The sequence below is a fragment of the Mytilus trossulus genome, chromosome 9 (genome assembly GCF_036588685.1).
Source record: "Mytilus trossulus isolate FHL-02 chromosome 9, PNRI_Mtr1.1.1.hap1, whole genome shotgun sequence".
Lineage (NCBI taxonomy): Eukaryota > Metazoa > Mollusca > Bivalvia > Mytilida > Mytilidae > Mytilus > Mytilus trossulus.
In genome coordinates this window covers 16,135,733-16,196,803 of record NC_086381.1, presented here as the reverse complement: position 1 = coordinate 16,196,803, position 61,071 = coordinate 16,135,733, and the positions used below count along the sequence as shown (strand labels likewise).

General features: G+C 33.0%; 1 long non-coding RNA gene and 1 pseudogene across 1 annotated transcript in view; one reads left to right on the top strand and one right to left on the bottom strand.

The window, feature by feature from the left end:
• Positions 1-1,038, bottom strand: part of LOC134683632 (uncharacterized) — a 3,541-nt gene extending 2,503 nt beyond the window's left edge. The window contains exon 1 of the long non-coding RNA XR_010101066.1: positions 788-1,038. This is a non-coding gene — a long non-coding RNA (uncharacterized LOC134683632). The remainder of the gene's footprint in view (positions 1-787) is intronic.
• Positions 1,039-35,898: 34,860 nt separating this feature from the next.
• On the top strand, positions 35,899-60,776 carry LOC134685210 (steroid 17-alpha-hydroxylase/17,20 lyase-like; annotated as a pseudogene).
• Positions 60,777-61,071: the final 295 nt, after the last annotated feature.

The window sequence follows — 61,071 nt, the reverse complement described above, 5'->3', positions numbered from 1 at the left end:
AGAATTGAAAATTACACAATGAGATTTGTGCGCACTTTTTCTGCGCACAGATCTAATTTGCATATCTAATCTGTATCTATTACAATCTTAAACAACTAGGAGACAGAACTCGCTTTTAATTTGTAGCCTGAGTTCATGGCTCAAATTGTTATTTCGATTAAGTTTATGTCATCAGCAGTCCAAGGTCTGTTTAAGTTACGATTAGTAAAGATGTGAAGAATTTCCCTAAATCTCCTGTATCTTTAATTGACATTATTAGGAAACTCGAGAGTTCTAATGCATCTGTATGTATTTAAAACTTTAAAAACAGGTTTAATCCACAATTTTTTACATTATAAAATGCCTGTACCAAGTCAGGAATATGACAGTTGCTCTCCATTCGTTTGATGTGTTTGAGCCATCCCCTTGTTTTTGCCATGTGATAATAAGGACTTTCTCTTTAGAATTGTCCTTGGAATTCGGATTTTTTGTTATTTTACTTTTTACAACTTGCACACAACATGTACATAAATCTCATTGTGTAATTTTTGAAGTCTCAGTGTGTAATTTTCAAAGCTCACTGTGTGTTATTTATATTTTTGTAATCTCAGTGCGTCTTTTTGATATCTCAATGTGTACGTTTTTATTCTTAGTGTGTGTTTTCAGGTTTTTTAATCTGTGGTTTTTTTTAATTCTCAGTGTGTTAATTTTTCGAAAAATGTTTTAAACATAGTTTTGACGAGAACTGCTTGCCATATACGATGATATAACGTTACCACATCTCTGTTCATACACATATTATACTTACAGTAATTGCAAGGGATCTCTAAGCTGACCTGTAAAATACAAGAACAGATCAAAAGATTTAATCACATTATAAAGTGCCATAGTTTGTCAGCTTGGCGTGTGACATCAAATTTCCCTCATTTTTTAAACTAGCTTATAATACAGACATTACAGCAATCGGACTTGAGTATGTACAGGTTCAAACAAAATCTTTTGTTAGCAACCTTGCTAGCTGAAGCGTAAAGTCGTTATTAGCTTATAAGGTTTACCTTTATTACCCTTATTTTGAAGTAGTTTAGTCCAAAAGACGATAAATTGATTAGTCCACTCTCAAATTAGGGTAGTAAAGGTAAACCTAAGAACGATGTTACACTTCAGCTAGCAAGAAAGGTAATCAAAGTTTTTGATTGAACGTACATAGTCAAATCCGATGGCTGTAATGTTCAACATGATTAGACAGTCATTTATTTATTCCTGGTATGGCGGACTAAAACAGCTTATTTTTAATACGAAGTTAACAATACGTCATGTCAGTATTTATTGTAAAAAAAATATGGGAAATAAGGATAGATCATAGAGGGAAATTTTTGTTTACTAAATTTGAGAATGGAAATTGGGAATGTGCTAAAGAGACAACAACCTGACTAAAGAACAGAAAACAGTTGACAAAATTTGTCGTCTTTGTACAGTTTATTGCACACACAAAAACATTGCGGTAGGGGCTTTGCCCATTGTTAAAGGCCGTACGGTGACCTATAATAGTTGTTAATTTCTGTGTCATTTGGTCTCTTGTGAAGAGTTGTCTCATTGGCAATTACACCACATCTTCTTTTTTATATTAACCGAACAATTATAATTAATCTGCCCCGTCATTTTTTCAGTACTGCACGAGATATTTTTTCTCGCTGAACACTTCGAAGTAACAAGAGTCACAAGAACAGTCATTGGAACTTTATATAGGGGGAGGGGGTCTATATAGTTCAAATGAACTCGTAGTGACTCAGTATTAAAACATCAAAGGATCTTATTTTGCCGCAACTGTGAATTAAAAAAATCAGAACTCGACTGGCTCTCTCCAACGTAAATTTCGTGACACCCTATGTTAATTTATAGTTAAACCTGATTATTTTATGAGGCGACCATTTTACTTTCACAGCTGGAGAAAAAGGGTTGTGGTTTTTTTTGCATCAAAAACAAAATTCCCCTAACGTGTGTATACTACGGCAGACACGTGGAAAAGCCTTTTTATAGAAGTTTTTTTTACAACAATAACTTAATGATTGATTGATTGATTGTTGTTTGTTTAACGCCACATGAGCACAACAAGGCTATATCGCGGCGAGATATCATTTAATAAATTGTTTCTTATCTTACCTCCATTTGCTTGAAATAAAATGCTCAAATGTGATGGCGACCTGATCCTTCCAAAGTCAAAATGAAAATGAACAGGTTAAAATCGTGCCACATTTATCTCGATTTAGCTGTAAACTTTCCCGTTGCTCGCCTTAATTTAAAACAATGTGTTGCTTTATAAAACAATATATCGAAGAAAAAAAGGCAATTTATTATTATTGCATGATATTTTTATTGACTTATAAATTAATCGTAAAATTGTTTCTCGTTTTGATAATTTGTCGCGTTATTTAAAACGATTTATTTTTATGGCGATAAAAAACAAATCGGCTAAATGCCTTGTTAGGCATTTTGTCGAAAAAAATAAATCGCAGTAATAAGAAAAAAAGGCAATTTATTATTATTGCATGATATTTTTATTGACTTACAAATTAATCGTAATTTTTTTTCTCGTTTTGATAATATGTCGCGTTATTTAAAACGATTTATTTTTAAGGCGATAAAAAACAAATCGGCTTAATGCCTTGTTAGGCATTTTGTCGAAAAAAATAAATCGCAGTAATGAGAAATAAAGCAGTTTCCCGCTAAAAGTTATATCGCCTTCATGGATTATAAGTATTAAAACGAGGGTAATATACGCTTCCGTAGATAATGATTGCCAATTTGAAGATCACCTTACATATGTGCATTACAAACGATAAACTGTGATACAAAAGTGAAAATTTATAATAAATTTGATGTTTTAAATATGAGGTATATCTTTTTTTTTTGTGAAATGCAAAATTCAAAGCTCCCAAATCTGACATTCGTTTTTAAAGTGAATCAACATTTTACTAAATACAATAAAAACGAATACAATCATAGCACCTTTCTAGATTTACCTTCCTCATGAACTCCAAAAGCCGAATATTTGAAAGCGAGGGATGTTCATGAATCGAAACTGCTGAAGAGCTATCTGAGGACCTGAAAAGTATTCAAATTTCATCTGTCAACTTTGCCTGAAGGAGTTGAAAACTTAGTTTCTTTGTAACTTTCAAGTTATGAACAACCTTTCTAGAAAAAAAGTTTGCTATGATTTTTTTCAGTATCAAAGTCCTGATAACTGGGGTGATTATACACTCGGGGACTGATAGTCCAACTACAGAGGTATCGACCCATTCCTGCTCAAAAATGAACAGAACTTTAACAGTTGAAGAGCTATAGTAACAAAAAGTACATACAAATATAGTCAAATCCATTTAAAGTCAACTTCGCCTGATGGGGTTGAAACTTAATTTCTTTATAAGTTATAAATTTATAAACAACAATTTGAGAAATCTTTTGATACAAATTCTGTCAGTACTGACAGCCAACTAGCAGTTATTTATTGACACAGTGCTGTTAAAAAGAAAAACTAAACAACACTAAAGTTAAATTCGGGGGATAAACCGTACACAATAATTTTCACAAGCTACAATGCATAAAATAAAAAAAACGTTTCATAAATTTGGAGCGTTCAAAGCGCTTTTCTGAATTTACCTTCATCTAAAACGCTAAACCAACCAAAAACAAACGCCAATGGTGTATAAGTATCTGAACACACGATGAAGAGCTGTGTGATCAAAATCGGCATCAAAAGAATGACCAATGGTCAACTTCGCCTGCGGGAGTTCAAACCCGTACATCAATTTAGCTTTTCTCTTTTAGACACATTTTAGTCATAATAAATCACCTTCCGTATTGAGGTTTTAATATGTCCTTGGATTTAAAATTTTTAGTTAAAAGCGTTCCTGATTAGGTCAGTTTCAGAAAAATCGCTCAAGAAGCACGAAATTTAAAATGTTTTATTTTAAAAATATAAAGAGGAAGATGTGGTATGGTTGTCAATGAGACATTCTCCATCAAAGTCACAATGTATAAAAAGTAAACAATTATAAGTTAAAGTACGGTCTTTAACACTTAGCCTAGTTCACACCTAACCACAAGCTATAAAGGGCTCAAAATGGACTAATGAAAAACAATTCACACCAAAGAAACAAAGGTCCAATTAAAAAAAAAAGAGAAACGAAAACACTTATGAACCACATCAACGAACGACAACCATTAAACAACGGGCTCCTGCTTTAGGACATGTGCACAAAAAAGCAGCGGGTTTAAATAAAGGCAACAGTAGTATACCGCTGTTCGAAAGTCTTAAAGCAATTGAGAAAAAAAAATCCGGGTTACAAACTAAACCGAGTGTAACACTTCAACTTTAAAGGGATAACAACGAAACAACAAACGACTACGCAACGCACACAGAAACGAACTATAAGATAAAAAAAATGCCATTTTCCTGACTTGGTACAGAACATTTAAAAAAAAATATATATGGTGGTTGTGGCTAGCCAAACCTCGCGCTTTTATGGCAATGTTAAATATAATATTAAAATGACAACATTACATGACAGGACTACAGTGAAAATAAATGCAAGAACATTCAGGACAGAGAAATACACAAATAAACAATGCAATAGTACATTTCGACATGCCAATAGTTATCAAAGGTACCAGGCTTATAATTTAATACGCCAGATGCGCGTTTCGTCTTCATAAGACTAATAAGTGACATTCAGATCAAAATAGTAAGAAAACCAAACAAGTACAAAGTTGAAGAACAATGATGATTCCAAATTCCAAAAAGTTGTTTTCAAATTAGGCTAAGGTTATCTATGCCTGGGATAAGAAAATTCTTACTATTTAAAATAATTCATACTTTTGCAAACAATACATTTATAAAAATTACCATATAATTTAAACAAGTGAGATTGCGCAAAACCCTCCCCCTAACCTGGGACAGTGATGCAACAGCACTGAACAAAACAATACTTGTAGTCGAAAAATAGATATGATAAGGACCAACAAACAACAAACATTTTAATAAACATGTTTTACTGGTATCTCTCCATTTTTTTTACGAAAAAAGGTACCATAAGTATTTGACTTCGGATCTTTTTTGAATGACAGTTTAATTCTGTTTGTTATATATACATCTGAATTTCTGAATTGATATTATCAAATTGTAGTATCTTGATAAGGGAATACAGGCCTTATATATTCATTTCATTTTAAGATATAAAGGAAACATTAAGATATCCATGGCATTAATGAAATCAAAATATAGGTAAATACTTGATTTGACTATTTATAATTATTCAAAATTTACCAATTCTTTTCCAAATTACACAGACTTCACCTGATGCACAACGCGCAACACTTTATTTCATTATTTACTGTGTAATATTCATTATTTACTGTGTAATAATACTCTTGTGCACATCTTTACAATGATACAATTTCTTTTTATATTCCCTCCTTTATGAACTAAAAATCTTTCATTGGACTTCCTTAGTGGATGTGTTTAAGTCCCGTATAAAAATACAACATACTTTCTCATAACATATGCCTTATGATACATTTCAGTAAAAGATGTATATGCGTAACTATATTTATTAGATTTGATCAAAACTTTTCTTATTTTTTCTTACGGCACCACTGTTCAGATTGAGTATTTAAAAATCGTTTGATGTGTTTGGTCATGAAGCACTAATGACTGATTGATATGAAGACCTTCCTATACTTTGAAATTACATATTTATTTTTACCAACGAAAAAAAACAATCGTGTCAAGCAAGAAAGGACCCAAATCTTAGTGGATATCTAGAAGTGGTTGGAATGAAAATAAACGACAAACGAATTACCCGCAATGTTTTACAGACTAGGGAAACTAATTATAGATTTAAAGTGTCTGATTTTTATACAAATAAAATATTTTAGCTAGTATACTATTGCTTGAAGTTGTCTCCATGAACCATATGAAAATAGGCATATAGAGGTGAACATTTATACAGCTAAATTAAAAAGGTTTAAATGAGTGCGTTTTAGATCTTCCTTTTTTTAATTTCGGACCTAGATTATACCAAAAGGTATATATAATGAAAGTAAAATAAAAATCAAATACCGTAGATTCACATCAACTACGCCATCAAAGATACCAGGCCCTTTAACTTGTAATGCAAAACTCGTGTTTGGTCTACATAAGAGTAATCAGCGGTGCTTAAATCAATTATTAGAAGCCAAAATTTAAAAAAAGTAGAAGAGCATAGCAGACACAAGATTCCATAACGATGTGCCTTAAACAGCTTATTAAACCATTCTCTTGAATACAACAGTATTAAAAAATAGCATACCAATGAATTCACTTCGGTGCTGACATGAATTATCATTGATATGGTCATATTTAAATTAACTGTTTACAAAACTTTTGAATTTTTGAAATACTAAGGCTTTTCTACCTCAGGAATAGAATACCTCAGCTGTATTTGGCAAACAAAAAATTGAGTCCTTAATGCTCTTTAACTTCGTACCTTATTTGGCCTTTTTAAATTTTTGGGATTCGAGCGTCACTGATGAGTCTTTTGTAGGTGTAATACCACCATAGATTTTCCCCTATTAGTCTTTGTTAAATTTGCACTTTTCAAATAATTGTGCAGAATTAATCTTTGTTTCAAATAAAGAAATACTTGGCATGAGTAAAGTTTTATCCTGTTCAGTACTATAAAAAAAAATCACATAACATTTCATTGCTTATAAGAAAATATAACCATCACTGGGAGTTAACAAATCAAATCCCATCCCCCTTATTTAACCTGTGTATAAGCTTAAGTAACCATGTAACCTCAAGTTTCCAAAATATTCTATAGAAACCCCAAATAAAAAAATAACGGTGCTTTGAAATACTTAAGACATATGTTTATGACCCAGAAATGTCTTACTGCAATAAAATGTAAGATTAATTACCTTCAACTGTCAAAATCAAGGGAATAATTTTTTTCGACCTATTTTCGTGAACAACCGGATGTGACGTACCATGATTTGGTGGTATTACACCTAAATACGAAACGCGCGTCTGGCGTAAATACAAAATGTAATTCTGGTATCCATGATTAGTTTATTTAACGAGCTGATAAACTAAAAGGGTTAAAACGGCAAAAGGTCTAGTCAAGGTAAATGTGTCAATTTCTTGCCTTGAAGCAAGCTGTTCTGCACATTTTGATATATTGTCGGTTGTCATAGTGTTGATTGTTTGGGATGTCTTTACACAGGAACTTTCATGAACATTGTTTGTGTCATGTTAACAACATGGGATCGATGATTCGTATTATGAGATACAAAGATTAGAACAAAGTTTTGGAGACATCTTAGAGTCAATTTTCTAATGCATGCAGAGGAAGAGTTTGTTTGGCTTGTTTGACTTGCTTGCTTTGTTTGTATCCATGTTTGCTCAAGCATTACGATAAAAATTGAGACCTGAAAACACTATAAAAAGGCGGAGTTACACTTCAATACATTTTTTTAAAATTCGATTGGACATTATCAAAAAATCAAGTTTACATATATATAGGTTTAAGTATGTCTCTTTATATTGTTTGTAGATGTCCATCTTAATCACAATGCTGAGTAAACATTAATACAAACAAAGCAAGCCATCCAAAAACTAACAGACTATGAACTTGTATGACCCGGTCTACATAAAAGTTTGTCTTTATATCAGAGGAGACGGCCACTCCCCGTGTTTGCTTCCATGTTGACCTTAATGGAAATTATTAATTAAGTAATATTATTTTGGTAGTTTTATTTCATTAACATTTATTGCATACCATACATTAAATTTGTGTACAATTAATTTGTGTAGGGTAAGAAAGTAGCTGTAACATTCCCGTTGATTGCACTAAAATACTAAATGTCCTGACAAGTGATAGACCGTTAACGTTGTTTCTTTGTGTCACTAGAACTGGATTATCGGATCCCTCCAGAAGAAAAGGATTCACCATGGCTTCTTTTTTTTCTATCAATCGTTGGTTTACTTTGCAGTGATTTGTGGACTATTTTTTGTCTCATTCGGCTATAGTGCAATCTGTTTAAGTTTATGATATTTATTGCACTATTTGTATATTCTCCCTCTATCTGAACAGTGGTGCCGAAAGAAAATATACGAAAAGTTTTAATCAAATCTTATTTAAGAGCCCTTTATACATACACTTACCCTTCCGAAGCACCTGAGATCACCCCCAGTTTTTGGTGGGTTCATGTTTCTTAGTTTTTAGTTTTCTATGTTTTGTCATGTATACTATTATTTGTCTGTTTGTCTTTTTCATTTTTAGCCATGGCGTTGTCAGTTTATTTTCGATATATGAGTTTGACTGTCCCTCTGGTATCTTTCGCCCTCTTTTTTACTGTTCGTCCTATCCATGCGTAGCAGGAGATACTTACCTTGCCGAAGCATCCGGTCTCGCTCCTTAAGTGCATGTGATACAGTAGCAAGGACAGATGAAAAGTCATTCAAATTTAACGCTTTGTTTTCACAATGTTGCTATTGATCATCCGAAATTCGTGAAAAAAACTGAAATTAAAGATATAAATGATGCTACGATTCTATGATTCTAACCATAAACATACCTTTATGATCGATACCGAGATGCTATAATGTTTTATAAACAATAAAGAATTCAAACTTATAAACTAACTAATAAAAAGTATAAATAATACTACTCATCATAACTGAATATCTGTAGATTTTATACTAGCTATCGAACGTTATAGAGAATCATATAGATTATCGGAAATCAGCAAAAGGACCATTACAATCGACGAAGACCATCCCACTTTAGTTTGACCATCGAATTTTAGCAAGGTTAAGTTATCAAAGGTACTAGGCTTATAATTTTATGCGCCAGACGCGAGTTTCGTCTACTTAAGACTCATCAGTGACGCTCAGATCAAAAAAGTTTGAAAACCAAAACTAGTACAAAATTGAAGAGCATTGAGGACCCAAAATTCCAAAAGTTGTGCCAAATACGGCTAAGGTAATCTATGTCTGGAATAAGAAAATCCTTAGTATTTAGAATAATTTATACTATTGCAACCAGTAAATTTATAAAAATGACCAAATAATTGATATTAATGTCAACACCGAAGTGCCGACTACTGAGCTGGTTATAACCTCGGGAACGAAACGTCCACCACCAGTGGTATCGACCCAGTGTTGTAAATAGTTATCAAAGGTACCAGGCTTATAATTTCATACGCAAGACGCGCATTTCGTCTACATAAGACTCATCAGTGACGCTCAGATCAAAAAAGTTTGAAAACCAAAACTAGTACAAAGATGAAGAGCATTGAGGACCCAAATTTCCAAAAAGTTGTGCCAAATACGGCTAAGGTAATCTATGCCTAGAATAAGAAAATCCTTAGTATTTCGAATAATTTATACTATTGCAACCAGTAAATTTATAAAAATGACCAAATAATTGATATTAATGTCAACACCGAAGTGCCGACTTCTGGGCTGGTGACAAAACGTCCACCAGCAGTGGCATCGACCCAGTGTTGTAAATAGTTATCAACAAGGGACGGAAGATACCAGAGGGACAGTCAAACTCATAGATCGAAAATAAACTAACAACGCCGTGGCTAAAAAATAAAAACATTTGTCAGCATAAAAATTTGATTCTAAAAATATTGGGTTTAATTTTCAGACTTATATTAAAGGTCTGTATAATAGCCACCGATAAATCTTACGATATACGAATGTTACAGTACATTACAAAATATAATATATAATGACCAAGTCTAAAAGAATACACAATCATTAAAAAATATAGTAAAATCATTATCAGATTGTTGCAAAACAACCATAATTATCCAAGATCCTTTCCGAATCTCCTGTCTTAGCTTTTTGGAGACCCAAAAGTCTGAAAGTTGTTTTCAGAATAAGAAACAAACTTCAAGAACTTTCAAACAGTTTGTGTTTGTACCGGCCGACAAAGCAGCCAATAATGTGGTGGTGGTATGCCGTAAATACTACACGGACGTTCTTTAGAATGAAATTTTAAATTCATCTACATTCAAGTCCATGCGCTCCATAGAAAGTCATATAGTAAACAAACATATCATGACCACATCAAAGCTTAAGGCTTCTTCTGAACATTTGAAGGTCCTACTATGTATTGGTTACCTAAACTCCATATTAAAATATTTAAATATCGTTTCATCTCGGCCTCTAGTAAGTATTCTACAACTAATCTTTCAGTGCTTTTAACAAGTTCCTTAGCTACTATCAAAGAGCTTATCATAAACTATTGTAACAAAATATATGAACATAGTGGAATTAACTATTTTTGGAGTTTAATTGTTTTTTTAGATGTTTTAGATAAATTACGTGCTTTTGATGGTCCTTTTGATTCCGTTGACAGTTTTTATTTTTCTACTCTTTACACTACACTTTCACACTATCTTATCAAACAAAAGTTTTCCTATTTAGTTAAATGGTCGTTTGGTATATCTGAATGCAAATATATTTGCTGCAACTCATTTAAAGCCTTCTTCTCTAATGAGAGAGGTAAATATGCTAGATATACTTACTGGAGGTGTGATGAGATGATTGAAGCTGTTAATATTCTCCTTGATAATATCTATGTACGTTACGGCAACAAAGTTAATCGACAGGTTGTATGTATCTCTATGGGCACTTATTGCGCCCCTTTGATAGCAGACTTGTTTTTGTACTGTTATGAATCACAGTTTATGAACAAACTCAGTAAAGACTCGTCGAAATTGAATTTAATTGATAAATTCAACAACACCTACCGTTATCTTGATGATATTTCTTCGTAAAATAATCAAGAATTTTTTCAATATACTGCTGAAATTTACCCTAAAGGAACTTACCTTAAATAATCAAATTTAAACGGTAAGATCTGTCCTTTCCTAGATTTAGATACCTCGGTTTTAAACGGGAAACTTCACACTAAAATTTACACTATTAATCTATGTAATACTGGTTAATTATTAAGTCAGGGATTTCGTTACCATAAATTACTTAAAACCTTTACTAAATTTTTCCATAGATATAAAGATTTGGTTTTGAAGTTTGGTTGTACCTGTAGAAAACTTATTTCAAACGGGATAGCACATCCTCATTTTTACGGAAATGTTGTTAACCGAGCCCGGAAATTTAGAAACGATCCACGTAAACTGATTGATCCTTTAAATAAACTTATTCTTAAAGGTTACCAATTCAACACTGTAATGAGATCATTGGATATTGTTTTTATTGGTATAGATATTGATTTTATTATCAGTAAATTAAAAGCAAACCAAATATTGCTAGTATGTTATATACATATACATATTCATGGATCTACAATCTGTCGTTACCTGTATCTTGGCATTGCACAAGGTCATGTTTTTTCTCTGACTGTTTATGACGTCTTTACACTAAATCCATTGTATGTTGGATGTGTATGGATTGATAATTTAGTCTTAGATGCGTGATTTTTAATTAGTTGTTAGTGGCTTTGAACTAGCTGTCAGTTAACTGCGAGTACTCTCAGATCTGTACCTAGTGTCTTTTTGTTGTTGGGATGTACAAGTACCCGGCCACGTCCACTTGTATTTTTGATCACCATCTGATGAGTCAAGCCTTTTTCAACTGATTTTGATAGTTCGTTCTTATGTTGTACTGTTAAACCACTGTCCCAGGTTAGGGGGAGGTTTTGGGATCCCGCTAACATGTTTAACCACGCCTTATTCTGTATGTATGTGTCTGTTCCAAGTCAGGAGCATGTAAGTCAGTGGTTGTCGTTTGTTTATGTGCTATATATTTGTTTTTCATTCATTTTTTGTACATAAATTAGGCCGTTAGTTTTCTCGTTTGAATTGTTTTACAATGTCATTTCGGGGCCTTTAATAGCTGAATATGCGGTACGGGCTTTGCTCATGGTTGAAGGCCGTATTATGACCTATAGTTGTTAATCATTGTGTCATTTTGGTCTCTTGTGCAGAGTTGTCTCATTGGCAATTATACCACATCTTCTTTTTTATAATTATTTGTGAGAGCTGATGTCTCCTCCAAAAAAGATATTCAACTGCAGAATGATGCAAGTCTTTTGGTAACAGACGATGTCTGACTTGCGAACAAATACTGAATAATCAAACATTTACTTGCTACTCCACTATGTCAGTATACGCCTATATATTGCAATGTAACTTGCAAAAACCAGAATGGTGTATACCTTTTGCAGTGTTGATGTTGCATGCAGTTTGATAAATAGACAGAACAACCATTCAACAAACGCATGAATGATCATCGAAGTGACAACACCTTCAAGCTTGACCATCCCGTAAATCGTCATTTGAGGTCACATGGGCACGCTCAAGCTGATCTCAACAACCTTACCATTACTATCATAGACCACAACAAGGGTTGACAGACATGCTCGGGAAAATTATTTGGATAAGAAAGTTAAGGACAGTGTCCCCAGAGGCAATTAATGAAAAAACATAAAATGAGTCCCTTCCGTCACTTGTTTACTGTAACTCAGACTTCAATACTGGACTCTCACAGTTTTTTAAATTAATCTATTTCTCCTCCAAAACAATTATATTGAAAAAATTACCATCGAATGGTATCGTGACGATCAAGATTATCATTTCAGTTCAACTCCAACATTTCAAGATAAGAAACATTGACATCCGAAATATTTTATATTTGTCCATGATTTTATTAAACGTTTTACAAACATATATATATAGACGAGTGGTATATATATATATACGAGTCTAAATTGAAAACTACGTTCAAACCTATGATTGCGTTGGATAAAAACCGCAATTTTTATACGTGTGCATGTAAAACAAATTTCGTTGGGTCTAAAAACAGCACAAACAACATTTTCCAAAAGACCAAAAAAGTAAAAAAGTATATTCAAACAAAACGCATTTTACTAACAGGTCGAACAACTGATGTTCTTTAACCCTGCTGACTGTCATTGGCAATTACCAAATAAAATTGATCACAAGATGTAACAAAATGGATCTTAATATAAATTTAATACTAAACAGAAAAAAATAACTTGTGGCCACGATGTTATGCCACAGACATACGGTGTCAATAATTTTTTAGTACACCAGATCCGGATTTCGACAATAAATGTCTCTTCAGTGATGTTAGGGTTGGAAACGGTATTTGGAAGGCCATATAAAAAGTACCCTCATTGTAAGATAGACTCTTGAATTTCAAGAGTCAATATAGGATGAACGGATCATATAAACCGGAGGGAAAATATGATACAAGCCCAAACGAAAAAATATAAACTACGTTCAAACCTATGATTGCGTTGGATAAAAACCGCAATTTTTATACGTGTGCATGTAAAACAAATTTCGTTGTAGAAGGGTCTACAAACAGCATAAACAACATGTTCCAAAAGACCAAAAAAAGTGAAAAAGTATATTTAAACAAAACGCATTTGACTAACAGGTCGAACGACAACTACTGAAATCAGATTCCTGACTTATGACAGGTGCAAACAATTACAGCGGCATTACATGTGTTTATGGTACAAAACCTTCTCCCTTATCTGAAACAATAGTGTAACATCACAACATAGAAATACATACTATGAAATATCAATTTGAATGGCCGAACTCAATCAAAATAGATAGTAACACAAAGACCATAACAATCAAAACCAAGGAGTAAACAAAGACTAAAAAAAACAAAGGACATTTACATCAACATTTATAAATATATAATAAGAAAAAACACGAACTCCACTAAAACCGGGAGTGAAATCAGGTCCTCCGGAAGGGTAAGCATTTCCTGCACCGTATACGGCACCCGTCGTGTTATTTCTTTGTTCAGTTCGGTAATGATGGAAGGTTATTATGACTGATGAAGAATATCAGATATGATTTCAGACACACTTTTGTCATAATGGCCAATCAGCTCATGATAGCGACCATAAAATGTCTTGAGTAATGACCTTATTAACACACAATGAACGAACAAATTTGATATGATACAATGTTTATACAAAGTTAATAACAAAAAGGGATGAATAATTAAAGTAAAAGTATTCTACCTCTTTAAAATGTTAAACAATTTCAGAAAATATCAACTTTGAAAAATATTACGCCATATTATACACATATAATGTCTGGCATCTTAAATAACTTCATACAAGGAACTATTCATCAAAATTGTTGGGAAAATATAACCATTATCGTTAACCGAGACTGCTATTTTACTAAGTCAATGTTAAACACAATATGAATGATAATGTATAATACAGATACAGACTTAGAACGACACTAGGCAGGTGACAATTTTGAAATGTTTATTTACGAGTGTACTGGACATTTTATGATAGTATGATACTAAACCCCTTACGGGAGGGATTGTGTCTAATATTCATTTGATGAAGACATAATCTTTCAATCAGTTTAATTGAGGTCTGGAGCTGACATGTCAGTTAACTGCTAGTAGTCTGTTGTTATTCATGTATTATTGTCATTTTGTTTATTTTCTTCTGTTACATCTTCTGACATCGGACTCGGGCTTCTATTGAATGAGTTTTAGTGTGCGTATTGTTATGCGTTTACTTTTCTACATTGGCAAGAGGTATAGGGAGAGGGTTGAGATCTCATAAACATGATTAACCCCGCCGCAATTTTGCGCCTGTCCAAAGTCAGGAGCCTCTGGCCTTTGTTAGTCTTGTATGATTTTTTATTTTAGTTTCTTGTGTATAATTCGGAGTTTAGTATGACGTCCATTATCACTGTACTAGTATACATATTTTTTAAGGGGTCAGCTGAAGGACGCCTACGGGTGCGGGAGTTTCTCACTGCATTGGAGACCCATTGGTGGCCTTCGGCTGTTGTCTGCTCTATGGTCGGGTTGTTGTCGCTTTGACACATTCCCCATTTCCTTTCTCAATTTTATTCATCTTTCATAAAACGCTTATTTGTGCAGAGCTTTGTTTTAATCTCCGCATGCTCGTGATAAATTACTTTTAAAAATCATCTAGAGCTGTACCGAGTATTGCAGTAAGCTCCTGCTACTGATGTAAAAAAAACTATTGACTTTTCAATTTAGCTATACTGACTACTAAGTACTAAACGCTATTTTCGAAATATTTGATTTAAATTATCTCCCAAAGTCTTCAACATTATACCATAAATAGTAGCAACTTTATACATCCCTTTGTCTAATATTTTTCTTAAGACGAAAAAGTTTCTTATATTTCTCTACCCTTATAGCTTTTAGAGAATAAATAGCATATTATACAAAATAAATAAATTGATTTTGTTTCTTTAAGGAAAAGATCACAAATCTCCATGTAATGCTACAGTTCAATGTAAAGACACGTTTAACTTAACATGTTTGGACGAGAAATGCCAATGTGACAGGTCAAACTATTGGAAAGGGAATATTAGTGTACAAAGTAATAACATTTTATGCTAGTGTTACAATTTTAGAGTGTATGCATTTATTAATCTGATTCACTTTATTCACAGATCCTACCACTATACTGACAATCTGCTAATCTATTATTTATCATAATAACTTTTATTTTCGTTGTAACCCAAAACAAACGAATCAGTGTTTACCAAATTTTCAAAACTTGACATTCGTTTTTTTTTTTATTTTGTTTTATTTTGCAAGTTGGATAAATATTTGAAACAGATAAACTTAAATCCAAATTGTCTGCAAACGTTAACGGGTGTCATAATACAGAAATCACTGAGGCATAATGATTGTTTTCAGACTGGACATTAAAATGACGCTTTAGTAGTTTACTGATTTTCAAATGTGCTCAATCGGTTAGGAAGACACACATCAATGTAACATACATACATAAACGTAGGAAGAGATACTATGCAGGTAAATCGACCGGGTAAGCGTCTCCTGTACTGCATACTCAAGACGTCATGCAAATTCCCACTTAGTCAACATTTCACGAATTTGAATACAAACACGTGAGTTTTATCTCAATTCGTTTCACATATAACAGTACACACATTAATCCTTGATAGTTCTTTGTCTGATATCATAACAATAAAACACAGAATAGGCCTTTAAGATATACAAGAAGCATTTATTCAATGCATATATACAACACAGATTTATTAAAATACAGTCTTAACTACATTCGGGAATAGGTCACAACTGATTATATTATAGATCAGACGACTATCCTTTATCTTTAACTTTAGCGTGCTAGGACTCATTGTAACCGTCATCCAGTTTGTGTATTGTGTCGTTAAACATAAATAGTGCCGATTATAGTCCTTCTTCGTCATAGCTGTGAAGGAGCAATTTCTTAGACCGAACAAAAACACCAAAATACATTTTGCCAGAAAAAAGTTCACAAAACTGAAAATGCTTGACACACAGAGTTACTTTTTATATTTTGAGTAGCAATGCAAATACAAATGTATATAACTTGAGTTATCTATTTGTTTATTAAGTTAACTGAGATTTACGGGTTTTAGTCTTTTGAATAATTCAACATTTTATGAAGAGTATAAAAAAAGAAAAATAAACATATCAAATATATTTCATGTCAACGTGAGAGATGACTACTATGCTGTTGTTACCGTCATCGAACCTTTGGTTAATGTATCTTGAAAACAAAAGCAGATTTTTCTGATTTGTGATCTGAAACGTTAGTTATTGGAATACCTCAACGTTTTATAAACTTAAAAATAGAATTATCAATGATCGTTCATATCAACAGAAGTGATTACTACTAGGTTAGTTTTACCCTGTTGTCGTTAAAATAGTGTGTGTATCTGGAAAACATAAGCAAATACTGCTGATTGCCTATTCTTCAGTCTTGAACAGTTAAAAACAATCTGATTTTTAGGATTGACTGCTTATTTAAGTGACTTTAAATATTTTTTGGGTGTGAAACATGTTCCTGGACATGATGCTTTTTCTAGAATCGAATGTATCCGAATCGATGGAAGACTGAAAATATAAAACGTCCTTCGCTTTTGTTTTACTCATAACGTTAGATAAAAATCGTCATTCAATTCTTATGTTTCTTATAAATCGGAAAACATATAATTATTTTTTATAATTATGATAGGTAATAATATTAATTTTTCCATGGCACATACTATGAAAATGGTTACAGGAGTGAGCAGTGGTGTAGTAGTTAGTGCATCAGACTACTTACACAACGGTCCCTGATTCGATTCCCGTTCCAGGATGAACATTTCAGGGACTGAATTTGTGGCTCTCCCTTGACACCATTCGCGAGTATGGTCTTCAGGAAACGATGATTGTCCGTCGGAAGGGAACGATAAATGACTGACCCGTGTTAAGAGAGAGCCATATCTCTTGCACGTAAAAGATACCCTTGTAGATTTCGAAAAAGAACTGGCCAATGCCGCTACAAGGCAGCACTCGCACCTGCAAAGTGGAAAGGGATTCACATAAGTTGCAAAACTTGTTTCCCAATCAATTATTAATAAATATGTTTAAATTAATCTGTGACAGAACAAGTGTTGTTTGTGTATGCTGCAATATTGATTGATGTTAGTGTTTATCGCTCCTTTCGGTACTACTGGTTACATCGGTTTGGTCAGTTCTTATAGGCGGATTATGCTGTAGAAATACCGACCTTCGGAAGTCACTTAAGACTCGAACGAAAATTAGAACCTGTCTTATTATTCTACGGTATTTGAGATACTTTCACATGTTATATGAAGAAATGATACAAAATGTTTTTAATGTTCTATTAATTGGTTTGACATATATATTCCTAAACTATTAATAGTGAATTGTTTTTTTGTAGAAAAAAGTAAAGATGCCACATGCATTTTATCCACAGATTGCAAAGACAACTTAAAATGTTCAAATGGTATTTGTGTATGCAATCTAGATAAGGCCTACTGGGATGGAGTCGCTTGCATAAGTTAGACTATCATTTAGTTTATTCATTCAATCAAGTACAATATATTTGTGTAACAAAGATTAATCTTAAAAATAATAATAATAAGTATAAAGTTTTACAGAAGATAAATAACATTTATGAAATCATTCTTAGATGTCTTCTACGTTATGTTCAAACAAATATAAAATAAGGAGATGCAATACATGTATAACTCATGAAAGCTATCGCTAACTTAAAATTGTTTTGGTAAAATTTATTCCGTTAAGAAGCGTACACAAAGATTTTCGTCCTGCAAGTTTTTGTTTTGACACAGGAAACGTTCCTACATTAAGGTTTAAAAGATAAAATAAAATGTTCATGGTATTGTCTAAAAATGAGAATAAATCACCACTTTTTGTTGTACAGTCACTTATTTGAATTTGATGATCAAAACCTTTGATTTTTCAATTTGGGAATTTGAAATTTGAAATATTAAAACCTGACTAAAACATTAAATTTTTCAAAACAGATGTTTATTCTTTATATTTACTAATATAAGGTACACATTGATCCCTTGTTGGTAAAGATGCTGTCAAAGTTTTGTTTATCAACGTCTTCTGCTCATGGAATGGACATTTGCATTTGGGATAGAAATTGACCATGCAAGTGCACGAAAACATGTATAAAACTTGATTGATGTTTTAAAATTAACAATCGAAATAAAAGATAATTGTTTATCTGATTTGCATGGTTCTTATATTTTAACAACTTAATTATCAAGCAATTACATACTTTGCATATATTTGTCATCTAGTTATAGGTTCACAAATGTATTGATATAATTTGCGTCAGATGGATTTCTATCAGACGCCGCCAGTTTTTGCTCAACTGCCTTTTCTGCATTCTTTTATTTCATTTAAGCTTAAATGCTTCATTAATAGAGTGTCTATATGTCATTTAGTTTTTCTTCGTTTTGTTTCATAGTGATTTATATATTAACACAATATTGACTGTTTCCCAACTTTTGACATTTTTTATTTCCCATTTATGGGCGTTATTTTTTCTGATCTGTGCGTCCATTCGTCCGTCCGTTCGTTCGTTCGTTCGTTCGTTCGTTCGTTCGTTCTTCCGTTCATCCGTTCGCCCGTCTGTCCCGATTCAGGTTAAAGTTTTTGGTCGAGGTAGTTTTTCATGAAGTTGAAGTCCAATCAGCTTGAAACTTAGTACCTATGATATGATCATTCTAATGTTAATGCCAAAATAAATATTTTAACCCATTTTCACGGTCCACTGAACATAGGAAATGATATTACATATGGGGTATCCGTATACTATGGACAACGTGATTCTTGTCACCTATTATGTCTGTTTGTTTTGCTCTGACATTTTTGTCAATATAATGGATACGCTTCTTTCATACAATTAAGGCAACAGTAGTATACCGCTGTTCAAAACTCATAAATCCATGGACAAAATACAGAATCGGGGTTACAAACTAAAACATACAAGTGAGAGGTTCAGCTAGTAATTGAACCAAGTTTTCCCAACCATTTTCTGCATAAAGAATTATCCTTTAAATTCAGATTCTTTTTTAATCTACTTATTTTTAAATGTTCTGTTTATGAATTGAAGATCGGCCGTCAGAATGTGAAGATCTAAATTATACAGTTGATGGTGTTTATCCTGTCTATCCTGGAGGAAATACAAGACGATTTTACGTATATTGTATCATGAGGGATTACAACAAATGGACTATAAGTATTTACTACATGCTCTGTATTTATAAGTTTCTTGACCTGACCCAAATGCATTCACAGTACCAATTTTCATATAAAAAATGAAGAATTTATATCAATAGATAGACAAAAAGACAAGCCAAAGCCTGGAATGGATCACATCTGTGCATGAAGGAGACCTATTACTTGATTCGAAATACTTTTTTAGATTTTGTAACAAGAAAATTTAATTAGACAATACCGAAGTATTGGCAACTTGACTGATTATATCCTCGGGAACTTACAGTCTACAAGCAAATATAATACATGTGCTTGATGTTTATAACTTGTATAACACTCATTATGGATTTTAAAAAATACATTCCTTCATAAGCCTATACTATCTCAAAAACAAAACAATGCCTAAAACTAAGTAGGACTAATAAAAATACAGATCAACGGTAGATTTGTTTAAAACTGTATAAGATAACATTCAGTTTTATTTTATAAAAACCTCGTTCCATCTAATATCTATGTTCTTTTTTTAAGGTTATACAGAGAAGATACGATGGCACCGTAAACTTCTACAGGGCGTTGTCTGAATACACTCAAGGCTTTGGAAGAGTACACCAAGACCTTTGGTTAGGTAAATTCACATAAGTTTTTGTTTTTGTTTTTAAACGAACACGTGACATTTACCATTCAAAATATTTTAATGGTTCCCTTTTTTATTGCATAAACTATAACACTGAAAATACACATATTTGACAACCCTGTAGATTACTTTCTTTATGGTTATAAAATTGCTATAAATATATGTTTATTGTAATATTATTATATCCCTTCAAATAAGCGAACATATATTTTTGAAATTTACCACAATTTATTAGTATTTACCTCTAAGTTTATTTTTTATGCATAACATCGTTTATACTTTTTACTGTTACATACATTCAAAATTTCATTTTTGTTTTAGAAAATTGTATAATTAACAAGACGTGAAAACGATTCTTTAATTTTCTTGATGATCTTAAAAAGAAAGGCGAAAACTACAAAAGAAATATTTTAAAAGCATAACTCGAAATTAAACGTCCATGCCGAAAAAAGATTAAGAAAAAAGGTCAAACAACTGTACACAAACCACAACTACGAAAACTAAAGACTGAACAACATAAACACCACCAAACACTGTGGGTAATCCGATGTGCTCAGGAAGGGTGACCATATCCTGCATCACATATTACACCCTTAAGGCCACACCAATTTAATTTCTTGTTCTACGGATTTTTGGACTCCAAAATTTGGGGCGAGCGAGCGATTTGCAAATTTAAATAAAAAAATATTCATTTTGCAAATTCTTGAGGCGAAGCTTGAAAAGTAAAGGCGAGCGATTATAATTTTTTTTTGTAAACATGAAATAGTAGGTTTCGACAATATCAAAACTTGATTTATCACTTGTACTTTGTTATTTCTTTAATTTCTGAAGTATTTTTTCCCTGTTCACCAAGAAATAATTAAATCGGGTCTATATATGTGTGACTGACAATGAGACAATTCTCTATCTAAGTCATATTCAGTTTGGGGGCAACCTCTATTTGTTATAAATATCCCTTTTTTCATGTTTTATGAGTGATCAATATAAGTTATAATATATTTGTTTGTACAAAAGGGCTCATATTTTCTCAAAGAACTATACATCTATCTCGTATTAAATGGTCAAAACATGTCCAAGAATTTCGTAATATTCCTGGACTTTAACCATGTTAACACATTTACTTTAACAGTTTAATATTATTCAAAATAAGTGGACCCCTCTTTTAGAAAAAAGTTGTTTAAAATATCATGTAACTCTCCTTTTTTTTAGTACAAAATTCTAAGTTTTCAAAGGTTTTGAATAGAAGAACTATACAAATCCTTGGTATTTCTATTTTCTTTTCTACCTCAGTAAAATGACCCCTTGTCTGAGGGAAGATTGTTCTTTACCTGATAATAACAAACACAGGTAAAAGTACGACCTTTTGCATGGGGCTTTGATACAGACCAAACAACAAGCTATACAGGGCCCCAAAATTATTAGCGTAAACAATTCAAACAGGAAAACCAACGATCTAATTTAAAAGTTTTGGATTCACATAAATTCTATGTATAACTTTTGGACAAGTTTGAATCTCGGTCTATTTCTATTTATTCTTACATACTTTTGATTTTTTAACCCTGTATGCGTACATTGCCTATGTAAATTTTAAAATTGTTTGTATGCACATTGAACGACAAATTTATGTGACGTGTATAATTTTTCTGACGTCAGACACTCAAATCAATCCATGTGTTCGTAGATAGTAGATGTTTTTGTGTCCTGTTAAAATGTTCCTTTTAAAATTGTTATACGATGATGACTGATGTACCCATATTTTGACTATTTTATTAATTGTGACTGTTTATTTAACGCATCATGTAAATGTAGCGGAATTTGATGAGACTGTTATTAAAGTGAGAGGGTTAGCGCTATAGAACCAGGTTTAATCCACCATTTTCTACATTTGAAAATGCCTGTACCAAATCAGGAATATGACAGTTCTTGTCCATTCGTTTTTGATCCGTTTTGTTTTTTGATTTTGCCATGTGATTATGGACTTTCCAAATTGATTTTCCTCTTGAGTTCAGTATTTTTGTGATTTTACTTTTTATATATCCAAACGGGAAAATACCAATGAACAACATCAATAAACGATAACTGCTGAACGACAGGCCCCTGAATCAATCAGGACAGGTGCATAAACATGCAGCGGCTATGGATAGTTTTGTTTCGCCAGCATACAATATAATTGCAAGTTCTGTACTTTATTCTAACAACGAACATTTGATAGGGAATATAAGTAAGGGGGAAAGAAACTAATGTTTTGTCCTTTACCGATATATATTTCCGCTTTTATAAATTCATATCGGAGAACTCCTTCTTTGGATAAATGGGTTTCTTGCTGTAACAAATATTCTCACAGATATTTAAGAAGTGTGGTGGTGTGCTTTTATGTTTAAAATCGTTATAAACAGGTTAGACTGTGATTTTAAAAACAAATGTTGATATATTTTTTTATAATATTTACAAAAAACGGTGCGAGAAATGGACATGATTACATTTCCGGATGCGGGAAGCGGGAATGTAAAAAAATAAAAAAAAATTGTTTTGAGAAAATAGGTGCGGGCGGGTCCGTCGAACAAGGAATCAAATTGGTGTGGCCTAAGCTAAGATAATTTAAGATATCCACGACATTGTAACAATTTTCAGCGGCTTAAACTTTCAGTAAATGATATGCTCATCGTTGTCTCCATCTTATATTAGTCTGTGTTGAAAACACAGCATCCATATAAAGCAGACGCTGATCGCCAGTTTTCTTGATTTGTATTTCTAAACCTGTTTTACACGACAATACCATGCTCAAGTCGGTCCTCACATACGACCTCAAAGTCTCGAACGGCTCCTCATTTTCACGGTCATGTAATAGTCTCTTCTGTTGTTGTTTTTTTATTTGGTCGGGTTGTTGTCTCTTTGACACATTCCCAATTTCCATTCTCAATTTTATCTTATAAAACACAGTACAACGTCTTAGAGTTGCCAATGATCAAACTTTTATTAGAAATAAGTATTTAATAAAAAAAGCATTATAGACACTGTTATACCTTTTCGTTTTATTTCTTAGGGAATATGAAGATTCATCGTATAACATAAGATGGAACACATGAACTAATTTTTCATTTGGCAGATTGGAATGGAAATCAACGTCAAGCAAACTATTCACAATTTTCTGTTGGCCCTGGAAAATTATACACATTTAGTGCTTCGGGATACTCCGGTGACGCAGGTAAATGTAACTAAGTTTTTCAAAGGTGTTATGGAAATTAGAAGATGGTGTATAACTGTCAATGAGACAACTATATACCAAACTCTGAATGATGTTTATATAAACATTATACATATTTTTATGGGGCCAGCTGAAGGACGCCTCCAGTTGCCGGGGTTTCTCGCCACATTGAAGACCCATTGGTGGACTTCGGCTGTTGTCTGCTCTATGGTCGGGTTGTAGTCCCCATTTCCTTTCCCAATTTTATTACCGCCATCAATAATGAGTAAAGATTACACTGTGTTATAAGCTATAAGTTGCCCAGACATGACAAATTGAAATGCAATAAAAACGGGGGGAAAATGAACGGATTGATGTATTAAGTAATCTTTATTCTTTTTAAAGTAGATGTTTTTTTAGATAATAAAAAGAATAGTTCACGGGGCTTATTTCCAAGATACAGGCTGTACAAAATTGAAAATGTTTACCATGAAACGAAAATTACTACATAAAACTTTGAGATAAAATACGAGAGGAAAGAATTAATATTATGCTTTCCGATAAGAAAGAGAAGAAATGGGGTAACGGGACTCATTTTCTTGCTACATAATACAATAGGTAAATCCTAAGAGATTAAATTGTAAAAGTACCTTTATCTCAATTATCTGCCCTTACAGTTTTTGTTGCCTCCCCTTATGTTGCGAAATTGGAAAAAACTGAACCAAACAAAAGTATTCTGTTTTTGGTAACATAAATATGATAAAACATGTAATTTTCTATATTGATTTAAAACTTCCTACACATAAATTACCTACAACTCTCAAAATTTGCTCATATTATTAAAGATCTAGACCGATTGTTTTCAGATATTTCGAAATCCAACATGGTGGGAGACACACTATCTACCTGAAGTCGGGTTACATATATGCGTAATAATAAGGAACACGAACTCTTAAGAGCTCTTGAACCGACTGTACGAAACTCCCCCAAAAAAACAGTTAAAGATGGACAGCAACCAACGACAGCCACTTAACTAAACATTTAACTTTAGACAAGTGCATACAAAATCTGGTGCGGGTTTGTTTTTCCATCGGTGTAACACCACAACATAGAAACAAACTATACAAATCAGTTAAAATGGTTTGACTCGTCAGATCAACACAACGCACACTACTAATAACAAAAAGATTATTGGCACACAGTAGAAATCAAAGTTTCTAAAAGTAAGTTCAAAGCCTATCACACCTCATAATAAAATACTTTTCTCCCAGTCAAAACAATTCAATCAGCAAAACTGTGAAGCTAAACTTCTCAACAAGAAATTGTATTTACTCAAGAAAAAAATCAAAATAAAAAAACACAGAACTCCGAGGAAAATTCATATTTAGGAATAAAACAATGTTTTTTTAAAGTGATATATCACCAAATATATATTGTTGGATCATTCGCTTTAGAAAAGCAACCTCATCCTGTAGCGTCCCTGTCCTCTTTATGTAGTCGTATATGTGATAAAATCTCTACGTATATTGTAATTTAGATTTTTCTTATCTTGAAAGAACGTTTGTTTGTTTATTCAAAATAGGTGACATTGGAGATATGCAATCAATATACAATTCGACAAGAGATCGTTATAGGTATTTTTTTATTCTTTCTTCATCGGATGGTACCTTATATATTTATTATCTGTCGGCATCTTTGTATTTTATTTTGCTTAATATTTTAATTTACTATCATTTTGTCTTATTTCAGGAGACTCTTTAAAGTATCATCAGGGTAAATCCTTTTACACTAAAAGCAGAGGCAGCCAGCGGTTGTTCTCAAACTTGGAACGAGGGAGATTGGTGGTTCGATAACTTTATTATTCAAATCTAAATGGGAAATACAACCAGACAGACGAAACAGGGTTTGTTTGGAGTGGCTTTGGAAGTGGTTCATTAAAAGCATCAACGATGATGATAAGAAGACGGTAGTTGGATTTAAGAATATCAACACAATGCTGTTTTAGCTGCATATATTCAAAAGCATAAAATTTTCACGGTTAGCATAATTTGCAATTAACTGCAATGATCAGTGATTCAATATTGTTTTCACTCTTATTCAGTGTTGGTTTAAATCACATAATTTAATGTATACTAAATTTTGTATCAGTATAATTTTTTGTATTGATTCGAAATGGGTTTTTTTTATTCTAATTTTGTTAACTCTGAAAAGTCGCATATAAAGTCAACGAATGCTCTTACGGGCAAAACTTTAATAAGATGGATGACAAAAGACTACATTATAAACAAGGACAAGTCTGAAATGCACAGTGTTTATGCTCTACTGTATCCGTTCTTACTTTCCTGGAAATGAGTTGAACCCGCTGTCATTCTAACTCGACTTAACTGATTTAAACTCGGTCATAATCTTTACCATATATTAAAGTCTGTATTCCATCAGCTGAAACAGTCGTGACCAATTCTCGACATGTACTTTATCCAATGTAATGATGTTTTCAATGCCCGAACCATACTCGACCAAACAACTTAACCTCAATTTATGATTCACAATAATAAAGGCATTAAATACTTCTGCAACATGGAGTTCTTTGACTCAGACATGTTAGGTCTGCCATGGTGAGTCATTATAATTGTTGAGTTCAAATTGTTTTGTTGAGTGTATTCAACTATAAGCCTGGCTGGTAATCCTAATGCGTTTTAGCTACACTTACACGAAATCAAAATAAAAATATAATCAATAATATAAGGTGTATATTTTTTATGCAACATGCGTTCAAGCAAAAGATTGGATAGCCAAAATCAAACACAATGTCTGAAGGCATAAACAGCATAAAACCCCAAGATTGTGCTAATAAAATCCATTCTCTTTCATACTGCAATCATTACAAAAATCATATGATTGCATGACGTATGAGCCGATAAAGCCCCCAAGAATCTAAATGACATATGTCAAGTGATGGTAAATATGTCATTTATTCAGAAAGAATTGACACACTTAGATATATTGTTTGTTGTCATAGTGTTGATTGTTTGAGATGTCGTGACCTATAATTATTCATGAAACTATTCATACGTCCACGGGGAGAGGAGATATAGACCTATAAATTTAGGTTCAGACCCCCATTTTATATATTGTTTTATTCGAATTTCCTACCCATTCACATATTTCATAATATTACAACCCATTTAAATGAATGTCCCAGCTATTACAATGATACATTTTAAAACCACATGGGATCCATCATATTATGAGAAAAAAGATGAGAACAGGGGATTTTGCAGACATCATAAAATAAAATGAACAGGTTATTGTTGTTTTATTGACACTGTTTTATATGTTGTGTATATATTGTGTCATATATAAAATGTATTCGTTCAGTACATTTTTAATTTGATCGTGTCAAGTTATTTCAATTTATATTTTTTAGTGTGTCCTTTTTTGTTGTAATGTTATACTACTGTTTCATGTTATGGTGAAAGTAAGCGCCTGTTTAAACGTTAAACCAACTGCGTTTGCACATATTCTGGAACCTACTGTTCATTGGGTTATTGGTGTATATCGGTTCTCGTTTTTATAAAGATTATACTGTTGGTTTTACTGTTTGATTTTTTTTCATTTGTAATTTTTTTAGCCTTTTTTGCAGCTTGCTGTTCGATGTGAGCCGGGGCTCCGTGCTGAAGACTGTATTTTGATCTATGATAGTTTACTTTTTACAAATTGTTAATTGAATTGAGAGTTGTTGGCACACATACACCATCTTCTAATGTCTAATGAATAACCCATTTATATATAGATACAACAAAATGTGATATGAGTGCCAAAGAGACAAATAACCATCCAAGTAACAATTTGAAAAAGTAAATAATGATAAATCAAAGTACATGACAAGTATTTGCTCACACTGAGCAGCAAGCTATAAAGGGCCCCAAATACAAAAAGTGTCAAACTATTCAAACGAGTAACTCAACGGTCTAATCTATACAAAAAACGAGAAACGAGAAACACGTATGAACCACTTCAATAAACGACAACTTCTGAACATCAGATTTCTGGTTAAGTAAAGGTGCAAACAAATGCAACGGTTTTAAACGTTTTAATAGGAACCTATATTCACTTATTATTATAGAGAATATTCAATTCTCAGATATGGTGATATCTCATTAATTGAAGGAGGAAAACATTCAACACGGAACAACTTTTGAGTTTGTCTTTGTTTCTCACATTTTTTATTTCATTGGTGATTTAGAAATGAATAAATTGTTGAAAATTTTCCAAGAGCTTTTAAAACTTTAGTTTTCTGTGAAAGTTTTAAATGCTCATGTTTATATCAGACATTTAAGAATTTTGAATATACATACCGTTGTAAGAATTTTGAAGATACCTTCCATTGTTAATATCTAAATTGAATAAGTCCAATTTGTAATATTTCAAAATAATAAATTGTCTTTTCCATTATTTTTTTTAGAAATTTAAATATCATATGCCAATGTAATTGAAACATGATTTTTAAAAGTATACCTTTATTTCTATCCAAAAATCTAAATCTAAATCTAAAAGGTTTAGAACCATATTTTTAACTTTATTTATTTGATATATGCATCCATAAATGATCTGTTATACATTTAATTTGGAAAATATTTAGCAATAGTTAAACTTAACCCTGTAATAGTTCCCATATTAAATATTTTTAACGCTCACCTTCTTTGAAGTTGACCGCCATACTGTATTAACACATTATATTTCTTATGAGCCTCTCTTTCCAAAATTTATGATTTTCTCAGATAAATTGAACGGGTGTCAATCAGTTTAAGTGCAGTCACTATCATTGATACACATACGTATTATTTCACAGCCAGTCATGTGACTTTGTCATATGATAAGCATGTAAACCATGGGCGTCAAGTTGGTTAACTATTCCCTATCCCCTATTCGTTACCTATTCCCTATTCCCTATTCATTACCTATTCGTTACCTATTCCCTATTCCCTATTCGTTACCTATTCCCTAATCCCTATTCGTTACCTATTCGTTACCTGTTCGTTACCTATTCCATATTCCCTATTCCCTATTCCCTATTCCCTATTCCCTATTCCCTATTCGTTACCTATTCCCTATTCCCTATTCGTTACCTATTCGTTACCTATTCCCTATTCACTATTCGTTACCTATTCGTTACCTATTCCCTATTCCCTATTCGTTACCTATTCGTTATCTATTTCCTATTCCCTATTCGTTACCCATTCGTTACCTATTCCCTATTCCCTATTCGTTACCTATTCGTTACTTATTTGATTTTTATTGTCCTTTTTTAATTATGGCATGGAATGGTTTAATATGGCTGTCGTTACCATGGGAACGGCACAAATTTGAAAAATTCAGGTTTTGGTTTTTGGTGAACTGTTTAGATATGCTTCAACTCAGAATCATCATATTTTAAAACAATGTAGGTGCCCACTATATACAGGTGTTGGATGATTTTGGCGATCATTGGAACTACTATGTTGCCATGGAAACTACACCAAAATTTTCAAAATTCTCAAAATGCTCAAAACTTCAGGAAACTTCACAGTAATGATGAGCAACATTGGAAGATGTGGCATTTGAAAGTTGGAATTTCCAAAATAGGTCTTGTTACCATGGAAACAATGCAAAAAGATCAAAAAATTCAAAAATAAGAATTTTGAGCAAACTGGGTGAAACTTTACGGGAATGGTAACTAGCATAGGCAGAGTTGGATTTTGAAGTTGGAATTTCCAAAAATGACCGCCGTAACCATGGAAACAGCAAAAATATCCGAAATTTCAAAATGTTCAAACTTAATGAAACTTTGCAAAAATTTTACTAGACATCTGTAGATGACTATAGGGGGAAGGGTGCCATCCGTTATTGCTAGCAATTACAAATCTAGTTGTTAATACTCTTAAATCTGGTAATAGTTCTAAATTTGTGGAGGTAAATTGATCTTTTTATGAACTATTTATATGTGTTTGTGCTCAACTGATCCTTTTACTTCATGTTCGATACGCATTTGTTCCTTATTTGTTTTTTACACGTTCTACCTTTTAACTGCTTTATGTCCTTATGTTTGAAGATGAATCTTGATTTGACGGGATGAAATCACCATGTTAGCGATTGCATAAAAAAGAAGATGTGGTATGATTGCTAATGAGACAACACTCCACAATAGACCAGAATGACTCAGAAATCATTAACTATAATTCACTGTACGGCCTTCAACAATGAGCATAGCCAAAACAGTGTAGTTACCTATAAAAGGCCCAGACATGACAACCTCAAACAATTCAAACAACAAAACTGACGGCCGTATTTCTTATACAAAAAACATAGACGGAAAACAAATATAGAACACAAAAACAAAAGATATCTACTTAATTTCAGGCTCTTGTTTAGGGACAGGCACATACTAACATAATGTGGTGGGGTTAAACATGTTAGCAGAGTGTACATCGTTTTGGAGCATGCTATTACCTTTTTAATTTGTTCAATCACTCGCTTATAATTCGCTTATAATACGTGTATCATACGTTGCACCTTTTAAAACATGATTTTCAATTGTTTTGTTGTCTCTGGTGTTAGATCTGGGTTCTTAGAGGTGATATAACTCTATAAGCGCATATGTACCCGTTCCAGCGCTCGGATAATACCCTGTTAAATATTCGTTACTTACTCGCTTTTAACACGTTTGTTGTACGTTGCACCTTTTAGAAAAGGATTTTCAATTAAGTTCATATCTCTGGTGGTAATAATGTGTTCTTACAGATGAAATACCCCTATTAGCGTGTATGTACTCGTTCCAGCGCTCAGATAATACCCTGTTACTTATTCGTTCCTTAAACGCTTTAATGCGCGGGGTATACGTTGCACCTTGAAATAAATCGTTTTTTAATTGTGTTCATGTCTCTGGTGGTAATAATGTGTTCTTAGAGATGAAATGACCCTATTAGAGCACATGTACCCGTTCCAGCGCTCGGTTAATATCCTGTTACCTATTCGTTACCTATTCGTTACTTATTCGCTTTTAATACGTTTGTTGTACATTACACCTTTTAGAAAAGGATTTTCAATTAAGTTCATATCTCTGGTGGTAATAATGTGTTCTTGTAGATGAAATACCCATATTAGCGCGTATGTACTCGTTCCAGAGCTCGGATAATACCCTGTTACTTATTCGTTCCTTATTCGCTTTAAATGCACGGGGTATACGTTGCACCTTGAAATAAATCGTTTTTTAATTGTGTTCATGTCTCTGGTGGAAACAATGTGATTTTAGAGATGAAATGACTTTATTAGAGCGCATGTACCCGTTCCAGCGCTCGGTTAATACCCTGTTACCTATTCGTTACCTATTCGTTACTTATTCGCTTTTAATACGTGTGTTGTAAGTTGCACCTTTTAGAAAAGGGTTTTCAATTTATTTCATATCTCTTGTGATAATAATGTCTTCTTATAGATGAAATACCCCTATTAGCGCGTATGAACCCGTTCTAGCGCTCGGCTTATACCCTGATACTTATTCCTTACTTATTCGTTACTTATTCGGTTATAATACGTTTGTAATACGTTGCACCTTTAAAAAAAGGATTTGCAATTGTGTTCATGTGTCTGGTGTTAACAATGTGTTCTTTAACATGAAATAACCCTATTATCGCGTATGTACCCGTTCCAGCGCGCGGATAATACCCTGTTACTTATTCGTTACTTATTCGCTTTTAGTACGTTTGTTGTAAGTTACACCTTTTAAAAAAGGATTTTCAATTAAGTTCATATCTTTGGTGGTAATAATGTGTTCTTATAGATAAAATACCCCTATTAGCGCGTATGTTCTCGTTCCAGCGCTCAGATAATTCCCTGTTACCTATTCCTTACCTTATTCGCTTTTAATGCGCGGGGTATACGTTGCACCTTGAAATAAATCGTTTTTTAATTTTGTTCATGTCTCTGGTGAAAACAATGTGTTCTTAGAAATGAAATGACTTTATTAGAGTGCATGTACCCGTTCCAGCGCTCGGTTAATACCCTGTTACCTATTCGTTACCTATTCGTTACTAATTCGCTTTTAATACGTTTGTTGTACGTTGCACCTTTTAGAAAAGGATTTTCAATTAATTTCATATCTCTGGTGGTAATAATGTGTTCTTATAGATGAAATACCCCTATTAACGCGTATGTACTCGTTCCAGTGTTCGGATAATACCCTGTTACTTATTCGTTCCTTATTCGCTTTTAATGCGCGGGGTATATGTTGCACCTTGAAATAAATCGTTTTTTAATTGTGTTCATGTCTCTGGTGGTATCAATGTGTTCTTAGAGATGAAATGACCCTATAAGCGCGCATGTACCTGTTGCAGCGCTCGGTTAATACCCTGTAAACCTTTCGGTAACCTATTCGTTACCTAATCACTTATAATATTTTTGTTGTACAATGCACCTTTTAGAATAGGATTTTCAATTGTGTCCATGTTTCTGGTGGTAACAATGTGTTCTCACAGATGAAATGACCCTTTTAGCGCATGTACCCGTTTAAACGCTCGGTTTATACCCTGTTACCTATTCGTTACCTATTCACTTATAATACGTTTGTTGTACGTTGCACCTTTTAGAAAAGGATTTTCAATTAAGTTCATATCTCTGGTGGTAATAATGTGTTCTTTAACATGAAATAACCCTCTAATAGCGTATGTACCTGTTCCAGCGCGCGGATAATACCCTGTTACTTATTCGTTACTTATTCGCTTTTAATACGTTTGTTGTAAGTTACTCCTTTTAAAAAAGGATTTTCAATTAAGTTCATATCTCTGGTGGTAATAATGTGTTCTTAGAGATGAAATAACCCTATTATCGCGTATTTATCCGTTTCAGCGCTTGACTAATACCCTGTTACCTATTCCTTACGGATTCCCTTTAAATGCGCGGGGTATACGTTGCATCTTGAAATAAATAATTTTTTAATTGTGTTCAGTTCTCTGGTGGTAACAATGTGTTCTTAAAGATGAAATGACCCTATTAGCGCGCATGTACCCGTAAGTAACGAATAGGTAACAGGGTATTAGCCGAGCGTTGGAACGGGTACATACGCGCTAATAGGGTTATGTCATCTCTAAGAACACATTGTAACCACCAGAGACATGAACACAAATGAAAATCCTTTTCTTAAAGATGCAACGTACAACAAACGTTTTATTAGCGAATAAGTAACGAATAGGTAACAGGGTATAAGTTGAGCGCTGGAACGGTTCATACGCGCTAATAGGGTTATTTCATCTTGAAGAACAGATTGTTACCGCCAGAGTCATGAACACAATTGAAAATTCTTTTCTTAAAGGTGTAACGTATCACAAACGTATTATAAGCGAAAATGTAACGAAGAGGTAACAGGTTATTAACCGAGCGCTTGAACTGGAGCATACGCGCTAATAGGGTTATTTCATCTCTAAGAACACATTGTCACCACCAGAGACATGAACACAAATGAAAATCCTTTTCTAAAAGTTGCTACATATTAAAAACGTATTATAAGCGAATAAGTAATGAATAGGTAACAGGGTATTGTCCGAACGCTTGAACGTGTACATACGCGCTAATAGGATTATTTCATTTTTAAGAACACATTGTTACCACCAGAGACATGAACACAATTGAAAATCCCTTTCTTAAAGGTGCAACGTATTACAATCGTATTATAAGCGAATAAGTAACGAATAGGTAACAGGGTATTAGCCGAGCGCTGAAACGGGTACATACGCGCTTATAGGGTTATTTCATCTCTAAGAACACATTGGTACTACCAGAGACATCAAAACAAATGAAAATCCTTTTCTTAAAGGTGCATCGTACAACAAACGTATTATAAGCGAATAAGTAACGAATAGGTAACAGGGTATTAGTTGAGCGCTGGAACGGGTTCATACGCGCTAATAGGGTTATTTCATCTTGAAGAACAGATTGTTACCGCCAGAGACATGAACACAATTGAAAAATCTTTTCTTAAAGGTGCAACGTATCACAAACGTATTATAATCGAATAAGTAACGAAAAGGTAACAGGTTATTAACCGAGCGCTTGAACTGGTGCATACGCGCTAATAGGGTTATTTCATCTCTTAGAACACATTGTCACCACCAGAGACATGAACACAAATGAAAATCCTTTTCTAAAAGTTGCTACATATTAAAAACGTTTTATAAGCGAACTAGTAATGAATAGGTAACAGGGTATTGTCCGAGCGCTTGAACAGGTACATACGCGCTAATAGGATTATTTCATTTTTAAGAACACATTGTTACCACCAGAGACATGAACACAATTGTAAATCCCTTTCTTAAAGGTGCAACGTATTACAATCGTATTATAAGCGAATAAGTAACGAATAGGTAACTGGGTATTAGCCGAGCGCTGAAACGGGTACATACGCGCTTATAGGGTTATTTCATCTCTAAGAACACATTGGTACTACCAGAGACATCAACACAAATGGAAATCATTTTCTTACAGGTGCAACATACAACAAACGTGTTATAAGCGAATAAGTAACGAATAGATAACAGGGTATTAGCCGAGCGCTTGAACAGGTAAATACGCGCTTATAGGGTTGTTTCATCTCTAAGAACACATTGTTACCACCAGAGACATGAACACAATTGAAAATTCTTTTCTAAAAGGTGCAACGTATTACAGACGTATTTTAAGCGAATAATTAACGAATAGGTAACAGGGTATTATCCGCACGCTGGAACAGGTACATACGCGCTAGGGGAAGTTCATGTTTAAGTCAATTATATGGTCATTTTTATAAATTTTCTGTTTACAAAACTTTGCATTTTTCGAAATACTAAGGATTTTCTTACCCCAGGAGTAGATTACCTTAGCCGTATTTGGCACAACTTTTTGGAATTTTGGATCCTCAATGCTCTTCAACTTTGTATTTATTTGGCTTTTTAACTATTTTGATCTGAGCGTCACTGATGAGTCTTATGTAGACGAAACGCGCGTCTGGCGTATAAAATTATAATCCTGGTACTTTTGATAACTAAGAACACATTGTTACCACCAGAGACATGAACACAATTGGAATTTTTTCTTAGAGGTGTAACGTATTACAAACGTATAATAAGCGAATAAGTAACGAATAAGAAACGAATAGGTATCAGGGTATTAGCCAAGCGCTGGAACGGGTTCATACGCCCTTATAGGGTAATTTCATCTCTTAGAACACATTGTTACCACCAGAGACATTGACACAAATAAATATCCTTTTCTAAAAGGTGCAACGTACACCAAACGTTTTATAAGTAAAAAGGTAACGAATAAGTAACGAATAGGTAACAGGGTATTAACCGAGCAGTGGAACGGGTACTTGCGCTCTGATAGGGTCATTTTATCTCTAAAAACACATTGTTTCCACCAGAGACATGAACACAATTAAAAAACGATTTATTTCAAGGTGCAACGTATACTCCGCGCATTAAAAGCGAATAGGTAGCGAATAGGTAACAGGGTAATAACCGAGCGCTGAAACGGGTACATGCGCGCTAATAGGGTCATTTCATCTCTAAGAACAGAGTGTTACAACCAGAGACATGGGCACAATTGAAAATCCTTTTCTAAAAGGTGCAACGTACAAGAAACGCATAACAAGTGAATAGGTAACGAATAGGTAACAGGATATTAACCGAGCGCTGGAACGGGTAAATGCGCTTTAATAGGGTCATTGCATCTCTAAGAACACAGTATTACCACCAGAGACATGAACATAATTAAAAAACGATTTATTTAGTAGTCAGTAGTCAGCACTTCGGTGTTGACATGAATATTAATTATATTATGTTGTGGGCCCTTCCGTGCAATACATTATATGGTACTGAGAGTTCTAAAAATAAGAAATTTTGATGCTTGAACTTACCTTGTTACTTTTTCGTCGCTTCAAAATTGCCACCCCATGTCAAACATAGCCGACACCCCGCATGTGGCGTTCTACACGGTGAATTAAATTGCCTAGGGTTCAATAACAATGACCAGTTCACATCATAAAACACTGAAAATGTATAGGGGTAAACTGGATAGGGAGAAAATGTCAAATAATTTAAGTTCATTAGTTTGCAATAACGAAAAAAAAATTGTTAACCAATAGATTTGCTATAATTTCATAAACATGTAATTCTGTATTGGTATAGTTTTTTGGATCTTTTATTTTCGTATTTAAGGCGGTAGAAAGTTTGGCCTTCAAAAGTCAACATAATAATGACTCTAAACAGAAAATTCGCCTTTTAAAAACATTGAATGTTTCACGAATAAACAACGAACAAAGTAAAATCATTTCTTAAAACACTGCAAAAAAAAATTCATTCTGATTGATGCAGTGGTATTGTCATACATTGCACTGGAGTGAACAGTGTTACAGCAAACGTCAAATTCCCTCACACAATGTTATCACATGATTTTGTTACTTCCTATGTCGTCCTATTTAATAAACTTGTTTACATATTGATAAAAAAATCAATAAAAACATACAGAAATTTGTTTCGTTTGCCAAACAGTACATGGTCACTTACTCGAAATTTACACATACTTGATTATATTAGAACTTTTGGGTAAGTTTGTTCTTTTATTATTTTAAATATAAACCGAACACTTGTGACCTAACACACAACACGCACTTTAAACTCAGTTATTGTTGTCCGAAATATATATTTGTGAATTCAATATGTGTTGTCCTACATGTGTAACATATTTAAATATAAACAGTCTTGAACTAAAAACTGGTGTCTCAGTATACAGATATGGATAGTTAACTGCACATTCACGGCTAGGAAACAAAAAAATAGTGATGTCAACGTCAAATACGTTAATAAAGTAATGATCAGTAATACAAATAGACAGGAAGTAGTCTACTAAAAAAAATAAAAAAAAAATTTTAAATTAGCAAAGTTATAATCTGCTATCCGAGTCCCTGTGAGAAAAACTTTACTTTTTCAGTATCATTGTTCTGATATTTAATCAAGTGTTGTGGTGGATGATATTTGATATTTGAAGAATTGACTTAGGGGCAAAATATTTTATGTATTACTTTTGAAATACTTTGTACACGGGTTGATAATTACAAGTTTTGGAATTTTGAGTCATCAATGCTCCTCAACTTTGTTCTTGTTTGGCTCTAAACTATTTTGATCTGAGCGCCACCGATGAGTCGCATGTAGACGAAAAGCGCGTCTTGTGTATTTATTTTTAATTCTGGTACCTATGATAACTTTTTACACCACTAGGTCGATGCCACTGTTGGTAGACGTTTCGTCAACGATCGCGAGGGAATCATAAGTCCATCAGTCAGCACTTCGGTGTTGATATGAATATCAATTATATGGTCATTTGACAAAACTTTAAATTTTAAAAAAAACTCACGATTTTCTTATTCCAGGAATAGATTTCCTAGCCGTATATATTTGGCACAACTTTTTTTGGAAATTTGGTCATTAATGCTTCTCAATTTTGTACTTGTTTGGCTTTATAACTATTTTGAACTGAGTGTCACTGATGAGTTTTATGTGCATGTAGAGGAAATTATGTCTCAGAATTTCGTGTTATATTTAGTCTAGACACCATCAAATTATTTACATACATGTGAACCTCCCGACGGGAGTACAAATCTCCCGTTTTCAGGGGTCTCCTCCCGTCCTCCCGTTGAAAAGAAAAAAATCCCGTGTATCAAATATTTCATGAATGAAAACTTTCAGCCCCATATCCGGTGTAACTGACATAACCTGAAGTAAATTCTACCTGTCTTCTTCTTCTTCTTCTTCTTCTTCTTCTTTATGTAAATCCATGCAGCGTTGGAGCACAACAAAACTTTGTGAATCTAAAAAATAACTTTGGATTACTTTCCCTGCTTTCTGCTGCTTAAATTATTTTCCTTTAAATAATGCAAATTGTTAAAAGAATATTATAGGCTGAAACAATATATTAATAATCGAAGATGAGGTATGAATGCCAACGAGACAACTCTCCATCAAAGTCACAATTTATAAAAAATAAACCATTATAGGTCAAAGTACGGTCTTCAACGCGTAGCATTGGCTCACACCGAACAGCAAGCGATAAAGGGCCCCCAAAAAATACTAGTGTAAAACCATTCCAACGAGAAAATCAATGGTCTTGTCTATATAAAATGATGAATCACATCAACACACGACAACTGATGGTCATAGTATTACCCTTGTTACACTTTCAGTGTATAATCCTTTCCTTTTACTAGCTGATCACGCTTAGTTCAAATGAAACCCATCTCTAAGAGGTTCAATTGAGAATTTACACGAAATCTGATTTAATGAGGTCGAATTAGTCACTTGCAAGTGAATAATGCACTAGCAGTGTTTCTTCGCTTATAATGATAAAACTTAATTAAACTGGTAGCTAATTTAAAAGCAAATTTTGACTTTACTATTTCACTTCTATTCATGATTTAACTAAAAAAAATCAAATTGTATGTTTTCTTCTATATCTCGTAGATTGTACCCCTTGAATAGATAATGAGAAACGCAAATTTCTCTGAAGTGTGAAAACGACATTAACATAACAGCCATTTTGAAAATTTCGACAATTTTTTTATTTTGCCAACGAATTAAACTGTTAAAAAAAGCTGTGAGAGAAGGAGATCAAGAGAAATATCAACAATTGATCAGGAATGTTATTTCATCTAAGTTTAAAAGAGTGACGAAAGATACCAAAGGGACAGTCAAACTCATAAATCTAAAACAAACTGACAACGCCATGGCCAAAAATGAAAAAAAAAAAACAAACATGCAATAGTACACATGACACAACATAGAAAACTAGAGAATAAACAACACGAACCCCACAAAAAATTAGGGGTGATCTCAGGTGCTCCGGAAGGGTAGACAGATCCTGCTCCACATGTAGCACCCGTCGTATTGCTTATGTGATAATAAATCCGATAAATAGACTAATTCGGTAGGTCACATTCTACTTCAATATTTTACAAAAGATGTATGTTCAAAGACAAAGGAAATAGGTATATTTACAGAAAATAAAGCGTATTTAAAGTCCCCTTTTTTATACAACAATATATTGCTTGCTGTCAACAATTTACTTCACTAGTCCAGCATTCTAGTGAATGGTATCTTTATTTTAACAAGAAATCCATGATTTCTCTCTGTTTCACAACAATACATCACTATTTATCTAAACTATATTATAAATATTTCATTTTCAACCGCAAATAAATAAGTATATATGAAAAATTCAAATTCTAATTTATCAATATGTATATCTGAATCATATCTATCTTGTTTGGAAAGAAAAAGTTTCCGGAAATAATTTACACTTGCCGTTATCGGTTTTCTATTATTGTATTGATCCGTATTAATACCTGTTACCTGTTACCTGTCTGGAAGGTTCACCCTTTCTAAGGGTCACTTCCAATGGGATTTATTTCTTCCTGATACCTCTTCCTGGTTTGGAAATTACCAGTTTTATAATTTATATAAGCAATTCACAGGTATGTATGAACAAATATTATAATACATGTGTTTAAATTCTGAAAAAAATAGTATGTAAATATTTTTTATCTTTTTTATCATAAGGAATTGAAAAATATGGCCGTGTTCTGTATCTGTATGGGTACGTCGTAGCTACCAATTCTGGCTTTTATACAACGGGAGTGAAGGCGCCGTCGATTTATTGACGTTTCGCGAGAGCAGATTTAAAGCTCTCTACACTAGTTGCGCGTACAATAGTGTCTTCTAGATGGTTCCAATTTACTATTGTGGACACAAAGAATGAATTTGAATGTTGCGGTGGTTTACTAGTAGGAATGTCAAAACACCTGGTATGGTTCCTCACTTGTTTTTCAACAATGTTTGTGGCTTGATAGTTGTCAAACTTTTTAGCTGTGATGTTTCGTCTTGGTCTTGCTGATTTGAGGAAATTGTCTGGATCAATAGCAGGTACCAGCCCCTCAACCACCTTGTACATAAATATAAGCTTTTGACTCGTGCGTCTCAATTGTAATTCCTGTAGTTCTAATTTTGTAAGCATGTTTGTTATGCAGCCATCTTCTCTAGTTCTGTAATCGCCTGTTATAAAGCGTGCTGCATGTCTTTGTATTCTTTCTAGCTTGTTTGAGTCTGCAATACTGTAGGGGTCCCATACTGTTGCTGCATATTTCATTGTAAATGTTACTAAGGAAATGTGAGCAGTTTTCTTACATTCCTGTGGGCAGTATCGTAAATTTCTTCTAAGGAAGCCTAGGATTGAGTTAGCCTTTTTGGCAACGTTTGTCATATGCATGCTCCACTTCAGGTCTTCTGATATCTGCACTCCTAGGTATGGGTTGCTCTGAACTTGTTGGAGTATGTGGCCGTTGAGTGTATATAATCTCCTACTTTTGTTCTTTATGCTTAGTATGTAGCATTTCTTTGCGTTAAATCGCATACCCCATTTATTTGCCGAATCTTCGAGGCTAGCTAGGTCTTCTTGTAGCAGTTTGTGATCTTTCTCTGTTTTGATGGTTCTGTATAATAGACAGTCATCGGCGAACAGCCGTACTGATGATTTGACAGTATCCGGGAGGTCATTTATATGACATAGGAAAAGTAATGGTCCTAGAACTGTTCCCTGTGGAACACCTGAGTCCACTTTGACTTCTTCCGATTGTTCTCCCTCTACTACTACTTTCATCTTTCTCTGTGTCAGAAACATATTAAGCCAGTTGTTTAGTTGTCCTCGAATTCCGTATTCTCCCATTTTTGATAATAATTTGTTGTGTGGTACTGTATCAAAGGCTTTGGAAAAGTCCAGGATTGCGATATCAGTTTGTAGTCCGGCGTCAAATGCTTTCATGAAGTCATGTAAGGTGACTAATAGTTGTGTTTCACATGAGTATCCAGATCGGAATCCATGGTTGAGGGATGTTAAGACTCTGTGCTTTTCAAGATGTTTGAGGATGTGCTTGCATATGATATGTTCTAATAGTTTGCAAGGTACCGATGTTAATGAGACTGGTCTATAGTTTTCTGCAGCGTGTTTGTCTCCTTTTCTGAATACACACGAGATGTTTGTGTTTAACCAGTCTTCGGGTAGTATGCCAATGTCTATTGATGTTTGGAAGATGGCAGTAAGTCCTGGTGCTATTTCTGTAGCACATTCTTTAAGTATTTTGTTTGGTATACCATCTGGTCCAGATGCTTTCGATGGGTTTACATCTTTGAGTAGTTTTTCTAGTCCTTTTGTGGTAATAAGTAGAATGGGTATTGTTTCCAGTATGTATTTTGTTGTTTTTGGAATTGATGTTGATTTGTAAATTGTGAATACAGATCTAAATTGTTGGATTAAAATTTCTGCTTTTCCTTTGCTGTCGCTGACTAATGTTGTCTGTTTCCCTGGATTTGATATACTTCCAGAACGGCTTTGGATTGTTTGTTTCTAGGCCTTTGATGATAGTATCATTGATGTATGTGTATTCTGCTTTCCTGACTTGTCGCTTTACTTCTTTTTGGAACTGTCTATAGTTTGACCACTATTTAGTTTTCTTAGCTTGTTGGTATAGCCGCTGTTTCTTTTTAAAGAGTTTTCTAATTTTGTGGTTTATCCAGGGCAAGTTGTTCTTAGAGCGGATTTCTTTTGATGGGATGTGTTTGTCCATACGTTGGAAGAGTTCTTTCTTAAAGGTGTCGCTCATTTCTCGTACGTTTATTCCACGATTCTGCATGTGTCGGAGTTTTGTTACTGTTGTTTAAATCTCCTCTTTAATAGTGTTCCAGTTTGACTTTGAGTATATATAGCACTTCCAGGGTTTTCTACGTTAGTAATAATGTTTGGTGTCACAGTCTGTATCAATCATTTCGTGGTCTGATATGCCAGGTGTGTTTTTGGATGTTTTGACAAGTGATAGGTTTGTGGTTAATACTATGTCAAGGAGGTTGTCTTCTCTTGTTGGTTGTTCATGGATTTGAGTGAGTTGGAATGATGATGTTATTTCCATGAGTTTGGTTTGAATCTCCTTATCGCTTGAGTTATTTGGTACTGACATTGATTCCTAGTTTATGTCAGGGCAGTTAAAATCTCCAGTTAGCATGATGTTGGTGTTTGAATTTGCTATCATTTGTAAAGATTTTTCTAGTTCATCTAGGCATTTCATGTTCCTATGTGGCATATATAATGACCCAATAAGCAGTTCTTTTTGCCTTTAAGGTGTATTTTTACCCATTCTATCTCACTATTGGTGACTAGACAAGACTGTTCAACTGATATGATATCTTTATGGACCAAGATAAAGACTCCCCCTCCAAGTGTTCCCCTGTCGTTCCTGTAGGCATTGTAGTCATCTGGGAATACTTCGCTCGATTTGATAGCGTATTTTGTGCTGGTTTTCCCGGGTTTTTCTCCTTTGAGCCAGGATTCTGTACCACAGATGGTGTCAGGTTTTATGTAATTAATGGCTGCTTTAAATTCTGAAGTCTTGTCTTTTATACTTCGGCAATTGACGGTTAGAATTCTCAAGTTCCTTTTCTCGTTCAAATTAAATACATTACTGCTTTGTGTTCTACTTTTGTTACTGCAATTTTTGGTATATTTGTTGTTGAGGATTGAGCTTGTTTACACCTCAAACTTTACTATGAGTACAGACAAACTGGTACATTTAGGAAAGTTTAAATGCATGGCAGGAACTAGATATATAAAAGTTATATGAAGTCTACGTTTCAGAAAATTAAAAACTTACCTGGATTTTAATGTCCATTTTTCCAGTCTGCAGAAGATAGGAAAATAAACAAACACCTGAATTTCATTTGATACGGTCCACTCCACTCATTTACAGTTTAAGTCATCTATTGTCTGCAGATGTCTATTGTCCATTTAAATCATTACTACTCACAACATGTATTATATGAGGGGAGATTCTCAAACCTCTTTCCTAACTAAGTTTATTTTGGCACCTTCTGCAGGAACGAGAAAAATGGATAGCAAAATCTAGTAAAGTTTATAAATTTTTCAATCATAAAAGAGGGACGAAAGACACCAAAGGGACAGTCAAACTCGTAAATCTAAAACAAACTGACAACGCCATGGCTTGAAATGAAAAAGACAAACAGAAAAACAATAGTACACATGACACAACATAGAAAACTAAACGAACACGAACCCCACCAAAAACTAGGGGTGAGTTAAATACATTACTGCTTTGTGTTCTACTTTTGTTACTGCAATTTTTGGTATTATTTGTTGTTGAGGATTGAGCTTGTTTACACCTCAAACTTTACTATGAGTACAGACAAACTGGTACATTTAGGAAAGTTTAAATGCATGGCAGGAACTAGATATATAAAAGGTATATAAAGTATACGATTCAGAAAATTAAAAACTTACCTGGATGTTGATGTCCAGTTTTTCTCTAGTCTGCAGAAGATAGCAAGATGAACAAACATCCGAGTTTCATCTAATAGGGTCCACTCATTTACACAGTTTGAATCACCTGTTGTCTGCAGATGTCAATTGTCCATCTATTGTCCATTTAAATCAATACTACAATATATCTAGTTCCTGCCATCCCTTAAAACTTTTGCAGGTGAATATGTGTGTCTGTACTCAGAGTGAAATTTGTGGTGTAAATACGGCCATATTAGCCAAAAGGTTATGATGAACCTTAAGGTGGTACCTAACACTACAGGGAGATAACTCTGTAAAGTCAGCTTAACGTTTTAATTGCGTTGTGTTGTAAAAGGAATATTAAGCTTCTCAATGATCAAAATTGGTGTTTGTCAAATTGCTATATAACCAGTGTAATTTTTCTGACAAAACGGTTGGTTCAAAACATTTTAAATTTTTATATTTTTGTTTAAGTGTTAAAGTAAATACTTTGACAAAATTTTATGAAAATTAAACGAGCCAGATTAATTTTAGTGAAAGTGTTGGGTACCACCTTAAGAACAATCTAAACAATACAAACCAGGTTTTTTTTTTACCTGAGGGAGCATCTCAAAGTTGTTCCACAACTTAATTAATTTTCACACCTTATGCATGACGAGAAAAAAATGCCCATCAAAATCCAAAAAGGATTTCATCTTTCAGATATGCAAAATACATTTAACTTTAATTTATATATCTAGTAGATGCTAGGCCTTAAAACTTTCCAAACTGCACAGGTAAGTCTGCACAGAGTAATTTTTGAGTTAAAAATTCTGCCATATTTGTCCATTTGTTATGATGAACCCGCTAAAAAAAACAGTGGATATGACAAATACTGTTGAAAATCGGATTCGATTTCTATAGGACAAACGTTCTACCGAAGTCACTTTCATGTCTTACTGAGTTGGATATATATAGATTCCTACACTGCAACAAGTGTATTACGATATTTCTCCACTCGAGACAGTTAAATTTTATTATTTAAAGCGCGAGGCTTGCCGAGCTCTTTAAATAACTAAATTTAATTGTCGAGAGTGGAGAAATATTGTAATACACGAGTTATAGTGTAGGAATCTGTTTCTCTAATGGTTTTTATCCTTCTTTTTCAAAGATTTTCAAAAATTTGTGTTCTTTATATGTGACGTCATCAGACATGGTCGCCTTTTTTCATGATGTCACAATAGGAAAATTCAGACAAAAACGATACATTTCAACGTCATAATCACATTTCGAATAATCAATTGCCGAGAACAGATTTTTCACTCGTGAGGAGAAATATTTTTCTCAAACCGGTCAGGAAATGTGAAAATAGCACAAAAATTTGAGAAGTCTATATCTCTTGGTTGTCACCATATCTATATCTTTTGTGTCATAGGTATAAGAAGTTGAGTCTGAACGCCAATGGGCTTCAACGTCATCAGCTCACCCCTGGAACAGCACTCAATCTATATCTCTAGTGTCATATCTTTATATCTTGTGTCATCCTTGTTAGCTTCAAACTTACATTTCAATGTTTCTTTACTATGATTCGTAACGATCTTCTCTTTATTGGTTGACACGTAGAACAACAACGTCAGGGACTGGTGTTATGATGTCTCAGTTTTACCAGGAAGTACTGCTGTACTATTTTATGAACAAAAGTATATACATATAAGTATAAAATTGAGAATTTAAATGGGGAATGTGTCAAAGCGACAACAACCCAACCATAGAGCAGCCACCAATGGGTCTTCAATGTAACGAGAAACTCCCGCACCCGGAGGCGTTCTTAAGCTAGCCCCTTAACACATATGCATACTAGTTCAGTGATAAGAGAGCTACCATTTGTTTTTTTTTATTTGGGGGGGGGGGGGGGGGGGGGCTAGGATGAAAAAAATTGTCCTGCATTTTTTTCAGCTGAAATCTCTGTCCTGCCTTTTTATTTTTCAAGTGTCTCATCCTGTCTTTTTTTTTACTCAAAACTCCTGTCCTGCCCCCCCCCCCCCCCCCCCCCCCCCCATAAAATTCAAATGGTAGCTCCCTAATGGATGTCATACTTGAATTATACACAAGAAACTAAAATTCAAAATCATACCAGACTAACAAAGGCCAGAGGCTCTTGATTTGGGACAGGGACAAAATTGCGGCAGAGTTGAACATGTTTTTTTAGATCTCAACCCTCCCTTATACCATTTAGTGCCAATGTAGAAAAACAAACGTATGTATTAATTGTAATAAGAATATATATGCATGATAACACTGAAGAACCATGTTGTCTTCGTTGTGTGTTTTGTGTTACAAACAGGATGGTTGTACCAAAATTGTTCTGTATTTTTATATTTTCAGAATGATGTATTCGATTCTATCAGCGTTAAATGTCCAAACAGTTCTTATTGGATTACTAGTTGTACTTATTGTATACAAAGTAAGACAAAGATGGAAGTATAATCTTCCTCCAGGACCATTTGGCTGGCCTCTGATTGGAAGTTATGAAGGTAATATCATTTTGTTAGCCTCTGATTGGAAGTTATGAAGGTAATATCATCTTGCTGTCCTCTGATCGGAAGTTATGAAGGTAATATCATTTTGCTGGCCTCTGATTGGAAGTTATGAAGGTAATGTCATCTTGCTGTCCTCTGATCGGAAGTTATAAAGGTAATATCATTTTGCTGACCTCTGATTGGAAGTTATGAAGGTTATATCATTTTGCTGGCATCTGTTTGGCGGTTATGAAGGTAATATCATTTTTCTGGCCTTTGTCAGATTCAACAATATGAAGGTAATATCATTCAGCTGACCTCTGATTCCAAAAGAGGGACGAAAGATACCAAAGGGACAGTCAAAGTTATGAAGGTAATAACATCCAGCTGGCCTCTGATTTAAAGTTATGAAGGTAATTTTATTTTACTGGCCTCTGATTAGAAATTATGAAGGTAATATCATTTTGATAGCCTTCGATTGGAAGTTATGAATGTAATATCATTTTGGCCTCTAATTTGAAGTTATGAAGGTAATATCATTTTGCTGACATCTGATTGGAAGTTATGAAAGTAATATCATCTTACTGGCCTCTGATTAAAAGATATGAAGGTAATTTAAAAAAAATGTAGTTTGATTGCCAATGAGACAACTGCCCACAAGAGACCAAAATGACACAGACATTAACAACTATAGGTCACCGTGCGGCCTTCAACAATGAGCAAAGCCAATACCACATAGTCAGCTATAAAAGGCCCCGATATGACAATGTAAAACAATTCAAACGAAAAAACAAACGGCCTTATTTATATAAAAAATAAACGAAAAACAAATATGTAACACATAAACATACAACAACCTCTGAATTACAGGCTCCTGACTTGGGACAGGCACATACATAAATAATGTGGCGGGGTTAACTATGTTAGCGGGATCCCAAACCTCCCCCAACCTGGGACAGTGGTATAACAGTACAACATAAGAACGAACTATAAAAATTAGTTGAAAAAGGCTTAACTCATCAGATGGACAAAAATACAAGTGGTCGTGGCCGGGTACTTGTACATCCCGACAACCAAAAGAAACTAGGAACAGAGCTGAGAGTACTTACAGTTATCTGACAGCTAGTTCCTTCATGTACTATAATGACTTTTAAAAGTATTAACAAGGAATATTAAAATCATGATTTAAGTTTAATATTTGCCAGCATGTCACCCCTTTCAATGATTTTTAGTTCAATTTTCAAATGAACTTCATAAAATAAGTTAATTGTGCTAAAACCAAAGTTGCAACAACTTGAAGTTTACCATCTGACGAATTTTTGAAATTCAAAAAATCTTAATCTAGGTAGTATATGAAACATGTAAGAATTTAACCTATTATTTGGCAATCTTCAATTTGTAAAGCAATATGAATCGGAAAAAGAAGACCATTTCCCTTTATTCCTTATTTTAATGCCATCATTTCTTTTCTTTATATTTTAGCTTTCCACTCTTATTTCTATCCCTAATTTTTTGGGCATATTTTTTCTATTTTTTAGTTGTTTTGTCATTTTTTCCCTTTTTTGCCCATTATTTTATATTCTGTAAATCTCATCCAAAACCTCATGTATAGCAGAGATTAATTGTATGACTTGATTAATTTCAGTTCTCCAAGCTAAGTATCTTCATGAAATATTTGGAAAATATACACAGAAATATGGACCAGTCATCACTGTTAGACTAGGTAAGTATAATGAAAAAAGTAAAAACACAAAAATACTGAACTCCGAGGAAGATTCAAAAAGGAAAATCCGAATTTAGAGATACTAGAAATAACTATATCAAAAGTTCTATGTAAGGACTTAAACAGTGAAACTGACGAGGAAACATATAACAGCTGTGTTTGTCGAGTTTTTTAAGATATTTGACCTAGTCAGGAGAATGGCCATGTTATAATATAGCTGGTTTCTGTGTGTGTTGCATTTTAGTTTTGACTTTCTGTTATAACATTGTTCTATTATAGTTGATGTGTTACCTTCAGTTTTAGTTTGTGACCCGCATTTGTTTTTCCTCAATCGATTTATGAATTTAGAACAGCAGTTTTCTACTGTTGGTTTTATTTATCTACAATTTACACCAACAACAAAAAGAAAACGGAGAATCAAAATGCTTTATATTCAAACGCAGAGGGTAACTGATATAAATGACACAGAGAAAAATTAAAGTTGACGAAAATGCAAAACAGTTTACAATAACAACAATGGTACACATTTCATTGCACTAGATGTGCATTTCGACAAAAAATAAACTTTGTATCGACTTAGAATTAAATAAATATTCGTTTGTAAACTTAAGAGGGATATATGCTGTCAACTGTCAACCAAATTTCCAATTACGAAGTTGGAGCATACCATTCATTCAAGTGACGCATTTTCCATTTATATATTTACTTAAGTTACTACTAGGGAGGTTGTTAATGACCTTGACTACTTAAAAGTGGATCCAATATTCAAATCCTGTTTTAGGAATCCAATTGTGCTATTGACCTAACATCATATCTCATTCACATGAATTTGAGTTCAGTTGCGAATGTACTGTTTAGTATAATATCTTGCTGTCTGCAATAAGTCAAGCATATCGTTGATGTCTAACTGAGCCTTAGGCGTACTCCGAACTCTACATCAAGATGCTTGCTCAATCACCTACATCTGTTTATTTCCGATGAGAAAAGAAACCAGCCCAATTTTGAGGTTCCTTCTGATTTCATATTACAGTATACGAACGAGGAGACTGTAACTTACCTTATCAAATGCTTTTCAAAAATGCATTTAAAAGTGTTGCACTTGGTAAAGAAGTTGGTGCCGATCTGCATAGTGTCATATTGTTGATTGTGACAATGTGCTACATGTGTCTGTAACACATTCTGCATTCCCGTGATCAATGATTATTTTAGATGATTGTAAGAATTTGGGATATCTCCTTTTTACCATCTGTCACAACTAAGTTTAAATCATGACTTTAATGATATGCACAGAACTTTATTTTGATTGACAGGACCTTATCCTATTGTTGTTTTGAATGATATCAACAGCGTCACAGAGGCATTAGTCAAAAGCAAAGCTGATTTCGCCAATAGACCCTTTATTCATTCAGGTAAAAAAAAAAAACTTTTATATGCATATTTTCAAATGCGGATGTATGTGAAAAATTCAAACAATAGTTGTTTTTGCTAGTCGTTCTGTAAATCATGTTTTAATATTTCTCATACTTTGTTAACTATGTGAATTTGAAAATATGTTTTTACATATTCATAATGTAAATTTACAATAAGGCGATTTGTAATGTAAAACACTTTCCTTTTTAAGATGTCTGGTCTATTAGACACACGAAAACTTTATTATATTGTGAACACTGAATGCTATATTTGATAATCAACAGTTTTATCTTATTAAATTCCTTTTATCAAAAGACCGAAATTTAAAAACATTATGTATCAGTGATTCGAAATGACATTCCTATGTAAGATAAGAAACAGTAACTGAATTGTGAATTACTCATTTTATGTAAAATACTAACATTTTAATTTTTGATAAAAGAAAACAATTCCCGAATAGCTGGAACCGTCTAAACATGCAGTTATTTATCTTGAAATATATTGTTTTGTGAAATAAGCTTTTCGTATCAGTTCCAATAATGTTCATTACAGTTCACGTGATGACCGAGGGAGGAAAAGATATTGCATTTTCAAATTATACACCAACATGGAAATTGCACAGAAAAATTGCTGGAAAGGCATTAAGGTAGAAGTTTGAGTAATTATTTCTATTTGATATAGTATTTGTTTTATATTTCAATTTCAATTTCAATATTTCAATATTTCTGATATTTCAATGAATGGTACGTTTAACTGGAATAAATGGTGTATTGAATGGTTAATCTTTCATAATCTTTAAGTCAAAGTCAAATATGAAAATTAAATGTAATATAGATTACGCATCTAGTTTGGTAATAATTTAATTTTGGATGTAATGCATCTTCTGATTGGCTGACGTTATTTTGTTATGAGCCCATAGACATAATTTAGTCTTGTGACCGTGACGTCATCAACGTTTTTTCATGGTTTTCTACGGTTTGGAAAAATGGAATTTAGAATTAAATTATAAGAAATGACTGTAATATTTTTTCTGTCTTAATTCGAATAATTCGAAATAACATAAACAATTTGGTGCACACTGTTAAATAACTGCTACGCGCGTTTTTCAGTTTGCACCAATTTTTTTTATGTTATTTCTTCATAGACAGAACATTCCTTAATTACTATAAAAAAAAGCGAAAGAAATGTAAATACTTTAGTTGACCTTTCTTGTAAAAAGGCTGCAGACAATACGTTCAAGATTATGATTAAATTGAAGATAAACTGATAAGCTCATAATTAAAATGAAGATAAACTGATAACAAGCAATGCTGCTGAAAACAGATGAAGGAAGTAAAACAATTGTTTTAAGAGCAAGACACTGTTTTTTTGTAGACAATACTTGGCAGGAAATCATTTGGAGAAAGTTCTTCATAAGTCGATGAATAAATGTTTACCTTTAATGGCCAAAGAGAAGGAAGCATTTAATCCAGAAAACTAAATAGATTTAATGGTGTTCAATATTCTTAATGCTGTGTGTTTCGGAGAAAGGTAAGCAATGAATTAAAAGATTTCAATTTTGTTACACTTCAGCACTTCAGCTCTACATTTCTTGCATGTTTGACTAGCTACAATACCCTTTCCCTTTTCACGAATGTCACCTACCGAATTGGACTATTTACCGGATTTGTAAAAACATGAGCAACACGACGGGTGCAAAATGTAAAGCAGGATCTGCTTACCCTTCAGGAGCACCTGTGATCACCCTCAGTTTTTGGTGGAGTTCGTCTTTAGTTTTCGATGTTGTGTCTTCTGTACTAAATTTGGTCTGTTTGTCTTTTTATTTTTAGCCATGGCGTTGTCAGTTTATTTTCACATAATTGATCACATGAATATAAATCGAAAATTATATAAACAAAATATCAGTATATTTCGACTTCTTACACTATGTTGTCTAATATAACCTCTTTGTCAGGTGTTAACATATGCCAGTTATAGGCTTTATGTATGCTAGAGAATGAAATAAGATTTGACATCTGTAAAATTATAGATTCGGTAATTGATTATTTATAGCAGAAAAAGTCACAAACAAGTTCCAATAATTTTAAGAAAATGATAGATTCCCTTATATAATTAATTACAATAGTTACAAGACCAGTCAAAGTTGGTTATGTTGTTCAATTTGAATCGTGATTTTAAATAAATTGTATTAGGATGCTTGTAGTTATTTGCTATCCTTATAAGTATTTCCCATTAAAACAACAAAGGTCAAGTTTCGTGAAAATGACATAAGTAAGACTTATTTTGAAGAAGAAGACAATTACCCAAAAGTTGCACTCCGAGTTTCAGTTATACCTCAGGTATTCTCTTTTTGTTTATAATCCAATTTGTTTTTAGAGTTTTTACCTTATGATAAATGTTTAAACATATGCCACTTACAGGAATATCACATCAATTAGATACGAAGAAATATGCCTCTAAGTGTTATACCCTTTGTCTGAATGGAGTGTTATACTGTGTTACCACTTTCCGTCCATTCACCCAAGAAGGAATTGCTGTCACATTTTCTCAGGAACTTTAAATCAGAGCGTTTCTGGCTATCCAACTAATTTTACACTAAGTTATTAATCCACATTCATCGGTCATATTAAATGAATACTTGCAATGTCTTACACATACTGACCATTTATGATATTATCGCCGCATTTGTTAAACAACTTCGTATCAAAGACGAAAGATACCAGAGGGACAGTCAAACTCATAAATCGAAAATAAACTGACAATGTCATGGCGAAAAATGAAAAAAATAAATAAATAATAGTACTCATGACACAACATAGAAAACTAAAGAATAAGCAACACGAATCCCACCAAAAACTAGGGGTGATTTTAGGTGCTCCAGAAGGATAATCAGATTCTACTCCACATGTGGCACCCGTCATGTTCCTCATGTTATAACATATCCGGTAAATAGTCTTATTCGGTAGGTCACAGTCATGAAAATACCTTTCATAAATGTGACCTACCGAATAATTTAGGGAAGGGGATTGTAGTTATGACATAAGGAACATATCCGATATCATTTGTGAAACGGTTATTCCATAACTTTCAACCAACTCGTGATGGCGTCTGTAAAATTTACGAAGGAATGATTTCAATTTCACCATTTGAAACTCTTTGTTTAATAGCTTTCTTATGAGCAACAACCCTCTATCAAGAAAATCATGATAGGAGCATACAGAAGTAGAGCATACAGAATTTTTGTAAACAGAATCATGTGAGCATATTTTGGCATCTGTCAAACATCATCTTTAATAGCATGGATAATATTAGAGAATAATGGCTATCAGTTCTTTTTTCGGTCATTTAACACTTGTTTCTTAAATTTTTACCAGATATTCGGAATCTTTGTGTTTTCTACATGTATAATGCCGTTTTACATTTTTGTCGGATAACTTCTATATTTCTTTCCATAATTTGATTACATATAGCTTAAAATTTGATTCATCCGTGGGTTTTTTTCATAGTTTTTGAGAGAAAAAAAATCCAATGTTAAATGTAAGAAAAATCTAGAGTGAATCTATTCTCACCACATTTTCATTGGCTTCTGTCTTGAAAAGAAGCACCCGAAGCGTTTATTCTTTTCTGCTACATAGTTTCCTTTATTCATATACTATTAATGTATTATAGTCTTTTTAAAAAGCTTGTTATTTGGAAACCCGAGTAGCGAACACCTTAAAGCAATATGTTATTTAGTCTGTTGTTTCATTTATGTTTTATTTCTTAGCGTTGATGAACAAAGCAGTCTATACTTCGTGGTTTTATTTTACAAGTGCCTTCTTTCCATAGTTTTAAAATATCTCTTATGAATATGATTACAGGGCCATGAAAGCCTTAAATGTTAATATTTTTTCGCTTGTATGAATCTATTGTTTCACAAATATAAAAGGTACAGTGTATGAAATAGATGAGTTTAAATATCCAAAGCAGTGCAAATGTTCCAGTTCATGAACATTTTTGATATTGTTTTTTTTTAGCTCACCTGGCCTAAAAGGCCAAGTAAGCTTTTCTCATCACTTGGCGTCCGCCGTCCGTCGTCGTCCGTCGTCCGTCGTCGTTCGTCGTCTGTCGTCGTTAACTTTTACAAAAATCTTCTCCTCTGAAACAACTGGGCCAAATTAATCCAAACTTGGCCACAATCATCATTGATGTATTTAGTTTCAAATTTGTGTTTTTTTACCCGGCCAACCAACCAAAATTGCCGCTCCGGCTAAAAATAGAAATAAGGGATAAAATGCAGTTTTTGGCTTATAACTAAAAAACCAAAGCATTTAGAGCAAATCTGACAAGGGGTAAAATTGTTTATCTGGTCAAGATCTATCTGCCCTGAAATTTTAAGATGAATGGGACAACCTGGTGTTGGGTTGCTGCCCCTGAATCCGGTAATTTTAAGGAAATTTTGCTGTTTTTGGATATTATCTTGAATATTATTATGGATAGAGATAAACTGTAAACAGCAAAAATGTACAACAAAGTAAGATTTACAAATAAGTTAACAGAACCAAAATGGTCAGTTGTCCCCTTTAGTAGTTTTTGCCCTTTATAGTCCATTTTTAACCATTTTTCGTAAATCTTAGTTAACTTTTACAAAATCTTCTCCTCTGAAACCATAGGGCCAGATTTTACCAAACATAGCCAGAATCATCATAAGCCTATCTAGTTTTAAAAGTGTGTTTTGTGACCGGGCAAACCAACCAAAATGGCCGCTCCGGCTAAAAGTAGAAATAAGGGATAAAGTGCAGTTTTTGGCTTATAACTCAAAAACCAAAGCATTTAGAGCAAATCTGACAAGACTAAAAAATAAGTCAAAATTACCAAAATGGTCAATTGACCCCCTAAGAAGTTATTGTCCTTTATAATCAATTTTTAACAATTTTCATAAAATTTGTAAATTTTTACTAACATTTTCCACTGAAACTACACGGACAAGTTCATTATAGATAGAGATAATTGTAAGCAGCAAGAATGTTCAGTAAAGTAAGATGTTGAAACACATCACAATCACCTAAACACAATTTTGTCATGAACTGTCTGCTTCCTTTGTTTAATTTAAATATGCCAAGGTGAGCGACACAGGCTCTTTAGAGCCTCTAGTTTTTACATCTTTTAGTGTTGAACTTGATGATCCTGAATTTGTAAACTTTATGAAAATAGACAAGGATGCTACAGAAATGGCAGCAAGTGGATTTGTTGAAGACTTGTTCCCCATCATGCATAAAATCTGGACAACAAATAAGTACAGAACAGTTATCAAAATGTTTGATGAAATAATTTCTATAGTCAAAGGGAAATTCCAGGAGCATGAAAAAACGTTCAATTCTGGTATGTCAGCAAGTCTTATATGTTTACTATACAAATGTTGATTGTAAAATATCCATATATAGAGATATTCCAAATTCTCAGCCACAACAGAAGTACAAGGACTAAAAAATACTGAAGTAAGAGCTAAATACAACAAAAACAAAGAAAATAAGAAAAACAAATACATGTACAGGTAAGACCCGTCCAAAAATAAATCCTAAAACTGCAAATATGCAGCTAGAGCAAGCAAAACTGAAAGATTTGTATTGGCTGTGTTATACAACACCATGTTAATATCAATATTTCTTGTTTCTCCTAAACAATATAGGGTTATTGCATGAATATTGGGGAATATTGTCCCGAGCAGAATTTTATATTGCACGTTTTTTGCGAGTGCAATATATGTTCTACGAGGGACAATTTTCCCCAATATTCACGCAATAACCCTTTTATTGTATAGCATTATAATATTTGAAAGTAAAAATTGGTTTAAACTAAGATTTTTAAGATTTATTGCACTAGTGCAATATTGGAATTTATTGCACGCTAACTTTTCGTTACTTTCTGTTGGAAATCAAAACTACATGTATGTATTGAAGTTTATTTTTTTCGTTACAAAGGATGAATCGCATTTTTTTGGGTCTATGCATGATTGAAATGAAATTATTTCGAAAGTACAGTGACTAATTATTAGTGAATAAAAGCAAAATTAATCCAACAGTCAACTATGTAATAGATCGTTTATCAACTGTTAGTCATTATTATGTCGTAACCTATAGTTTTACTGCATTTGCAGGAGTGTTTTTTTGGGTCATTGATTTTTATAAAATAATGCATTTTGTAATACTCGCAGTAGTGTTTTTGTGGGCCATTAATTTTTATAAAATAATGCATTTTGTAATACTCGCAGTAGTGTTTTTGTGGGCTTTTAATTTTTATGAAATAATGCATTTTGTAATACTCGCAGAAATGTTTTTTTGCGACCATTTTGCCACTGTATAATATTAAACAGTTATGTAATACTTCTATTGTATTCTCGTTTTCTGTAGAAACAATTCTAAAAAGGGGAAAAAATACTTAGAATACAAACAAAATAAACATCTATGAAAATTAGACAACACCATTTGTAAAAGATGAAAATATACATTAAAGAGTAGGCTACCCAGAGCACTTAAACATAATGAAGGGTGATCAGTTATTGGTCCATTAGGGTTTCTTCAGTTCTTTTTAGTAAACTTATCTGTATTTCTTCAATACATTGTTTTTTTCTGTTGATGTAGATTAAAAGATAGTATAGACCTACACATTAGGAATGTACACTTTTTAAGGTGGTACCCAACAATTTCACTAAATTAATTTGGCTCCTTTAATTTTCATAAAATTTTGATGAAGTATTTACTTTGACCCTTTGACAAAAATACAAAAAATTCAAAAAATTTTAATCAACCATTTTGTCAGAAATATTACACTGGTTATATAGCAATTTGACAAACACTGATTTTGATAATTGAGAAGCTTAATATTCCCTTAACAACACAACGTAATTAAAACGTTTAGCTGATTTTATAGAGTTATCTTCCTGTAGTGTTAGGAACCAACTTCGTTATGTTTCTTCTGTAATTGTTTTGTATTTCATCTCGATACTTTGTATACACATACTTTTCTTTCTTCAATATAACTGTGCTAGAAATGAAATATTTTTAAAATTAACAGAACATTAAGGAAACTTTCACGTGAAAATTATGTAATTAGTATATAAATCTAAAAAAAAACTACTTTTTGTTTCGATAGATTCGTATACACTCCAAAATTTAAGATGTCAAAGCTTGTCTCTATAAATTATTAAAATTGAAAAGCAATCTACCTATGCTTTATTTAATCATACTTCTTAGAATTTTTTTACATAAGAAAAAAATGTCTAAACCAATTCAAGAATACAACAGTTGTCTATTCGTTTGATGTGTTTGGGCTTATGAATTTGTCATTTGATAAGGAACCATTCGTTTTAAATTTACTTCAGAGTTCAGTATTTTTGTGGTTTTGCTTTTTTTCCAGACAATATAAGAGATTTTACTGATTCTTTGATACTGGCAAGAAAAGAAGCTGAACAGGAAGAGAACGAGGAAATGTTATCTCAGTTATCTGACACACATCTCAGACAAACAATATTAGATATATTTTTTGGTAAGATATCGCATATATAGCAGCTCCCAAGTCAAAGTGACCTGGAGTTTTTAGCAGTTTATTAGCATTCACAGTTCCCACTTGACAGCAGTTCTTTGGTAGTTTATTAGCATTCACAGTTACCAAATATAATAAATACTGAGGAATGTTATCAGATTTGCCAAAAGTTGCAATTCAAAGGTGACACATGAACATGATGAATAATCAATATACAGTGAAAAAGATATGAAAGCAAAAATTATTAAAATTCTAATATTTTACTGCAAGTCTTCGTGAAATTTCAAAAAGTTGTGCTAACTTATATTTGTAATTAGAACAGTAACTATACAATCTTATAGCCGACTTTTAAGGGAATGTAAATAAAAATATGAGAAGCACCTACTTTAGCTGGTCTTAGACCCCTTATTAATTATGTCAGTGGTCGTAATGATATAGGAACAATTAAAAATGCACTTTAAATATCAGGGCTTTTAAAAAAAAAACTTATTCAAGAGGTATTACTTATACAAAGAGGTTAATTACTACCTTGACTTAGTGATTTTCAAATTATAAGTTATTTCATTTTTATCATTATTTTATTACCGAACATGCCAAAAGTACTATTTTTGTTATATTTAATTTGGATCAAAAGACAACAGTCATGTTTTTTTGAGATCTCAACCCTCCCCTAAACCACTAGCCAATGAAGATAAGCAATTGTATGTATTAATTGTAATAAAGACTATATGTGCACGATTATACTAATGAAAAACGTTGTCTTCGTTGTGTGTTTTCACAATTTCAGAATATAAAAGTACATAACATGTTTAACAGTAAAACAAATCATTCCAATATTTTTAGACGAAGAATAAAATCATAACAAATTTTTGTAGCTGATTCTCTAATTAAATATAATTCTTGTTGCTTTATTGCGTCTTGATGTGCTAAAACTATCAATGTCTTTCCTAAACTAATTTGTCAATTTTACAAATGTCCACGAGGTATCACACTTATCAATCATTTATCAATCAATATGGAAGTTGCAACCAATCACAAGCAATAAATAACAGGGGCTGCGAAACAGGGTAAAAGAGAATGTGATGGTGATGTGGCATGAAACGATTCTCTCTAGATTTTTCATTCCTTTAACATTGGCATCTCTTTTCTTTCCAAATTTTTTTTTTTTAAAGTTTAACCTATATTTAATGAAATAATGAAAATGAAAGTAGGGTAGGGGTTAGGGGATAAAACCAAAGCATTCCTAAAAATGTGGCAAAAATTCAAAACCAGGGAAGCGAACATCCTTAAACATTTTCTAAGTACGATAATCTGTTATTAGACAGTAATACAGCAACACAACACAAGAATAAATTGTAAAAGTCAATTTTAAAAGGACTGACTTTTTCAATCAGTTTTTAGACAAAAACAAAAATAAATAACAAGAGACGCCTCACCGTAAAATACTTGTAGACAACAGAAGTATACAGGTGTTCAAATGTCATCAAACGATTAAGAGAAAACATATGCGGGTTAAAAGCTAAAACAAAAAAGAACACACCAATTATAAGAGGAAAACAAAGAATTAACAGGAACAATGAAGTGCAACAAAAACAAATAACAACATTTATAGAAACTGCACAGTTAACTATTAATAGCACGTTTCTTTGAATCCTTTTCCTAGCAATTTTATAAACAGATTATTATGATTATTATGAATAAACGATTTAAGATACTTATGTTATAGCTGGTATTGACACATCAAGAATTACTTTGTACTTTGCTGTACGTTACATGGCTGGCTTACCTGATATCCAAAGTAAAGTTCAGGAAGAAATTGACAGAGTTGTTGGTTGGTATCATAATATTTGAATGTGTCTTTTTTTAAAGCGTTTATATTATAAGTAAAACAAGTGTGGACACAGATGAGTGTGGATAGTATGTTTGGATGTTTGACAGTGTCTTATGACAAAAGGAGTTCTATGTTTTCCTATATATGGTGTTATTAACTGTGTTGCACGGTGACAACCAACCTGAGCATTAGAAGTGTTATTTATTTAATATTTTTTGATGTTTAAGACAGGCATGGAGGAGACAGTAATAAAATTAGTTACCGAATGATTATGATGGAATATGTTCTACATCTTTGATTTTGGATACATTTTGTGGCTAGGAGATCAACACATAATAGATTCATTTTTTCACGCGTTTTTTTTCTAAATGGGAGATGATATCTAGATTTGAGAACATGATATAAGGAGCCTGTAACTCGGTGATTGTCGTTTATTTAAGTGTTACATATTAGTTTTTTGTTTATTTTTTTTAACATAAATAAGGCCATTAGTTTTCTTGTTTGAAATGTTTTATATTGTCATTTCGGTGCCTTTTATAGCTGATTATTCCGTATTGGCTTTGCTAATTGTTTATGGCCGTATAGTCACCTTTAGTTGTTAATTTCTGTGTCGATTTGGTCTCTTGTAAAACTATTGCATGTATTGGTAAAACTTCAAAATGTCGTAACATTGCTTTTGATCTATGATTTATTTGATGTACCTTTAATAAATATATCACATATAGATAAATTCAATAAATATGAGCTTTTTATAATCAAATAAGAGTAACAGTAAATAAGTATACCGCTGCTCGAAATATCATAAATCAATTGAGATCAAACAAATCTGGGTTACAATTCAAACTGAGGCCAAAAAAGGCATAACAAACCCAAATTATTGTTTCAAATGTTGGACATAACCATTTGTTCTTGAAATGTCATTATGAATGCTTCCGTTTGCATTGAGAACATAGATTGACAGACAAAAAATAGAAAACATGACACAAAATAGAAAACTAAAGAATAAGCAACACGAATTAATAACATTGATAATTGATGTCTGAAAATGCTATATTACTAAATTTTACAAATATTTATTGTTAAAGTTAATGATTCTACGTTAATTGTATTAATATCAAAACGAAAAACAAACAAAAAACAATTCCAACAAAAAAAAGCAAATCAGAAAATTAAAATTGGTTCATTTATTTTTTTCAATGAGCTCAGAACTTTAAGGACACGATGGAACAAGACAAATGCCTTATATAACATTAATCACAACTGTGCTAGAGCAATATTGCTTTTAAAACGTTATATTACATGTAGTTTGTATTGGCTATGTATAAATACTTTAAAACTATTTCTATGTGATTTTTTTCATTAGGGAAAGATAGATTACCGGGGATAAAGGACAGAGAAAAACTCAGTTATACAGAGGCAACCTTACATGAAGCCATGAGACTTGGTACAGCTACTCCAATAGGTGTACCACATAAGACAATGTGTGACACGACAGTTGGTGGGTACTCAGATCAATAAGACTTTTACACATATATGTCAGGATTAGATTACCTAAGTCGTATTTTGCACAACCTTATGGAATTTTGGGTACTCAATGCTCTTCAACTCTTTGTACTTGTTTGGCTTTATAACTATTTTGATCTGAACATCACTGATGAGTCTTATGAAGACGAAATGTGTGTCTGGCGTATAAAATTATAATTGTATTGTTATATCGGGTTATACATAAACAATGAAATAACGTCAACTGTCAGATAAGCACAGAATTCTTATACATTAAAACAAATTCATGTATTGTCGGTCTTTTACTTATTTTGATATACGTTTTTGTATGCTATAAAACAAATATGAGAATTTAAATGAATTATGTTAAAATAAAATTTGACAAGTATTTATTTCTTATTTAATTTTCTGATTCTTTTATTAAATAGTATTCAAATTAACATTTACAACAATCAGATATGATACACAAATGTATAATTATAGTAATATATAAGAGTTACGAAGTTGTTCCAATATACTCCAATCCCATATGAGACAATGTGGCGTCGACATGCTGAGGTCTCACTTAAATGATGAGGTTTAGCTAGCTAGAAGACTAGGTCCAATATACCATTTTCTACATAAGAAAATGCCTGTACCAAGTCAGAATTTTAACAGTTATTATCCATTCGTTTGATGTTTTTCTCCTTTGGATTTGCTATTTGATAAGGACTTTCCGTTTTGAATTTTCCTATGAATTCAGTACTTTTGTGGTTTTACTTTTCAAAAGGAACTTTAAGAGAATATCGAAACTGTTTTATATTATTATTCTATTTTCTTAACAGTGAAATGATGACCAAATGCATTTTTCCACATGACTTTATGACATAATGAGGTATCCTACAAATTCTTTATAGAGGTCTTTGACATGGTTAATTTCATATAAATTTATTTCGAGTGCAATCATCTCTATGTCAAATTCCAAAAATTAGTTTTTGTTATGTTTTCTAGGAGGTTATGATGTTCCAAAGAACACAACGGTTATGATTAATCACTGGGCACTTCACCATGATCCTAACTACTGGAAAGACGTGGAGACATTTGATCCTACACGCTTTCTGGACGAAAATGGAAAACTTGGTATGAGACCAGAAAGTTGGTTACCATTCTCTGCAGGCAGACGTGTGTGTCTAGGGGAAACGGTTGCTAAACCAGAACTGCATCTGATTTTTGCAACGATAATGCAAAGGTTCAAGATAACACTGCCTGAAGGAACTGATCCCGAATTAAAACTAGGAGGAAAGGGTGGTGTTACACAGCCGGCTACTTTTGAAGTCATTATTACAGACAGAATAAATACATAACATTAAACTCATTTATCCTTATGTAGCTCAAAGTGGAATGAATTTTTATAAACATTTTGAAGTTGTGATTAGATACGTAATTAAATGTAGAATTGTATAGTAATCTATATCTGTGAATAAAATACTCAATTTTTCTTTTTCTTTTTCTTTTTCGTTTTTCAGTCCTTTGTATATTAACTTGATAGGACATTATCAAAACAAAACATCAAATTTACCGATAAACAAGTTTAACTCCGCCTTCTTATATTGTTTGCAGATGTCAATCTGAATTACAATGCTTGAGCAAACTTTAGTTCATACAAAGTAAGCAACCAAACCAAACCACTAATTTACTAGCATTAGGATAACAGCTGTAAAGTGTATTAACTTTTTGTTTGATTTTGCCTTCCACTACCTGTTCAAGCAGCAATGGTGATTGAGTCTTATGTA